At 45.0% G+C, this 72,089-nt stretch overlaps 1 non-coding gene across 1 annotated transcript; it reads left to right on the forward strand.

Annotated features, from left to right (window-relative positions):
• Positions 1 to 20,688: 20,688 nt before the first annotated feature.
• TRNAW-CCA (transfer RNA tryptophan (anticodon CCA)) lies at positions 20,689 to 20,761 on the forward strand. The gene has a single exon. It is a non-coding gene; the product is annotated as a tRNA-Trp (tRNA).
• The last annotated feature ends 51,328 nt before the right edge of the window (positions 20,762 to 72,089 follow it).

The following is a 72,089-nucleotide window of genomic DNA, read 5'->3' on the forward strand; positions in this document are numbered from 1 at the left end:
AAGATTTTCAACCAAGGCAAACCCAGAAAGGATGTAGAAGTAGGGGGACAAAGTCTAGAATTATGAAGAGTTAGAACTGAGAAGACTTCATTGCCTATTAGATATGGGTAAAAATGGAGAAAGGAAATCAAACATGGTGCCCAAGTTCCTGACTTGGGCACTGGAATGTGCACTGATCTTAGAGGGAGAGGAAACGTGGAAAGGGTAGTTGGGAGGAGAGAGTAGCAGAGATGAGGAATTCTGGGATACACTGAATTTCAGGTGTTTGTGAGATGTTGAGATGGATGTGTCCAGTTAATAGTTGGATAGACAGTTCATTTAGTTGCTCATTCATTCAACAAATGTTTATTCAGTAACTACTGCGTGTAAGACAATGCTTTGGTTTTGGAGAGCTTGCATTCCAGTTGGGGACAAGGATCTGTAGCTCAGAATAGACATAACAGACATCTGGTCTGGAGGGAGACTTTTAGAAGTCAACAACCTGGACATGGTGGGTGGAGAAAGACACAAGAAGAGGATGAGATGGATGACCCAGTGGGAGAGTGTCAAATGAGAAGCATGGCTTATTTTGGACCAAGTTCAGTCAGGATATTTCTTTTCTATGGCCTAGAGGATTGAACTGCTTTGGAAAATGTCTGCACACCCCTTCAATATGATTACTTTCTGACTGTACCTAATTTCCAGTCTAGCTACCACTTCTGTGAGTGGTGGACAAGTCCCTGAATCTTAGATCTGACGGTCTTATCCCTAAATTAGAAATAATATAGCTTTAACCTGCATCAGTATAACTTTCTTGCTTTAGGACCTCTCTGGTCTCTGTTCTGTACAGAATGTTCTTCCCCATGACCTTTCCCTGCTGGGCTTCTACTTCTCATCAGATCTCTGACCCACTAACACTCCTGCAGAGAAGATGTCCCTGACCCTCCAGGAGAAAGCAGTGTAAACCCTGGCCCTTGCCTGCTATTTCTTTCACTGTGCTTCACTCACTGTTGATTCTCTCACTCCCTAACCAGAATGTGTTAGGAGAGTGTGAATAAAGTTTGCCTTGTTCTTTGCCATAGTCCTATCTCCTAGAACAGACTCTGGCACATAGCAAGCAAGTAGTACTTTGTGAAGCAGTACTATTTTTTTCCCCCCAGTAAAAATGGGTTTATATGGGATCAGCCAAGAATTGCACTCCAGAGTCTGCAACCATGGTGAGACTCAGGCAAGTCTCCTTGAATTATTTTGAATTTGAATTATTTGAATAATTTAGAACAAATAAAGGATTTTCCAGCTTTATCAGTACATTTTAAAAAACAACTATTGAACATTTCTATGTGCAAAGACTTCATTAAAGTCCTGGGGATACATAACTAAACCTTCAGTTCAGTTGCTCAGTCATGTCCGATTCTTTGTGACCTTATGAATTGCAGCATACCAGGCCTCCCTGTCCATCACCAACTCCTGGAGTCCACCCAAACTCATGTGCATTGAGTCGGTGATGCCATCCAGCCATCTCATTCTCTGTCATCCCCTTCTCTTTCTGCCCCCAATCCCTCCCAGCATCAGGGTCTTTTCCAATGAGTCACCTCTTCGCATGAGATGGCCAAAGCATTGGAGTTTCAACCTCAGCATGAGTCCTTCCAATGACCCAGGACTGGTCTCCTTTAGGATGGACTGGTTGGATCTCCTTGCAGTCCAAGGTACTCTCAAGAGTCTTCTCCAACACCACAGTTCAAAAGCATCAATTCTTCGGCCCTCAACTTTCTTCACAGTCCAACTCTCACATCCATACATGACCACTGGAAAAACCATATCCTTGACTAGACAGACCTTTGTTGGCAAAGTAATGTCTCTGCTTTTTAGTATGCTATCTAGGTTGGTCATAACTTTCCTCCAAAGAGTAAGCATACACACCGAGGAAACTAGAATTGAAAGAGACACATGTACCCCAATGTTCATTGCAGCACTGTTTATAATAGCCAGGACATGGAAACAACCTAGATATCCATCAGCAGATGAATGGATAAGAAAGCTGTGGTACATATACACAATGGAGTATTATTCAGCCATTAAAAAGAATAAATTTGAATCAGTTCTAATGAGATGGATGAAACTGGAGCCGATTATGCAGAGTGAAGTAAGCCAGAAAGAAAAACACCAATACAGTATACTGACGCATATATATGGAATTTAGAAAGATGGTAATGATGACCCTGTATGCGAGACAGCAAAAGAGACACAGATGTATAGAATGGACTTTTGGACTCTGAGGGAGAGGGAGAGGGTAGAGGGTAGGATGATTTGGGAGAATGGCATTGAAACATGTATACTACCATGTAAGAAACAAAGTGCCAGTCTGTGTTCGATACAGGATACAGGATGCTTGGAGCTGGTGCATGGGGATGATCCAGAGAGATGATATGGGGTGGGATTCAGGATTGGGAGCTCATATACACCTGTGGTGGATTCATGTCAATGTATGGCAAAACCAATACAGTATTGTAAAGTAAAATGAAGTAAAAATAAAATTAAAAAAAAAAAAAAGAGTAAGCGTCTTTTAATTTCATGGCTGCAATCACCATCTGCTGTGATTTTGGAGCCCCCCCCAAAATAAAGTCAGCCACTGTTTCCACTGTTTCCCCATCTATCTGCCATGAAGTGATGGGACCAGATGCTATGGTTGTAGTTTTCTGAATGTTGAGCTTTAAGCCAACTTTTTCACTCTCCTCTTTCAGTTTCATCAAGAGGCGTTTTAGTTCCTCTTCACTTTCTGCCATAAGGGTGGTGTCATCTGCATATCTGAGGTTATTGATATTTCTCCCAGCAATCTTGACTCCAGCTTGTGTTTCTTCCAGCCCAGTGTTTCTCATGATGCACTCTGCATAGAAGTTAAATAAGCAGGGTGACAATATACAACCTTGACATACTTCTTTTCCTATTTGGAACCAGTCTGTTGTTCCATGTCTAGTTCTAACTGTTGCTTCCTGACCTGCATATAGATTTCTCAAGAGGCATGTACTTGCTTCTTATTTGCAAATAGGTTTATAATCTCATCAGAGATACAGACACTTACACAGCTATTATAAGGGAGTGAATAAAGATGGGGGCAGAGGTTTGGGTTGGTGTGAGGAAGGGTCTGGAGATGTGCTGTATGTGTGGAGGAAGGAACTAGGTGGTCTCAGGGCTCCAAACTGGCATACTGGCATCATGATGCCACCTTGATATTCTGACTCAAAAGCTTTATTTATGGATTAAAAGATAAGACAGGAGACGGAATCCACTTTCATCTACACTAGACTGTGAAAGTATTAGTCACCTAGTCATAATATCTGTTTGACTCACATGTACAATACCTCCAGATGTATATAAACAAACATAGTAGGTGCTCAATAAATATTTTTGAATAAACAGAAGTCTCATTTCAATGTGGAATATAATTCACAGTTGGTGAATATGGAATGGAAAGTGGAATCTCGTTCAGCCTAGCAAGGAAGGAAATTCCAACACATGCTGCAACATAGATGAATATTGAGGACATTTTGCTAAATGAAATAAGCCAGTCACAAAAAGACAAATACTGAATAACTTCACATATATGAGCTACCTGAAATAGGTAAAGAAATAAAAGTAGGAAGTAGAATAGTGGCTGCCAGGGACTACAGGGAGCGGGGAATGAATAGTTGTTTAATGGGTACAGAATTTCAGTTTTGCAAGATGAAAAAGTTCTGGCAATTGGTTACACAAGAATGTGACTATACTTAATGCTACTGAACTGTACACTGGTAGAACTGGTTAAGATGGTAAATTTTATGTTTTCTGTATTTTATTGCACTAAAAAAAAGAAGAACAGATAAAAATCAGAGTGTGACTAGTGATTCAGTCGCATATGAATCTGTGTTATTCTCCTAAGTTAAAGAATTCATCGAATTCTTTAGGAACGTCAAATGGGTTCCTAGCGAGAGTTCCTCCTGCTTTCAGAATCTGTGTACATGCATGAAAGGCGCAATGGGAAACTGAAGCTCAGAAAGAGCTTATTTATCATTTGTCCCAGGTCACACTGTCAGCAGCGCTGGTCCCGTCATTAGAACCCAAGTCATTGACTCAAGTGCAGTGTTCTCCCCATTCTACTTGTCAGGGTCAGGGGCAGTCTCTGCAGCCACCTCTCACATCCTGATCCTTCCTGGGGCACCCCCATTCTTTCCCCAGGACATATGTACCTTGACATTTCTGCATGAAAGTCTAATAGGCACCTTGCAAATAGCTATGTGGAGCTCCGATTTAGTAGTTACCAGACAGTATATTTTTAAAAAATATTTAAAAATATCATTTATTTTTGGCTGTGCTGGCTCTTTATTGCTGTATGAGGGCTTTTCTTGAGGTACAGTGAGTGGGGGCTACTCATTAGTTGCAGTGCTCGGGCCTCTCTTCTGGTGGAGCACCAGCTCTTGGGCACGCAGACTTCAGTAGCTGCGGTCCCTGGTGTCTAGAGGACAGGCTCAGTAGTGTGGCTCATGGGCTTAGTGGTTCGGCAGCATGTGGGATCTTCCTGAACCAGGGATCAGGCCTGCATTTTCTGCATTGGCAGGCAGATTCTTCACCACTGAGCCACCGGGGAAGCCCCCTTAAAAATAACTTTTGATGACAGTTCACTATGTGATTTTTGGCATATAACTTAGAAGGAGTTCAAAGAATGAAGTCACATTTCTATAAACAAAACTCTTTTCCAGTGAACTGATTTTTGACACTAATTGCTCTCAGTGCTAACATCTGTAAATAAGAAAAATAGGACTAGAATTGATGCTTAATCCTCTGTCACTGCAGCAATAAATATTATATACCAGTGGATGTTGCGTATTGTTTAGTCGCTAAGTCGTGTCTGACTCTTTTTCGACTCCATGAACTGCAGCCTGCCAGGCTCCTCTGTACTCGGGATTTCCCAGGTAAGAATATTGGAATGAGTTGCCATTTCCTTCTCCAGGGAATCTTCCCAACCCAGAGATCAAATTCATGTCTTTTTACCACTGAGCCACCAGGGAAGCCCATATCAAGGGATACCTAAAGTAATTAAAGAAAAATTTCAGATATCTCATGAGATAATTTCCTATAACACTTTATATGCTTAGGAATTATTTCTTAAAAACCATATTTGCTATTTTGATCAATTGTGTACTATTAATCATTATGATAACTCAATGCAGACGGAATTTTTTAATGTTTACAACCATATGGTTAGAGGAAAGAAAACATTTTACATTTCTATTTATATACATTTATTAAGAGATATATGACATGATCAATTAGAGACTCTCAATCTTACAAATTGTGTTGGTTAAGATTTTAGAGGAGAGGTAAATAGAATGAAAACATGAGTTCAAGAAATAAAAGAAACTAAAATTTCTGATTGTTAAAAGAAGCTCTTTCATATACTAATACTTTTTAGGTAAATGTAAACATCAGAATGCTATGATATTCACATTCAACTAGATCTTTTAAAAGAGTGACTTAGGATCTTCATTTCAAATTTTCAGTATTTACAAATTGTCATAAATTACCTCTTTACAACGATTAAACTTACAATGAACAATTTTAGATGTCAGTTTGAAATATGGGTTAGAGTACATATTTTTCAAAATTCTTTTGTGGGTATGCAAACCAAACCAGTTTGAAAACCGCTGGTACAGACTGTCCTTGGTAAATTGTACTGTAAAGGATACTCAGAAATGGGTAGGTAGCCAGAGGAAAATATGGAACCTAAAGAGATGCTTGATTTGGGTTTACTCTTGTTTCTAAAGATGAGAGAAAATGCAGAATGTTTGTGCGCGGAGGAAAATGATTTCGACATGAAGGGAAAAGTGAGGGTGCCGGAAGGTGGTTTGGGGCAGTGAAAGACGTGGGCACGGAGTACCAAAAGAGGTGAGGCCCTTGAAAGGGCGCGGCAGAGGGACAAGGCAGCGCGAAGGGCAAGCGCGGATATCCATATGGGCTGGCGGGGAGCGGGTGGTGGCTGGAGGAAGCTTTGCTGGGATCGAGTCCATTTCCTCAATAAAACCGAAGCAAGATTAGCAGCTGTGGGGAAGGGTGGGGGAGGAGGTGTTGGGGATGACACGAGAGAGATGTCGAATGGTCGTTTAAAGAAGTGGGATGGAATCCACTCGGGAAGTGTATTAGGACTTCGGCTTGGTTTCTGGAATTTGTTGAGGAGTCAGCCAGGCGATGTCCGCCGGGTGGTCGCACGTGAAGACGGACGGGAAAATTGCATTTAACTGGCTTGGCAGGTGCTCACACTGATGCGTGAAAGTGCAAGGGAGCTGAGGCCGAGTCTTTAAAATGATGGAGTCTGGACTTGAAGTTGCGGAAGGAGAGAAGGGACGGCATAAGGATGGGTGATACAATCCATGAATTATTAATTCCCTGTGTGTGTGTGTTTGGGGTGGGCGGTCAACTGCTGCGTTTGGAGTTAGGACTCTTTTTAACATGTCAGCCGTCTTATTTTCTTTTTCCTAAGTGCAATGACTCTCCGATTCTCCTTTTCCTTCCTCAATACTTCTGCCGCCGTTTTCACAGGTGGAATATCTTCTAACATCTTGAAAGAAGTCAGTTGCGGTTTCTTGCAGCGTTACTTCTGCTGTCCGATTGGCCTGCTTTGTGCATTATCTCGGAACTCACTTTTCAGTCTGTTTTAATCCGGGGCTTTCTTCCCGCCGCAGCCCATCGGGGCGGTCTCTTCAGGCTCTGGGTGAGAATGAAGCGCTGATTGGTTGCCCTGCGGACCGGGGCGGGGCTTGTCGTCCGGGGCAGAGAGGGCGGCCTAGAGAAGAGGCAGCGCGGGTGCTTCTTGGGCCGCTGGTGTCTTGAGATCCCCGGGTCCCGTGTCAGCGAGACAGGCGCCAGGGACGGGACTGCACGGGCCGCCTGGGACCTGATTCCTTGTTTTCTGCCCAGCTGGACGTTTTGGCATGCAATGCAGACACTTTGGTAGCTGGGCATTTATCTGGGAGAGAGTTTGCGATGACATCACAGTTAAAGGTTTTTGTTTGGCCGGCACGCTTCTCCGCCAGCTTCTTTGGGTGGGCAGGCACGGGCCCAGTGGGGGCAGCCTAGGGCTTCCTGCCAGTACTCCTTTTGAAGGACACAGGGTCAGAAGGGCAGTTGAACATTAACTCTTTGTGGCAGCACTTTATCTATCCGGAGAGGCCTGGCGGCTAGCCTATTTGGACTTAAAGCAGCTCTATCAATGGCAACCCACTCCAGTACTCTTGCCTGGAAAATCCCATGAACCGAGGAGCCTGGTGGGCTGCAGTCCATGGGGCCGCTAAGAGTCGGACACGATTGAGCGACTTCTCTTTCACTTTTCACGTTCATGCATTGGAGAAGGAAATGGCAACCCACTGCAGTATTCTTGCCTGGAGAATCCTAGGGACAGAGGAGCCTGGTGAGCTGCCGTCTATGGGGTCGCACAGAGTCGGACACGACTGAAGCGACTTAGCAGTAGCAGCAGCATACACAGAGTGCCATCCACCAACACTTTATTTCCTGCTTCCTTTGTGCCACACCCTGGGGATGTTTCCAAAGAGAAAGGCAACTTCCAGCTCGTTCCAGTGACTCTTTCTCGTTCTCAAGTCCCAGCTCTTGGTGGTCCCTGCACTGAATTCTGACAGCCTGTAATGTCAACATTAGTCTCCCATTTTTCAGATGAGGCAGTTGGGTCTTAGAGAGTTGAAGTGACTTACCAATATCATTAGATAGGCGGTTGGGACAGAATTTGGTTTGGCCTGGATCTGCCTTTAAAGCCCAAGTAGTATCTATGATTCTGCTGGAGCCATGTCCTCCAGGGCTACTGGGTTTGCTGAGTGGGAGAAAAAAAGAGGAGTAAGTCGAAGTGCTGAATCCAGGTGACTGTTAAAAGCAGGAAAAAGAAGATGATTTTCATCTTCCCTTCAAACAACACTGGACAATACGACTTTCCCAATCCTTTCACACTAGAGAGTAATCTGGGATGTTGTCAGTATGACACAGTAGAAATATTAATAGTAGGGGTTAAGAGGGTTTGGGACTAGACCTGCCTTTACCATAACTAAATGTGTTACGAAGGGCAAGATACTTATTGCTATATCTCAGTGCCGCCATGTACAGCGGGGTGATAGGTTGTGGCACAGAATTAATGGAGATAATAATAAAGTCACTATATAAACATGAGAAAAAAATAAAAGCAGGGAAAGTACCGTGACTTACTTTGATTGTTTACTTTTTTCTGTGCCTGTCACGGAACTATGCTCAGAGGAAGTCTGTTTAACCTGGCTCTACATGATGAGCAGGGAGTTCCACAGGCGGACAATGGACATTTCAGACCCCGAAGAGTTCAAAGGGGCAGAGATTCAGGTAACCACAGAATGTAATGAGGGAAAGCCCTTAGGGAGGCCCCATCCCTTCATTTTACTGAGGGAATAAATGGAGGACCAGAGAGGGTATTTAATTATTTAAGATCAGGAAACAGGAGTGCCCAAACTGGAGCTCCCTGGGTCATTGTTATTTAGTCACTCAGTCGTGTCTGACTCTGTGACACTGCAGACTGTAGCCCGCCAGGCTCCTCTATTCATGGCATTTCCCAGGCAAGAATACTGGAGTGGGTTGCCATCTCCTCCAGGAAAATCTTCTCAACCCAGAGATCAAACCTACATGTCTTGCATTGGCAGGTGGATTCTTTACCACTGAACTAATCTATGGTCTGTTTTTATTAGTAATTTAGTAGTCTGACTTATAGTCAGACTATAACTCTTAGTACGAAGAGTTATTCATACTTGTTAGCTGCTGCTGCTGCTAAGTCGCTTCAGTCGTGTCCGACTCTGTGCGACCCCATAGACGGCAGCTCACCAGGCTCCCCCTTCCCTGGGATTCTCCAGGCAAGAGTACTGGAGTGGGTTGCCATTTCCTTCTCCAATGCATGAATGTGAAAAGTGAAAGTGAAATCGCTCAGTCGTGTCTGACTCTTAGCGACCCCGTGGACTACAGCCCACCAGGCTCCTCTGCTCATGGGATTTTTCCAGGCAAGAGTACTGGAGTGGGGTGCCGTTGCCCCGACACTTGTTTAGCAGTTACTAAATGAGTATATTATATGCATTCCTTTCTTTTAGCCCTTGGGACAACTCTGTGAGGTAGACAGTATTTTACAAGAAAGAAAACTGCGACTGAGAGAAGTAACTTGCCCAGGGTAACACTGCAAGTCTAAGCTGGGAGCCCAGGCTCTAGTAGTGATAAGCAGATAAAGAAAGAAGGGTGTGGCCCAAAAAACCCCTTTCAGTGTACATGTTTTTATCTTCCTTATTCAGATGAGGAAACCAAGGTTCAGAAACAATGACTTGCCCAAGGTCACAGAGCAATAAGCGGTGGAGTAGGCAGTCGTCTGGATCACATTATACCCAAAGACCGAAGTGTGAGACCATTCCTGGGTTCTCTACTCCTAGCACAGCCCCCTTCTTGCATAGAGAAGCAGTCAAAGCCCCTTGTCTCTTGCTCACCTTTCAAATCTTCCAGACAGCTCTGCCTTGGGAATGTTGTCCTCTGCAGGCAAAGTGGCATTAGTCAAATCTCATTTTCCAGTGAGAAATTATTAATATTATCCTAACAGGACAGTGACCAGTTCTCCCAGCTGCCAATGTGGTGATTTTCTGCATTCCTCCTCAGTTTTTCTTGCACAGCTTTGTTATCAGGGGGTCTGGATCACATTATACCCCAAATACCAAAGTGTGAGATGCTTTTAGCTCCATGACCCTTTGCAGAAGCCACTTGGTCAAGCCTCTTTGGTTTACATTTGCAGGATAAGCATCAAGGGGCAAAGCTTGGTCAGGACAGTGGTGCTGGAGGCACAGGGCCTACTTGAAGTTCACTAGCACCTCTTAAATCTGGGTGAAGAGTGACGAGTAGACAGAATTATGAATTGGGGGTGGAAAAATGAGCCTTCTCAAATATTTCTGTTCATGAGTAACCCTCACTGACTGAGTGAACCAGCTGCATGCAAGGGTTCAAAATTAATTAGGCTCATCTGGCTCATCTGGCTCATCTTCACTGCTAAATAAGGTATCTCTGAGGGCTTGGCTTCCAGAAGCGGTGTTTGGAAGGAGGGTTTCTACTGTGGAAAGAAGCTCTAGACCAGACCCCAGGAGGCCTGGGGGTCTTGAGCCAGCTCTGCTAATGGCTGACCGTGTCACCCTGGAAAAGGCAATTCACCTCTCTAGGCCCATCATTATTCATTCCCATTTCTAGAAGTGCTCCTGTGGGCCTGGCACTGTTGTAACGGTTGAGACAACTTCTAACAAGATAGCTGCTGCAGTGGAAGACCTCATGGCTTCTGTGGGGAAATGAGCAAGGCCAGAGATTGTGGATTCCATGCTGCTCTGGGGTATGGGCAAAGGAGCCCTGGAAGACCTGATATCAATAGGACTCTAGCCTTATGGAAGCTGTGTGATAATTTAAAAAGTTTCCCCTTTTACTGGGTAAATGCAGCCCTTAACCTGGTTGCACAGCTTGATAGGCAGAGCCCAGGCAGATATTTGTGTCCCTGGTTGCCTCCTGGGCTGATCACTCTTTTATTTTTTTAATTTAATTTAATTTTTGTTTTATCTTGGAATGTAGTCACTTTATAATATTGTGTTAGTTTCCAGATCACGCTTGCCTGATGAACAGCTTGCTTATCTGAACACAGCAGCCCTGAATGTCGACTGAGATAGAAAGGTCCAGTAGAGGAAAAGTTGGCAGAGGCCATTTCAGGCTGAGGAAAGAGCATGCATAAACCCTGCAGGCTGGAGAGAGAGCTGCCTCAGCTGGGGACCTGCCTTGGTTCACTAACTGGAAGGCTGAGTGGGTTGTGTCTTATTAGGGGGGTGTTGAAGAGAGATGAAGTTGGGAATATTGGCACAGGCTGTTTCCTCACTTTTGAAGCAAATAGTGGGCATCAGTTCAAGTATAGTATTTAAACACTAGGGAAATAGTAGACAAAAATCAACCTAATCCCCTTCCCTGGGGGAATTCACATTCTAGTGAGACCCCGATGGGGCTCCAGTGTCTCTGACGGTATCAGGAAGCCATATTGATTTCTGACCCACTTACCCTCTAGCACTGTAAGAACCTGCCATCTGAGATAATGTATGTAAAAGGCCTTTGGGAAGTGGGAACTTCTGGATCATTCCAATGAATAATCACTTTTAATGTCATTGTTGTTTTTGTGCTGTACACCGTATAGGATCTTAATTCTCTGATTCTCTGACCAGGAATTGAACCCAGGCCATGGCAGTGAAGGCATCAAATCCTAACCACTGGACCACCAGGGAATTTCCAGTCACTTCTCCCCGCTACCCCATGTTAAAAGTCTTTATTGAATTTGTTACAATATTGCTTCTATTTCATGTTTTGTGTGGGGTTTTTTTTTTAGCCAAGATGCATGTGAGGTCTTAGCTGCCACCAGGGATTGAATCTGCACCCCTGGATCACCAGAGAAGTCCCCCCAATCACTTTGAATATTAATCTGATTGACCAATACTGGTGCTCAGGGATTTGGGGACCTGTTCCTGGCACCCACCTGATCCTCCCTTCTGGGAAGAAGACATCTTTGGTCGAGGTCATGATGTTACAGGAAATGTGATGCCTTCCTTTGCTGTGCTCTCAAGACCCATTCTGACCAGGAGAGATCCTTCCTTCTCTGGGTCAGCTGAGCAGGCTGGACAGGATGTGACATCCTGCTGCCAGTATAGGAATTCACTGGCTCGTTCTCAGGCTGCAAGCACCTGCTGTGGTCAAAGTTTCTTTCCCTTCTGGCTGAAGGACCCATGCGAATGAGAGAGTCAAAAATCACAAACAAAAGGGAAACTCTGTCTCTGTGGTAAGAGAGGGTTATCCCCGGGCTAGCAGTTGTGTCTATCCTGATTAATAAATAGGTCTGGTTCAGTGAAAGAGGCTGATTCCTAGGCCTGGGAACTTGTCCTCTCCCTTGCTGTGTGACTGTAGGCAAGTCAATTCCCCTTTCTGGGTGCTAGTTCTTTCCTCTATTAACCAGGAGGTTGGACTTACTCAGGCTTGACCACAGAATCATTTGAACTTTTCTGGGGAAACTTGATGTATAAAGCAGATAAGAGAAATGAAGGTGCAGTTGAGGCAGGTTCATGGAGATCTGTTGACCTCACGTCATCCTGTCTCATCCTCCCTGGACAGACTTCCCCCACTATTACCCTGCAGTCATAGTGGAATTTGGTTTAAAAATAAATGGATTATATAATTTTCATTCTACCTGGGTCTTCTGGCCTCTAGGCTCAGGGTAGGGGGTGAGGATAATTAAAAAGTCTCTAACTTCTACAATTTTGTGTATACATGGAAATGGTTATCCAACCCTCTTTCTATTTGATATAAATATAATTTGGATTATCTAAGGGACTCTCTATTTCCATGCATAGACATGAAGTTTCATTGGCCCTATTTGACTTTGTATTTATGACTGTGACAATACCATGAACGTGTCTAAAATGTTTCCCATTTCACTTTCCATGCAGTATGTTTCCCAAATTGGGCAATCTGTGATTTTTTTTTTTTCCATAAAAGGGATGTACTTGCTAGAGGCCAGCAGCATAAACAAGATAGGAATTTATTTCTCTCTCACATATGAAGCTCAGGTAGATTACTGAGGGATAGAATGATGGCTTCTTTTCTTCTCACTTTATTTTTTAATTGAAGGATAATTGCTTTACAGAATGTTGTGGTTTTCCATCTGTCATACAGCAACAAGAATCAGCTGTAGGTACACCCATATCTCCTCCCTCCCAAACCTCCCTCCCATCTCCCACCCCATCCCACCCTTCTAGATTGTGACAGAGCCCCTGTTTGAGTTCCCTGAGTCATACGGCAAATTCCCATTGGCTATCTATTCTGTATATGGTATTGTAAGTTTCCTTGTTACTCTCTCCGTACACATACATCTCACCCTCTCCCTCCTCCCCTCCCCCATGCCCATGTCCATAGGTCTGTTCTCTATGTTTCTTCACTGCTGCCCTGCAAATTAATTCATCAGTACCACTGTTCTAGATTCCATATAGAATGATAGAAGAACTCAAGTTCTTCCCATCGTGCTGCCTTCTGGTCCTCATCAGGTGCCTTCCATCCTATGATCCAGGATGGCAGTTCCTGCCATCAAGTATGCGTTTGATCCAACAGGAAGAGGGAAAGAGGAATTGGGGAGAGCTTACCATTTCTTTTTCAGGGAAGAAGTTGCACATATCACTTTTTTTCATATTCCACTACCTATAATTTGATCATATGGCCACCCTTACCTTTAAGTAAGGCCAAGAAATCACTTTACCTGGGTAGTCTTGTGACTAGATAAAAATTCTATCATTATGCAAAAGAAGAGAACAGACAAATGGGCCAAGTGGAAATCTCTACCAAGAGTCTAGCCATTTCTTGGGCGTGAATTTTTACTTTTTTTAGATGTGAAATTCTGTGATGTGAGTAGCATCTAAAACCTTCAACCTGGACAGGTGCTCAAGATTTCAGCTAATCCAGTCTCTTTCATCAAATGATGATGAGGTTATGAACCCATTTTACAGATAAGGCAGCAGAGAGATTAGGTGACCTGCCCAGGATTAACTTTGTCAGTAGCCCAAGGAGAAATTCATCTTGTAGAGATAATCCCAGAAATGGTGGGATTCCATGAGCACCTGAAAGGGCCCATTTCTCTGTGCTTTTTATTCCTCTTCCCATGACATCCTGGCTCTTCAGACCGTACCTTACCACGGATGCTATAATTTTGGGGATAGTGTGGACTCTGATCGGGGGACTGGGATGTCCTGAGGGAGCCCGAGCTTTGCAGTTACACATAGCTGGCTCTCAATAGTAGTTCTTCGTTTTATGACTGTGTTGCCGTGGGCAAGGCATTTCCTCTTGACTTTAGTTTCCTCTTGTCTAAAAAGAAGAGCCTATCCATCTCCAGGTTTTCTTCCCACCCTCCCTTCTTCCTTCCACCCTTCCTCGCTGCCCCTGTCCCCTTTCCTCCTTTCTTTTTCTCACTCATAGAATGAATATATAAAGGAATCTGGTCTGGGACTTAGTACTGATAAGTGAAAACCAGTGGTAGTTTCCTCCCTTTCTTCCTTCTTCTTTCCTCTTCTCCTTTCATTTTCTTTCTCTTGTTTCAGTTTCATGTAATTTTAAGATATTTTTTCCCACCAGGTTCATTAGTCACAGGACCCAGAGGACTTAGGTTCTCTGGTGCCCAGAAATAGTTGCCCTGATGGGTGAACTTCTAGTTCCCTTTACCAGTTTTTTTTTTTTTTTTTCTTTCTGAATCAGACAAAGAGAACTTCAGTACCTCTTGGGTTTCCCCCTCTGATACCTTATCACTGTACCCTAGCTTGGTAATTTCTTCCCTTCTTCTATGTGTAAAATTTTTTGAATGCTTGGAAATATCTCGTGGCTCCTGTGGGGTTTTCTCTCCCTTGTATGTAGCTCTGGTTTTTATAAGCTTCTTGAGGACAGGGAATGACAGCTGTGTATTCCCACCTTCACGTGTCACAGAAGTGATAACAGAAGCCTGATTGGAGATGAACTTCCTCTGAGCAAGGACCCTGTGTTCTACTTCTTTGCATTCATCATTTGTTACGTAAAGAACAAAGGAAGAAAAGAGGGGTGAAGGGAAAGGGAAAGAAGGAGGGCTGGGGGAGAAAGGGAGAAGATTGGAAAGTGAAAATGTTAGTTGCTCAGTTAGTGTCCTACTCTGTGACCCCATGGACTGTAGCCCACCAGGCTCCTCTGACCATGGAATTCTCCAGGCAGGAATACTGGGTTGGGTAGCCTCTCCCTTCTCCAGGGCATCTTCCTGATCTAGGGATTGAACTCGAGTCTCCTGCATTGTAGGCAGATTCTTTACTGTCTGAACCACTAGGGAAGCAAGAAGGAGGAAGGGAGAAGGTGGGAAATCAGCATTTATTAAGCACAAAAAGTGCCAGCTTTTAAAACATGCAGTCTTACTTAATCTTGACAGCACATATGTGAGACAAATTACAAAGGATAAGATTGAGGCCCAGAAAGGTGCTGTCACTTGTCCAAGTTCCCATAGCACATAGGAAGCAAAATGAGAAGCGGAAACAAGGTCTGTGAAGCTGAGGTCAGGCTCGTAAGAGCCTTGAACCTTGAACCACGAGTCAGTTACTGACACAGTCAAGTGTGAGAATTAAATGGACTGTGTAGGAAGCCAGATCTGTCTCAGGGATTCCTTTTAACAATAGTAATAAAAAGTTCTGTGACCTTGACAAAGTCGCTGGCTGTCTTGGAACCTCAGTTTCCCCATCTGTCATGAAGGGGGCCCTCTGTAAGTGTGGGGGTCCCTCTCAGCTCTTGTGTGTGGGTTGCAGCCTCTCTCCCTGAATTCCTAACCATCAGTGTGAGCCATTTAAACGTGATAGATTCTTCCAGGAGGAACCATGCCTCTTTAGCTAGGTCAGGCCAACCAAACTTATTTGGGGTTTTTGATGAGATTTCTCTTAATTGATTGGGGTGAGGAGTTCAGAGCTAAATTGGAAGACTGGCTTTTCAGCTCCAAGATAGAAGAGACTGGGGCCTGACATGACTTGAGGTTGTCTGCCCTTTTTGAAGGCTGATGAGAGAGCATTCTGCACCCAGCCACACTCCCTCCTCCCTGGAGAGCACAAGGGGAGCTGATGAACAATGAATAATAAATAAGCTGTCTTGGTCCTGGAAGAAACAATGTCAAATTTCTGGGGCTTTCCTTTTGCCTCTCTCCATTGCCTGGACAGTTTTCAATGTTCTTTTGTTCTGTTTTGTCTATCTCTTTTTCTTTTCTTCTCTGCCTCCTCTCCTCCTTCTCTCCTTCCCTCTCTCAACTTTCTTTCTTCCTTCCAGATATTTTCTTATTCTAAGTTTCAGAACATTTAGGAGAATAAGAGCTTTGGAATGATAATGCTCTCCAGAGTCTAGTTTACAGTGATTTTTATGTCTTCTGATCGTTAGTATTTTCTGTCTCTTGCTTATTCATAAAACTAAAGAGTCACTAATAGTTACAACTGGGAGAACTTAACAATGGATACCAAGCACCATTCTTTCACATCCTACAAGGCACTACATTCTTTCACTCAACAGATATTTATGAAGCATCCAACCATTTCCAGGCACCATCATGGAAAAGATTCAGTCACAACCAAGGCAGAGTCTCTTTTCCTAATGGAACTTACATTGTAGTTAGAAGCAGACAATGAGCAAGTGAACAAATATTTAATGTATTTTCAGGTTATTTAATTACATCTTCAAAACAACCTCATGGCAGGTATTGTAAGTTCATTTTACACATGCATAAACACTGAGGTGTGGATAATGAAATTATCTGTCCAAAATCAGATGAGAAGTTTGAATGCACCCCAACCCAGTGGTTTTTGTAGGACCCAATGAAGCTTTTTATTATGAGTCCAGAGGCAGCAAAACCGTGAGACTATGAAACTGAAGCTCCAGAGCTCTTCACTTGCATGGGCCCTTCTTCAAGTCACTCAGGACCTAAGTTTTAATCCCTTCCTTAGTGCAGGCCCAATCACATTTTATAAGACTTGGGCTTCACAAAACCTGGACCAGTCTTCACTGACATGAGGATTCACAGACTTCCAATTTTCCTCAAGAACTCAGAAGCCAATGGAGGAGAAAGACATGAAAATACAGCATTGTAATACATAAAGATGAGCGCTATAATGGAGCTGTTATGGACTAAATTGTGCTCTTCAAATTCATATGTTGAGACTCTAACCCTCAATGTGTGATTGTATTTAGAGATAGGGCTTTTAGGGAGGCAATTAAAGGAGGTCATAAGGGTGGGGCTTTTTATTAGGAGAAGAAGAGACAGCAGAGAGCTATCTCTCAGTGTGCACACACAGAGCAAAGCCCATGTGAACACACAGAGCAAAGCCTGTGTGAACACACAGAGAGAAGGCAGCTGTCTGTAAGCCAGAAAGAGAGCTCTAACCAGAAGCTGAGTTTGCTGACATCTTGGTCATTGATTCTAGCATCCAGAACTCTGAGGAAATACATTTTTGTTGTTTACACCACCCAGTCTGTGGAATTTTGCTGTGGTATCCCTGAGCAGACTTGTATAGGATGGATGTACAAGGGAGATGGATTTGAGGATGGGAAAGCATTCCAGGCAAAGAAAACAGCTGAGTAAAGATGTGGAGATCTCAGATAGCGCAGCATACCTGTCCCCAAGGCATGCGTGTGTGCCTGTGTATTCAGTCACTAAGTCATGTCTGACTCTTTGCGATCCCATGAACTGTACCCCATCAGGCTCCTCTGTGCATGGGATTTCCCAGGCAAGAATATTGGATGGGTTGCCATTTCCTCCTCCAGAGGATCCTCCCAACCCAGGGATTGAACTGGCCTCTCCTGTGTCTCCTGTATTGGCAGGTGGAGTCTTTACCACTGAGCCACCTGGGAAACCCCAACATACCTGTAGAACCATAAGTCATAATTATACATACTTATGGAGTACAGAGGCAGAGATAAACAATGGCAGGTGGGTGGGGGAAGATCGAAAACATGTAAGATGCCAGGCTCAAGACTGGGTTTTACTGATAGATGTGGGAGTGCCCCTGGTTTGCCCTTGAGCAGGGTAGAGTCAAAACCATCATGGTGGCAGGAGGAGGGAGATGGATGGGAGGGAGGGACACTAGTCAGGTGACTTCTGTAATAGGTCTGGTAAGAAAGGGTATAGCTCTGAAGTAGGTCAGTGGAGTTGGAGACAAGGACATGTTTTGGGACTGGGAGGAGGGAATGGGAGAGAGGAGGAGGAGGAGCAAGAATCACACTTGAGCTTCTCACTTGGATGTCTGGTGCTTGGAATATTTTGGCTACATCAAAAGTGACTTGTGTATATACCTAGATTTAATTTAATTATGAGGAAAAGGGTTTGGAGTTTTTATATTTCAAAGAAATATCAGGTGGAGGTGTGCTATGGTCCTAGATTTGCAGATTTGGTCAGCTGGATGCTTTGCTGTTTGGAAGCCAGCAGAGTGGGAATAGGTGTCCAGGAGGCATGGGAGTGGATCTGCAGGCAGCCTTCATTAGCAGCATTATGCTTCTCAGTAGGATGATGGTTCCTTTTTTCTTTCTTTTTTTTTTTAATAAACATGAAATAAGCCAAGGAGGTTGCAATGTCATAGAATTAGTCAGTGTCAAACTTGGTAACTGCTTGGCTTAGGACAAAGCGTCTGATAGAGTTCTGATCTTGACCTAACTTACTGTATGCCTCTGGGTGGGTCATTTACTGTCTCTGGGTCTCAGTCTCATCTTCTAAAAAATGAACCACTTGGGTTAAATAATCATTAAATTCTGTTTTAGTGCTTACATTCTATATATCACTGTTTAACCAACATTATGTTAAAAAAAATGTACATAAATCAAGAGTTTAGGGGAAGATTAGGGTTTTATTTCTGAGGACAATACCTAATACAGTCCCAAAACAACAAGCTTTAACTCCTTTGTCATTTCATCTCAGGCTGGACTAATAGAGGACTCTGGGGAGAAGAGATTATTTGGATATCATCAGTTTCTTTATTCCACACTTGAAAGGAATGAGGAACAGCAAGAGCATCACCCAAGGTCATACAGCTGGTGAATAGCAGAGACAGGAACTGAACCCAAGTCTCCCCAAAAGGGCCACGAGGGGGATATAACCATCAGGTTACGCACTACATGACTTTGTAGACTCTTATGTGAGTGGTACGCCTGAAATTATGGAGGCAGAGATCCTGCTCTTGACCCCTACTTTGCACCCCTCTCATTCTATGTATCTAGTTGTGAAGTGACTTAGCAGCAGCAGCAGCAGCAGTTGTTTAAAATGCCTCCTCACCCCACTGGATACCCAGCACCTCTCTTCCCTTTTCCTTGCCAGTTGGAATCCTATTCATCCTTTAAAACTCAGTACAAATATGACCTCTGTGTCCCCTTTTTTCACTTTGTACATACCCCTATGGCCATATATGGGATTTCCAGGTGGTTCACTGGCAAAGAATCTTCCTCCTAATGCTGGAGATGCAAGAGACATGGGTTTGATTCCTGGGTCAGGAAGATCCCTTGGAGAAGGAAAAGGCAACCCACTCCAGTATTCTTGCTTGGAAAATTCCATGGACAGAGGATCCTGGTAGGCTGCAGTCCATATGGTCGCAAAGAGTTGGACAAACCTAAGTGAATGAGCACTCCTGCAGGCAGTGGCCACATATACATAACACATCACATGGGAATAGTTTCTTGTTTGTCTACAATTAACCCAAAAGGGTAGGAACTGTGCCTTACTCATCTCTGTACTTCTAACGTCTAGCCCACGTGCTCAATTAATGTCCATGAAATGAATGAATACAAAGGATAAATGACAGGATGAGTGTAAAATGAGGTTTGCTGGAGAATATAGAATCAAACAGAGAAGCTTAGGAAGCCATGTCCCATGAGGTGTAAATGAGACTGTGGTTTTCCTCTCATCTGGCTATTTCTTGGACCCACAGGTCATCACCCTCATTAATGACGGGTCCCCTAAGCTGTAAGCAGGAAATGCTTTGGTATCAGGCCTGATGGCCCATATTGAAGACATAAGCCTTTGGCCCGTGACTCACCAATGGATTCCAGAAGGCTCAGTGTGGGTGGCCTTCCTCAATCAATCAATGGTTGGGCGTCCCAGCTTGTGATTGGATCCAAGCCACCCAAGCGTAGAGGTCTCTCAGATGCAGCCTGTATGGAGCCCTCTGGCCATCAGGCCTGTGTAAGTTGTAGCCACCCACCAGGAGATGCAGACAAGCATCCATAAAAGCCAGCTTTTATAACTACTGACACCCCCTTGAGCATGGTCATTATGATTATTTAACATTTATGAGACACCCTTGGTGCAGTGGGGCTAGGGGAAAGCCAGTTGGGCAGTCTCAACACAAACGGATGTTTCTATATAACCATACAAAGGTGATCCCTCCCACCCAGATTAGTTCATTTGCAACTACATTCAGGAGCTCATATAGGCCAGGGCAAACCTGAATGTATTCTGTATAGTATCAATCCAGGCGTTAACACAGGGAAACCTCAGTTAATCAAAACCCAGCCAAGGAAAATTCTCAATTAACTCTATTTTGATTTTTACACTGCCATTGATTTGTTCTCTGAGTGATGTTGATGTGCAAAGTCTTTTGTTCACTGTTTCTCATTCAATAAAACATATAAACTGCTGACCATGCCACATCACGTGTCTGCTCTTGACATTGTAGAGATAAATAGACAGCCTGTGCCCCTAGACAAGGCAATCTTATGGGGAAGAGAGGCATGGAAATAGAAATATAGTCTTGCAGGTGATGTGTAAGAGCCAAGTTGATAGAAAAGTGGAGGGCTACAGGAAGGAGTGGTTAACAGGCTAGGCAAGCTTTATAGGAGAAAAAGCTCAACATGGCATTTGATTGATGATGACAATTTCCAGTGGGTTGTGTGGAACCACACAGGAATGTGTGGACCTTACAAGAGAGGAAATGAATGAACAAATGAATGGGAAGGTAGAATTTCACAGAGGATTGAGAGAACCCTAAGATATGCAGAAGGGCTGAAATCTACAGTGTGAGGGGATGAGGTAGAAAATCTAGGCAAGGACTAGATTATAAAGGCCTTGCTCATTGTTTAAGAAGTGACTGCTGGAGGACTTCCTTGGTGGTCCAGTGGTTAAGACTCTGCACCCCAAATGCAGGGAGTCCAGGTTCGATCCCTGGTTGGGGAATTGATCCTACATGCTGCAACTAAGAGTTCCCATACCGCAGCTAAGACCCCGCACAGCCAAGTAAACAAATAAATAAAAGAAGAAGTGACTGCTGCATTTGGAAACACTGGTCCCCTTGGAGTGCTCTCATCCCTTGATTTGGGTGGCATCACCTTCTGATGGAGCAGCTCCTACCTCTTTGGCCACATCCCCTCTGTTATTTCAGAGAAGGCACTGGCAACCCACTTCAATACTCTTTCCTGTTAAATCTCATTGATGGAGGAGCCTGGAAGGCTGCAGTCCATGGGGTCACTAAGAGTCGGACATGACTGAGAGACTTCCCTTTCACTTTTCACTTTCATGCATTGGAGAAGGAAATGGCAACCCACTCCAGTGTTCTTGCCTGGAGAATCCCAGGGACGGGGGAGCCTAGTGGACTGCCGTCTATGGGGTCTTACAGAGTTGGACATGACTGAAGCGATTTAGCAGCAGCAGCAGCCTTTGTTATTCACATGGAACTATCTATCTTCCTCTGCCCATGCTTTAATGACAGTGTTCCTCAGGGTTCCCAACCCTATTTTTCTCATTCTAGATCCTTCTCTGAACAATTTTCCTACTACAGTGATTCCCCAAATGATATCCCTCATCCAGATTCTGAACTCCATATATGTACATAGATCTAACTGCCTATGGGACATCTCTACCCAATGGGGCAGCCATCTGCTTCCTAAACCTTCATTTGTTGTGTGTTTCCAGTCTTAGGAAAAGTGTCAATGCCTGGAACTCTCCTAGACTCTTTACTTTCCCTCATTTGTTGTTGTTCAGTCACTCAGTTGTGTCTGACTCTTCAAATCAATTCCACCAACCATGCATTCATTCACCCATGAGACATTTGTGGAGTTCTTCTGTTTTTTCAGAGATTTGACCAGCATCTGGGGATGAGGAAATGAGTAAAACAGAGCCCTGACCCTTGAGGAGGAGTCAGAAGAAAGGGACATGATTAGGTGGCTGTCACTGTGGGTGCAGCAAGACAGGGGTGTGGGTGCAAGGTGAAGGCCCCTGTTCCAGCTGGGTGGCTGGGCTGGTATGAAGGAGACCTGGCAAAGCCTCTTCAGGAGATGATGCCTGTGCTGGGTCTCAAAGACTGAGTAGCATTTGGGCAGTGCAATAAGAGGCGGGAGATGGTGAGGGGAGGGAGTTGCTCCAGGAAGAAGGGTCACAAGAGGAAGTGAATGGAGATGATACATGGCACAATGTGGCTATAACTGCAAGCAGCTGAGAGCTGCTGGGGAGAAGAATGGGAGCCAGGGGTGGTAAGAGATAAGGAGCTGAGGTTGGGTTATATAGAGCCTGATGAAGAATTAGGACATATCTCAAGGGAAACTATTGAGTGTCCCTTGAACATCAAGGAGATCAAACCAGTCAATCCTAAAGGAAATAAACCTTGACAATTCATTGGAAGAACTGATGCCAAAGCTCCAAATACTTGGTCCACCTGATGTGAAGAGCTGACTTGTTGGAAAAGACCTTGATGCTGGGAAAGATTGAGGGCAGGAGGAGAAGGGGGCAACAGAGGATGAGATGTTTGGATGGCATCATTGACTCAATGGACATGAGTTTGAGCAAACTCCAGGAGATAATGAAGAACAAGGAAGCCTGGTGTGCTGCAGTCCATGGGGTCGCAAAAAGTCAGACACGACTTAGTGACTGAACAACAACAAGGGAAACAGGCACCTGGTGTTTGGAGCTGGGAACTAACGTGAGCAGGTTAATTGTGCAGGAAGAGCATGTCAGCAGGTGGGGTAGGTTGTCAGAGGAGGGAGGGTCTGCTACAATAAGAAGGTCATACAAGAGGTGATGAGGTCATATCTGAGGTAGGTGCTCTAGGAATGGAGAGACAGTGCTGCTGAGGAGACAGCTCTCAAGCAGGGTGAGCTGCCTTGCTCATCGTTTGCCTGTGAGAATGATCCTAGGGTAGAAGGAAGGGACTGAGGTTTTTCCCTTGAATCAGAGGTGAATATTGCTCGTGTTTTTGGAACACTGGAGTAGAAGCAGGCTTCCAGCATAAAAACCTTCAACTTTAGACCAGATTTGAGATATTATATCCCAAAATGTCAGGCACGCTTGATTTTCTCCCTGTTCATGGAATGGGGGCAGACTGCAGCTCCTGGATCTGGCCTTGACCCCTCTGGGTTGAATCCATAACCTTTAACTGGGCACAGAGATCCAGGACAGAGCAGAGGGCCGCTGGGCCATGTGGATGGTGGGAGTGAAGTCACAGTCACCTTTGCTGCCCTGCAGACTGCTGGCTGTTGTGGGGCTCCTGCTCCCCTCCATTTCCCACTAGGAAAGCTGGGTTACTGGAGAAATGCAGCCGTCCCCATCCATACTAGAGAGGGAGAAACTCCTTGAACCCTGCCCATCCCGGCCACCATGGCTCTCTGCCTCCACAGTTCAGTTCAGTTCAGTCACTCTGTCGTGTCCTACTCTTTGCAACCCCATGAACCGCAGCATGCCAGGCCTTCCTGTCCATCACCAACTCCTGGAGTTCACCCAAACTCATGTCCATTGAGTCAGTGATGCCATCCAACCATCTCATCCTTTGTTGTCCCCTTCTCCTCCTGCCCTCAACCTTTCCCAGAATCAGGGTCTTTTCCAATCAGGTGGCCAAAGTATTGGAGTTTCAGCTTCAACATCAGTCCTTCCAGTGAACACCCAGGCCTGATCTTTAGGATGCACTGGTTGGATCTCCTTGCAGTCCAAGGGACTCTCAAGAGTGTTCTCCAGCACCACAGTTGAAAAGCATCAATTCTTCACATGTTTATCATTAAAGGGCTAATGGAGGGACTGCTGTGGTTGTCAGATTTATCATCACTCTGTCCTACTCTGATTTAATCCTCCAGAAAAGCTTATGGTCTTAAAGGGAAAGGGGCGCTGAAGAAGAGCTTGCTGTTCTCAGGAAAAAATGAGTTTTAGGGTTCTGTCTAGATGACGGTTTCCTTTTCTCTTTCTTTGTTTTGCTTTTTGTTCATTTTGTTACAAAGGGCAGGTGTTTCCTGTTGTCTTTGAACAGAGTAGCCTCCCTCTGGTACTGTCTTAGAGCAAGTGAAATGGGGTAAGTCTGAAGAAAGGATGGTGAGCATGGGGTTGCCAGCTCTGAGCCTCTCCTTCCTCATCTGTAAGAGGCTGGCCTATATGAAGTCCAAGTCCTCTTAGCTCTAAGCATCTAAGATATGGTTCCGTGGGTCAGTGAGTTGGGGCAGCAGCACCAACGAATGGGAAAACAGGGAGTCAGGAGTCCTTGCTCCGCTTGCTAGCTGTGAGAGCCTGGACAATTCAGTTCACCTCCCTGAATCAGGATTTTCCTGTTTGTCAAATAAAGACAGTTATCCTGTTTATATATTTTCAGGCTATTGGGAGGAACAAATGGAAATGTAATTTCCAGAGTGTAATTTGTAAAGGGCTGCGCCCTTCAAGGAACTTGGGTCCAATGGGTGACTTTGCTCATCTAAGTCCTTCAATAATTTAAGCCAGTTGAATTGTGCCCTAGAACATGGTCAGTATGAACAGTGTGACTAGCCCAGATCCCTCCTCAATGAGACCAAGATTTCCTCATCTGTATCATAAGTACAATAATAACTATCCCTCAAGGTTGTAGGGAGGAATAAATAGCATAATCTCATTCACTTCTTCTATCCATTCATCTATCAGTCCATTCATCCATCCACCCAACCATCTATACAACAAACTTATCACACTTGTTGTTCACCAGATTCTTTGCTGACCTCTGGGGACACAGACATGAATAGGACATGGTCCTGTCCTCTGTGAAAGCACAATCTAGGTAGAAAGACACAAAACTAACCAAAAAAATTATAAAACAAGTTGTTGAGGGATACATGTACTCTAGATGTTTGGGAGCCCATAGAAGGGCAGCATTTCCTGGAGAAGGAAGTGGCAATCCACTCCAGTATTCCTGCCTGGAGAATCCCATGGACAGAGAAGCCTAGTAGGTTACAGTCCATGGGGTTGCAAAGAGTCGGACACGACTGAGCGACTTCACCTCACTTCAGAAGGGCAGCATTTAGCTTAGTTTGGGGGTCAGCTAAGTCTCTTTGGAAGAGAGGGCATCTAAGCTGAGACTAGAATGAGTCATCCGGTGCTGGGAGGGTTAGGAGAGGGTGCTGGCAAGGGGAACAACCATCCAGACAAAGGGGCCAACGTGGAATATTCTATCTTCACAACTTTGCATGACTTACTCCCTCACTTCTTTCAGGCCTCTACTCAAAATATCCCCTCCTCACAGATACTTTCTCTGAGCACCTTGCTCACTGTCCATCCCTTTATTCTGCTTTAGTCTCCTTCACATCACTTATCATGACCTGAAGTTGTAGTGTATTTAATTTTGTATTCTTAGGGTATTCTCTATTGAGAGGTAAACTTAGTGTGGGCAGGGGCCTCATCTGTGTTGCTCAGTGCTGATTCCCATAACTGCATGTCTGATACTGTATTAGTTTGTCAGGGTTTCTGTAACAAGATGTTATAGGCTGGATGAGTAAAGCAACAGAAATGTATTTTCTCACATTTCTGGAGGCTAGAGATCTGAGATCAAGGGGTCTGCAGACTTGGTTCCTTCTGAGGGCTGTGAGAAAGAATCTGCTTCATGTCTTTCTCCTAGCTCCTGGTGGTTTGCTGGCAGTCTTTGGTGTTTCTCATCTTGTAGATATATCCCCTTGCTCTCTGCCTTCATCTTCACGTGATGTTACCCCCGTGTGTATGCATGCAAATTGTCTCTGTTTGTAAGGACACAGTTCACCCTATTCCAGTGTGACGTCCTCTTAATTAATTACATCTGCAATGACCCTATTTCCAAATCAGGTCACATTGGAGGTTAGGACTTTAAGATATGGATTTTGGGGAAAGGGACACAATTCCCCTCACCAAAGACCCATAATAGTTAGGATATAAGTGTCGAATGAAGGAATGCATGGATAAAGGCACAGAGGCAAGAATTAGCATGATGCCTCTGGGGGGCTCTAAGTTGTTTGGGATTCTTGGAGCTTCAAGGGCAAGTCAGGGCCTGGTAAGCACTGACACCCAGGAGGTGTGTGCACACGAGAAGCCTCCCATCAGAGGTAGCTGCTACCATTCTAATTTCTACTGCTTGTTAGGTGGAATGCATGACCATCTCTGCGGCTGTGCATCTCTGCTCTTAGAAGACCCCTTTCACATCATGGCAGAGCTGAGTATTAGCAGTTTGGGCCAACACCATCCTGTTCATTGTTGTTCAGTCGCTAAGTCATGTCAAACTTTTGCGACCCCGTGGACTGAAGTACGGCAGGTTTCCTTGTCCTTCACTATCTTCTAGAGTTTGCTCAAACTCATGTGCATTGAGTTGATGATGCCATCGAACCATCTCTTCCTCTGTCATCCCCTTCTGCTTCTGCCCTCAATCTTTCCTAGCATCAGGGTCTTTTCCAGTATGTTGGCTCTTCACATCAAGTAGCCAAAGAATTGGAGTTTCAGCTTCAGGATTAGTCCTTCTAGTGAATATTCAGGGTTGATTTCTTTAGGATTGACTGGTTTGATCTACTTGCTTTCTAAGGGACTCTCAAGAGTATTCTACAGCACCCCATTTTGAAAGTATTAATTCTTTGGCACTCAGCCTTCTTCACGGTACAACTCTCACATCCATACATGACTACTGGAAAAACCATAGCTTTGACTATATGGACCTTTGTCTCAAAGTAATGTCTCTGCTTTTTAATGTGCTGCCTAGGTTTGTTTTAACTTTTCTTCCAAGGAGCAAGTGTCTTAGTTTTGTGGCTGAAGTCACCATCCATAGTGATTTTGGAGCCCAAGAAAATATCCTGTTTACCAAGAACCACATGCACATCAGCTTACTCAGCAGGTCCCAGAGACCCACGTCTTATATGAGGCCTTCTAACCTGGTCACCTTTTCTTTACATCCCAACAATGGGCTGCCTTCTGCTCTCTGATAAACAGCCTATCATTCATGAGCTGAGATCAGGAATGGTTACAGAGGCTGTAATATATTTCCTTTAGGGTCATAGCCGCTGAGAAACAGTTTCTGATTAATCAACCCTTGTGATAAAGCTTGGGAAAGGTAACAGGACATAAATAGCAAAGGAAACCAAGATTAATGTGGAAATGTCCTTGAGATATCAGGATAGGAAGCTGGGACGGAGCCAAGGGGGCTCCTTAGAGAATAAGCTGGAGTCAGAGGGAGATAACCTCAGAGCAGAGTGAAAAGGGTGGTGACTGCCTGTCATGAATCCAGCCTCTGCCACCTACTCGCTCTAGAATCAGGGCGTAAGTTATCCTGCCACTTGAGCCTCAGTTTCCCTAGCTCAAAGGCAGGGATCCTATGACCAGAGTCATTGTGAAAATGCTGGAGGATGAACAAGAGTTTAACATAGAGCCTGGAGTTTAACAAGACTTCAATACATGGTAACAACTCTAATATCACATACAAATTAAGTGCTTATAATTGTCAAGGCATTATTCTAAGTGGTTTGACCCTCATGAAGTGGTACAATCATAAACTCATTTTGCAGTTGAGAAAACTGATGTTCAGAGGGTTTAAGTAAATGCCCAAGGTTACATAGTTAATAAGCAATGAAACTGAGATTCACACTCAGGCCGTCTGTCCTGGAGCCCATGCTTTTAATTATGCTGTGTAACTCTTGGCCTAATTATAATTGATGTTAGTATCCTTTAGTTATATGATGAGAATTTAGGGCATTTTCAATCAAGAATACTGGAGGTAAGATAAATAACAAAAGTTATTAAATGATTCCTAGGTGCTAGGCAACAAAATACTTATATCAATTAACCTTCACATGCAGTCTGGAAAAAATGCATTTATCACCTGATTTTATAAATAAGGAAATCATGACTCAGAATTATTGTGTAGCTACGATTCAAACCCAAGTCTGTCTCGGTCCAAAGCCCAAGTTCTCTCCGCCACTCCCTTTGCATCCGGGAAACTCACTGGACATACAGTGGAGGGGTAGCATGACATCCAGAGCCCCATCTCTAAGGAGTGACTAAAACTGGGAAGGCTCTTCCTCACTTGCGTCAGAGCTGAGTAAGGTAAGGAAGACTATTATCAAGTTCACAAGGCACCGGGTTCAAAATGAGTAACAAGTCAGACTCCCAGGGGAAGTGAAGAGGGCAATAGGAAAAATACTGCTGGGTTATGGTAGCCCATGAAAGCACAGAGGAAAATTCAGCCAGTAAGGAAGATGGATAGGAGAGCTTATAGTTAAAACTGGCTGGGGGTAAGGAAGGAAGTGATTGACCTAATTTTAGAAAGCCTCAGACTCTGAGGCTCCTAAGGTATGAGACAGGGAGCTTGGGTGAGGAATATTTGCCATTTATCATCCCTTGGCCTCTGCAGGAGTGGTAGGGGATGGTCCAGCTTGGAGACATCCTCCAGTGGAGTAGTGAAAGGATGAGCTTTGAAGTCAGGGAGAACTAGGGTTGAGCAGCAATGGTCAACACTAAAGGTCGGGTGGGAAAGGCTTTCTCAGGGATCACCAGTAGGGTCTCAAAGATCTGATTTATTCAAGAATCTGAAAACATTATTCAGTGAAAACTATTATTAGATGCTGCTTGTACTGTGCTATGGACCATGCATATACTGTTTTCAGAAGACTTGAAATGCCTGTGATAGCTTAAAAACTGTACACTTGATGGAGAAGGAAGACAGTTTAATGCTTTATCTGGATCCAGAGGTGCATCAACTTAAAGGATAGCTCCAACCAACAAACATGATGATATCCAAGAAGAAATGGTTGGTGATGGACAATTCAGAAATGCTTCCCCAAAAGGTTCTTTCAAAAGTTTCAGGTCCTAACCCTTGTAGAAAACACTGACACCCAACATGCATCCCACTGCTGGGCATACACACCGAGGAAACCAGAATTGAAAGAGACACATGTACCCCAATGTTCATCGCAGCACTGTTTATAATAGCCAGGACATGGAAACAACCTAGATGTCCATCAGCAGATGAATGGATAAGAAAGCTGTGGTACATATACACAATGGAGTATTACTCAGCCGTTAAAAAGAATTCATTTGAATCAGTTCTGATGAGATGGATGAAACTGGAGCCGATTATACAGAGTGAAGTAAGCCAGAAAGAAAAACACCAATACAGTATACTAACACATATATATGGAATTTAGAAAGATGGCAATGACAACCCTGTATGCAAGACAGGAAAAAAGACACAGCTGTGTATAACGGACTTTTGGACTCAGAGGGAGAGGGAGAGGGTGGGATGATTTGGGAGAATGGCATTCTGTCATGTATACTATCATGTAAGAATTGAATCGCCAGTCTATGTCTGACGCAGGATACAGCATGCTTGGGGCTGGTGCATGGGGATGACCCAGAGAGATGTTATGGGGAGGGAGGTGGGAGGGGGGTTCATGTTTGGGAACACATGTAAGAATTAAAGATTTTAAAATTAAAAAAAAAAATGTGGAAAAAAAAAACCACTGGGACTTCCCTGGTGATCCAGTGCTTAAGAATCCACCTACTGATGCAGGGGACATGGATCGAATCCCTGGTCAGGGAACTAAGATCCCATAAGCAACGGGGCAGCTAAGCCTGTGTACTGTAATTACTGAGTCTGTACTGTAGAGCCTGCAAGCCACAGCTACTGAAGTCCATGCACCCCAGATCCCGTGCTCTACAATAGGAGAGGCCACTGTGAGGAGAAGCCCATGCACCACAACTAGAGAAAACTTGAGGCCAAAAAAATAAATAAATGAAAATTTAAAAAGCAAACAAAAACCCCAACTTCTTTCATCTCTCTGAGGCTTGTCTTCCTCATCTATGAAACGGGACAAAAGTATCTGCCTGCTAGAGTTTTGTGAGCGATTATATGAAAAAGGTTGAAAGGGCCTAATAAATTGCCTGGCTCATGGTGGGCAACGAATTAATGTTTGTTGGGTGAATCTCAAGGGGAGATGAAATGTTTGTAAAAGGAAGTCTTCACTGAATCATGATAAAAGTGTCATCAGTAGATTTCTAGTTTCTTTGGAACAGAAAATAAGTTTTCATGTCTTCTGTATTTGGCCTTTCTTTTGGTCAATACCTACTATGCTCTCAAAGCTTTAAGACTGCTTAATAATGCGTGAGCATAAATGCATATACTCAAACCCTGGCATACAGTATTGTTGCCAATACATAATGCTTGCTGAAGTTTGCCTTATAGGACTTTAACATCATTATCTCTTTTTTCTTAAAAATTAAGATATATTTATGGTTGCTTTCCTGATTTCAAAAATAATAAATATCAGTTGAAAATAATTTTATTAATTCAGGATGATATGGAGCAGTAAGTAAAAGAATTATCTCTAATTTGACTTTCCAGACATAACCATTTTTTAGTATGTTTATGCTTCTAGAGTTTATTTTATATGCTTATAAACCTATATGTTGCATTCTACACACACACACACACACACACACACACACACACACATACACACACCTAGTGCAGAATTTTTATCTCTAGTTGGGCACACTTCCACCCAGAATAAAGACTTCAGTGCCCAGCTTTTGTTCTAGCAAGATGTGTGCAGGGGATTAAGTTCTAGCCAATAGCATATAAGCAGACAGGTTGTACAGTACCCAGAAGGTTGCTTAAGAGAGGCTGGTGCAGGTGAGAGGCATGTCTTTTCAGCCTTTTCTCTGACTCCTTCTTCAGTTCAGTCACTCAGTTGTGTCTGACTCTTTGCGACCCCATGGACTGCAGCATGCCAGGCTTCCCTGTCTATCACCAACTCCCAGAGCCTACCCAAACTCATGTCCATCATATTGGTGATGCCATCCAACCATCTCATGCTCTGTTGACCCACTCTGTTCTCCTCCCACCTTCAATCTTTCCCAGCATCAGGGTCTTTTCCAATGAGTTGGTTCTTCGCATCAGGTGGTCAAAGGATTGGAGTTTCAGCTTCACCATCAGTCCTTCCAATGAATATTTAGGACTGATTTCCTTTAGGATTGACTGGTTGGATCTCCTTCCAGTCCAAGGGACTCTCAAGAGTCTTCTCCAACACCCTAGTTCAAAAGCATCAATTCTTTGGCACTCAGCTTTCTTTATAGTCCATCTCTCACATCCATTCATGACTACTGGAAAAACCATAGCTTTGACTAGGTGGACCTTTGTTGGCAAAGTAATATTTCTGCTTTTTAATCTGCTGTCTAGTTTGGTCACAGCTTTTCTTCCAAGGAGCAAGTGTCTTTTAATTTCATGGCTGCTGTCACCATCTGCAGTGATTTTGGAGCCCAAGAAAATAAAGTCTCTCACTGTTTCCATTGCTTCCCCATCTGTTTGCCATGAAGTGATGGGACTGGATGCCATGATCTTAGTTTTCTGAACGTTGAGTTTTAAGCCAACTTTTTTCACTCTCTTCTTTCAACTTTCTTCAAGAGGCTCTTTAGTTCTTCTTTGCTTTCTGCCATAAATGTGGTATCAGCAGCATATCTGAAGTTATTGGTATTTCTCCTGGCAATCTTGATTCCAGCTTGTGTTTCACTCAGCCTGGCATTTTGCATGATGTACTCTGCATATAAGTTAAATAAGAAGGGTGACAATACACAGCCTTGATGTATTTCTTTCCCGATTTGGAACCAGTCTGTTGTTCCAAGTCCAGTTCTAACTGTTGCTTCTTGACCTGCATGCCTGACTCTTTCTTAGCTACAAACAGATAGGAAGGCAGAGTTCCGTAGTCATCTTAGGCCATGAAGGGACTCTGAGGATGGAAGTCGCACACTGGGGATCCGAAGAGAAGAGCTGAGAAATCAATAACTTAAAGGAATAGCCATGCCACTCCCCATCGTCCTGCTCCAGGCTTCTTTAACATTGGAGAATAACTCCCTGTGATTTTCAAGCCACTGTGATGAGGTCTTCTATGACTGGTGCCTGGACACCATTTCTAAATGATACACCCTTCCACTTAATATTATTATATATATATATTTATTTTTTCCCTGTCAATGCATAAAAAAATCCACTGTATTCTTTTTCCTGACTATATAACTATTCCATTGTAAGAATATACCATAATTTCCTCAATTCCTTATTGATGAAACTGAAATTATTTTCAACTTTTGGAAATGATACACAGTGTAGAACATAAATCTTTGTGTAGATTTTAATATTTTCTTAGGATAAGGAAAGGAATTTTAGGGGTCTTCCCTGGTTCCAGTGGTTAAAAACTGTGTGCTTCCACTGCAGGGGGCATGGGTTCCATCCCTGGTCAGGGAGCTAAGATTCTGCACACTGTGAGGTGTGGCCAAAAAAAGAAGAAGAGGAATTTTAGAGCTGAAAGATATGTGCATTTTAAGTTGGTAATTTAATTAATGAAATTGATTAATGGCTTTGTGTATTATAATTGATGTGTATTGCCAAACTGTCCCTAGAAAAGAGACCGGTAGATTTAAATAAAATTTTGTTTTCTGAGATTTTTCATACATGCAAAGCACAGAGAAAAGCATGAAAAATCTACACACATAACTATTCAGCTTAAGAAGTAGAACATTTCCACAGTGGCCTGATGTGCCCTGTGTATCTCATTCCAATGAGACCATCCAACTCATGTCACCCAGCATGCATCCCGAATCTTTCAACAACCCTGTGGCCAGTGGGTAATTCCATAGGATTCTTCTACTTGCAAGCAATAGACACTCTTCTCCACCCAAAAAGAATGCATTGGTGCATACAGTTTAAATGTGTGGGGTAGAGCTTGCTGGAGAGAGGGGTCAAAAGATGTCAACAGGACCCTGTCTCCCTTCTCCTCTCAGGCCTCCTTTCCTCCACACTGGCTTCATTTTCAGTTTCCTCCAGGCCTTCATCCTTTAGGTTCATATCCTGAACCTGCAGGAAAAAATAGTACCTTTTCTCAGTACCTCCCACATAAGGCCTGGTTTCACTGATTAGATTAACCAAGGTGAGGTACCCATTCTGACTGTATCTATTAATAGCTCCCATTATGGATTTCTCATCTGGAATCTCTCAAACCCTTCTGATGCTCATGAATATTTTTTGCCTGAGATGGGATAACAAGCCCCAGGGTTAAATACCTTTTTGGGAATGTCGTCCTTGGCAGAAGATACAAGGATAAGCAATGCTAACAGTTACTGAGTGCTATAAAGTTCTGGGCCTTTATCTCATTCATCTGCAAGGTGGGTATAACATCTGTTTTGTAAATAAGGAAAGCAGAGGCTTAGAGAAGATGAATGGCTGCCCTGAGCTCACGCAGCCTGTGTGTGTTGGGACTGGGGTTCAGCCCTAGAATTCTCTCACTCCAGTGTCCAGTGGAAACAGCCAGGGCACACTGTCTTTCTTGCAATTGGTATGCATTCACCTCACAAGGCTGTTGCAAAGTGTAACATGAAAACACTGTGTAAAGTGAAGCGCTTAGCAAACATTAGCACATTGACCTCATTGTGATGTCCTAAATTTACCTCCTTCAGGCCGCCTGGGGGAGGGAAGGAGACAGCTTGGTAATTGGCCTGATAATCCTGAGTAAACAGATTAAGTAAGCGCTGAGAGAGACAAGTTATTCCCTAAACTATTCTTTTTCTCTTTATTTCTACAAATATATTTCAAAAGTATATCTACAACTCTTCGAGATTTTGAGAATCATTAAACACTTATAATAAAGATTTACTCTGGGTGTGCTGGGAGGACCCTACAAACTATGATGGAAAGAAGCAGGGTTCAGGATAGACTGGTGGGGTGTCTAGCCTGCCTCTGATCGTTGTTGGCCCTGCTGTGTAACGTGGAGCTGGTATCATCTCCTTGATGACCTCAATTTCCCCATTGGTTCCATGCGAGCTTAGGATAAAGACATTCCCATCCTAAAGCTTTTCATCCATAGAATAATTATAGGGTGAGGGTGATTAGCGGTGTTGGTGACCCCCAGCTAGCCAAGTGTCATCAACAAGAGTCTTAGAAAGAAAAGGAAATTATCTTCCATTGGCTGCAGAGCAACCTTCTTGTGGGCCGAGGAGGAGCTGAGGAATGGGACCCTAGGGGTTTTCCTGCTTCTGGAAATATTTGGTGTTGGTTATTCCCCAGCCAAAAGCTTCGTGACCCCTGCAAGGAGTCACTTGGAGAACCTGGCCAAGCTCCAGTTTGAATGTGAGGAATATAGGTCATTAGCAAGAGACTTTAATGTCCCGTAAACTGGCTTCCTGGAGGGGAGAGCTCACCCTGGCATAATCAAGCTTTCAGCAAGAAGCTCAGCCAGTTTCCAGCCTGGGGCACACAGAGCTTCTGGAGGACAGGCAGTGCCAGGAGGTGGGAGGAGCACTGGATTGGGGGTGAGTGGGTCTAGTCCAGGCTTTTCCACTGACCTGGGAAGTCGCTCCCTCTCTCTAGGCCTCCTTTTCTTCCTTTTCAGAATGAGGGGTGATTTTGGATGTGCTCTGGGGCTTTCCAGCTCAGACAAAAACCACACAAGGAGATGAAGTGAACAGACTGTGGAGCTGCCTTGCTTGTTCTGACACAGCCTTGCTGCTCGCTGTCTCTGGGTCCTTAGTTCATTTATTTAAACTCTCCGTGTCTCAGTTTTCTCATCTGTCAACTGAAAATACTCAGTTTACACACTCCAATGGGTTTTGTGATGTTTCAAGTTAAAGCCCTTCAGATAGAGTCTGGATCAAGTAAACACCCTCCACCTATACAACCTTACTGAGAGAGCGTACTAAGCTCTTTAGTCGTGTCTAGCTCTTTGCGACCCTATGGACTATAGCCTACCAGGCGCCTCTGTCCATGGGATTCTCCAGTCAAGAATACTGGAGTGGGTTGCCATGCCCTCTTCCAGGGGATCTTCCGGACCCAGGAATCGAACCCACGTCTCTTATGTCTCCTGCATTGGCAGGCGGGTTCTTTACCACTAGCACCACCTGGGAAGCCCAAACCCTCACTGTAATCATCACCCAATCCACAGCAGCCAGTGCCCTCTGTTTAGGAGGGTGGGGTGAGCAAACCTTCTGGGATTTGGAACCTCAGGCCTGCAAGGCTCTGGCAATGCATGAGGCTTCTTGTGGTCTTGGGAAGATGCCTTTATGCCCAACTCATTTTGCTGGGGACTCTATAGGAATGAACGTCCTTCAGCAAGGAAACTCCTGGGAGGGTGGGGGTCAACATGTAAGACTTAGAGGTGTCCTGCTGGAAAAAGGGGCGGGCAAGAGGAAGAAGGGAGAGAGGAGGTGGAAAGACAGGACCAGGCTGACTTGGGTTCAAGTCCTGGCTATGCTGCACCCTTGCTGTGGGAACCTTGAACAAGTCTCTGGATTCCTCTGAACTTCATGTCGCTCTTCTTTAAGTTAAGAGCACGGTGCCCAGATGGTGGATTTGTTCAGCATGTGAATGAAACAGTGGAGTGAGAACACCTGGCCTGGTGGTAGCTACACTAGGGATGCTCATCCACAGATGTGAGCTGAATGGGAATCAGAGGCCTGAAGGATGCAGCCTGTGATGGCAGCAGGTGCGAGGAGTGGTGGCGGTGGTGTGTGCGCGTGTGTGCCCGTGCCAGTGTGTCACAGTGGGGGCTGGGAAGAGGAGGGAGAGGAGAGATCTGCCTCTTACCTAGCGACTGTCCAAGTCTCTTTATTCAAAACACCACTGCCGTGGTTCCTGCCCACACCCCTCCCTCCGGACATTGCCCTCCTACCGGACATCTGCCGCAGCCTTGACCGGCCACCTTGCCTTGACCGGCCACCTTGCCTCCGGTTCTCACATGCTGCTCATTTTCTTTCACCTGTAACCAGAACCTTCCTTCCAAAATAGAGATCTAGTGTCGCTCCATGACTCTTTGCTGTCCCCAGGTTAAGGTAACAAAGCCCTGGCCAAGGATGTCTTCTGGGACCCCCTGCAGGGCCCCCATCTTCCCTTCTTCTCCCTGGGCCCTGATCTCTGACAGGCCCACCACGTTCATGTTCCCAGCTTGGTTCAGCCAATGAAGCCCCGGGAGATGGGAAGGGAGGAGGAGAGCGATCAGAGCACTGACCTCCCACTTGCCTCCTGCAGGTTCCTGGGGAAGGTCGTGTCCGTCTGCCAAAGACCGCAGCTCCCGTCACAGCCTTCCCTGTACCCTGCCTGCTCAGGTCCCTTCAGGCTTCGTAGTGGACCAGCTACTAGCCTGTGAATGCTACTAGCCGTCATCACTTCTCCTGTTCCCCGTCTACACTTTGTGTCAAGTTTCTTATACTTTTCTTAAATCACTCAGGTAAGCGTGCCATCTTTGTCCTGCTGGGACCCTGCCTGATAAATAAGCACTGCTTAAAGGCCCGATATGATCCTCCCTAGCTGGTCTGGCCCCTGCACCCGATGTCCCACTTCTCCCCATTAGTTACACCAGTCAGCCTTTTTCTCACCCCAAGACTTTCCCACAGTTGGAGCTTCTGTAAAGGTCACATTGTTAGTCTGTACTTTCTGCTACCAAGAAGCCCTCGTTGATACCTGCAGGCTTGGCTGGACCCCTCCTCTAGCTCCGTGGTCCCTTTGTACTACTTCCTCTATCCCAGCATGAATCCTGATAGTACAGTTGTCTGCTTACCTGTCTGTCTTTCCTACCAGACGGTGGACCCCGTATCTCACTGGTGGGGAGTGAGGTAGAGGTTAAGGGCACAGATGCTGGAGCTGCACCTCCTAGGTTCATTTCTAGCTCTGTACTTCTCAGTTGTGTCTGCGGAGCCTGAAATGAGTCACTTAACCTCTGAACAGTTATCCTGTAGGTAAGATGGGGATATAGAAAACATCTACCTTTAGGGTTGTTCTGAAGATTGTATTAGATAATATATGTAAAACTAAGTGTTTTTGTAATTCCATATGTTAACTAAGTTTGAATATATGTAACTGTTAATATTAACTCATATCTCTAATACTTAGTTTTACACATATTTAACTTAGTTAAAATGTGGAACTTAATATATGGAGTTATTAACTAATTTGGTTATAGTTGGTACCCAGAAAACATTAGGTATATTTAAAAAATTTTTGGCTGTGCTGTGTGGCATACAAGATCTTAGTTCCCCGACCAGGGCTCAAATCTGCACCCCCTGCAGTGGAAGCACAGAGTGTTAACCACTGGACAGCCGGAAAAGTCCCAACATTAGGTATTACGGTCAGTTGGTGAAGCAGAGGGTATGCTTACTGGAGAATGAATGGCTTCTCTGTGACAGGTGTGTCATTGCACAACACTGTACTTTCCCTTTTAGTTTTTACAATAAGCTTGGGAGGAAGAGAGGCTAGAAATTCTGTCCCCACCTTACAGGTGAGGACATTGAACTTGGACAGACCTGCCTGGGGACCTACAACTGACACAGAGTCGAGGCGCAGTGGACCCTGGCTGTGGAGGCTACCCAGCTACTGGCTGGGTGCGTTTGCCTTCGGCTGCTGCAGGAAGCGAGGTCTGTGTGCTTCAGCTCTGGCCAGGTCTGCCCAGGGAAGGGGCAGATGCAGAGTGGGTGGAATCCAGGGGCTTTAGAGGCCTCAACTTTGGTCACTTTCCGTGAAAGTCTCTGAGTCACCTTTGGGATTTTCCAGGCTAGAAGATCCTGGAGGCTTAAAAAAAAAAAAAAAGCCCAACGTGTTGCAAGTTCTGAAACCAACTGCCAGTACAAGTTCTGTTGGCCCAGGCATCTCATCTGAGGAATACGGATGTAGAGGGAGAGCCCCAGGCAGAGACGAGAGGGGAAATGTGCCTTCAATGTGCCAATAATTCTCCTAAGTTTCATGAAAACATTAACCCAGTGCATCTGGGCAGCAAACAGTTCTCTAGTAATGCTCGACATGCTGCCTTCTGATTGGCTGCATCTATCTTTTATCCTTAACATTGGACTTTCTCATTCAGCCCCCAAGCCCCAGACCCCAGCTCAGACACACCACAGGAGCCCCGGCGGTGGCTGCGGAATGACCAACTGAATATGGGGATGGATCTAGTTTTCCTGGTCCCCACACAACTCTGTTTTACAGATAAGAAAACTGAGGTTCAAAAGGGTTAAACGCTTTGACCAAGGTGACACTGTTAATACAGGGAAAGACTGAAGAGTTTCCTCTAGGAGGTGTAAGTGCAGCCAAAGCATCCAGGTCCAACAGACCAGGGTTCATAGTTCCAGTCTGCCAGCTACCTGCTGTGTGATTTGTGTAAGTGACTCAACCTCTTTGAGCCTCAGGGGGCTATGCTGATGAAATGGATTCGGTAAAAGTAAATATTTTTTCGAGTTGTTATGAGGATTAACACAATGTATGCGAAGGGACTGGCACATTGGCACAGGAAAGAACTCCCTAAGTGTCCTTGTCCTTATTGTCCTTATTCTCCTTTTTAAATTGCTATTATTACTATTATGTTAAAAAAAAAAAACAACTTTGGAATTGGTTACTTCTATCATTGAATATATGCCTGGTATACAGATGAGCTGAAACAAATTAGTTTCTTCCCTTTCTGGGGGTTAGTCAATGGTAGCATCTACTATGATTGGTGGTCCCAGGACTAAACATTTGCCAGGGGTTCGTGATGTCCAACTCAGGCACATTTTGGGGATATGGACAAGAGATTGGAGGTGATGACCTCCAAGTACATTTGCTCTAGGCAGGTGGAAATGCCCCCTCCTAAGCAAGTGCAGAATCACTTCGCACAAGTCCCAGCTCACCCACACTGTTCCTGCTCTGCTTGCGTGAAGTGGCTTGGAGAGTTCTCACAGGGACTTTCCAAGGATTTCTCTATGCTTCTTGCTTTTCCCAAACACTCCGACATCCCAGTCCCCCTCCTATCCTCTCCCTATCGGCCGGCATAAACTGAGGTATTTTCCCTCTACAAAGACAGCTCAAGGACCTGCTACTTAAACAATATCCATTTATAATCCAGCTGGCAGCCAGGTCATCTCTCCAACACACAGAATCTGTTCTGAGGGGTCTCCGTTGTCTCAATTTACAAACCTGAGAGGCACTGGAGGTCTTTTCACAATTCAGAAAACGAAACCGAGATTGAGAGAAGCAAGTAGTTTTCTCCAAATCACACACTGGTTAGTGGCAGGGCTGGGAAGAGACCCAGACTTTGAGGCTCATTGTCATCGAGGAGCATAAGCAGGTGGGAATTGAGCCTGGACTGTGGCCTGGTTCGGCTACTTAATGCCTGTGTGGCCTTGGCAAACAGTCCCATACCCAGAACCTCTATTTTCTTACTTCTGAAATGGGTGTAAGGATGCCTTCCTCACAGCAGTGATAGAAGGAGTAGAGGAGACCCTGAAGAGGAGGTCGCTTAGCACAGCACTTGGCATAAAATAAGTCCCCTTCCCCTCCTACCTGCCTCTTCCTTCTGGGCATGAATAAGGGCTTTGGAGTCAGACAGTCTTGCTTAACTGACGAGTGGACTTGAAGAAAGCATTCACTTTGGGGGTCTTGGTTTTTACCTTATTTATCAAATGGCAACAGGAATGACCATGTTGAGGGGCCTTTGAAGAATTCAAAGTATGAAAACAGGAATTCAAAGAGATGATAAATGTAATATCGGAGTCTTCCTAGACAAAGCTGCTCTTTTTTCTTTTTGCCTCCACAGACTTACAGATTCGGGCCCCAGTCCCCAGTTACAGAAGGAGGAGAGTGTGTGAGTTTTTGCATCTTCCTCTGGGCACAGAGCGGGGCAGCTCTGGGCTCGAGCAGGCACCGGGTTCAGCCAGCAGAGCGATGGCTCCGGGGACAGAAATGCTCCCTCTTGCCCAGTCTTCAGGCCACTTCAGGACAGGGATCCCTTGCGGGAGGGGGTGTCAAACCAAAACAGGGTCACTGCAGTGGCTTCCAAAGGGGGTGCTGGAGACTGGGACACATAAATAACCCTGAGGAGACAGCCCCTTGGCACCCCTTCCTGATCAGGAGTAAACATTACGTTATTCAGAGAGACACTTAAGTTTCAAACCACTTCATATTTAATCAGCAATCATGCTCCCTTCCAAAAGCCATTCCAGGAAAAACATCAGTTGAGTTTTTTGCAAGAAACAAAGCTTTCTGAAAACTTGTGCACACATCCCAGGCCTCAAGGGACAAACTTGTGGCCCCATTTTGATCAGTGGTGGCACCGACCTAAGACACGGGCCCGGGTAGTGCATAGCTGTCTAGTGTTCCCGCTGTCCTGAGGAGTCAAGGTGGTTCAGGAACAGAGAGGCAGACGTGGGCTGTGGAGATGACAGGCCTGCATTTGAATCCCGTGTCTTCCTTCCATGCCTGTGTGCGCATCAGCAAGACTCATAACCCCCAGGAGCCTTGTGTTCTTAAAGGTAAATCAGGAATAATTATGCCCACCTGGAAGGTTGTGCTGAGGTTTACATCACCTACACCCATGGATTAGGTAGAACTGTATGAACCTGCCACTTCTGAAGGTCAAAAAGTGTTGCCTGTTGGCTTCAGGCTATATTGTAAAGTGCATGGCACATTTGGATAGACCCTAAGTTGGGTTAAACATTTGCAAGTGCGTCTCAAAACTTAGTAAGCATAGGAAGTGGAGAGGGGTCATGAAGTATGTGAGCAAAATGTCTGATTCAGAAACTCCACCTGGGACCTGGGAATCTGCATTGAACAGGCTTGCAAACCCCCACTTCATGTGAAATGGTTGAGGTGGTGCTTAGTGCTCAGCTGGACTAAGCTTTGAACAGAGGAAAAACGAGAGATGGGGGAGAAGACAGTAGAGAAAATGACAATTCCCTCTCCAAACCCTTGTCATCTTTTTTTTTTTTTGTCCAAGTAGATAATAAGATTACCTTGGTGTGCATATGTGTGTGTGTGTTTGTGTGTGTGTGTGTATGTAAAAGAGAGTGGGAGAGAGATTGAGACCTTTCTGATTACATTAAAGCCCCAAACCTCAGACCAGGGGCTTGTCCTCTTTTTTAGATTACCAATATCCTGAATCTTTGCACCATTCTGAGGTGATGGGTTGGTCGATATGAGTTTTACCCCCAGTAGCTGCCTCTAAAATTCTGCATATTTTTTCAGCTATTTTCAAAATATCCTTAAAAGTTGGAGTAAGAGGAGTTAGCCAGCGGAGAAATGTGAACATCAGACTTGAAAGTGTGTTGTGAGCTCTCCTGATCCCCCCTCTTCCCATGTTGGTTGAGGAAGAGGGCATCTCCCAAGGTCATGTGATATGAGTTGGGGCAGAGGTGGAACTTGAACTTGAGTCCTCGAGGGCTAAACATTTGCTCTCCTGGGATTTCGTAACTAAGCTTTACTTTAGTCTGCCTATTGCTGTTGTGACTTAAATCCCAGGCAATCCCAGGCCAGCAGATTCTGAGTTGCATCAACAGCAGTCTACATGACTTGTTAAATGCTTCTTCCTGGTTCAGCTGATACCCTACACACACTGCTGCCGGGGAAAGCAACCTATTCATTCATCTGTTCATCCAGTACCTAGAGATCAGCCACACCAAGGATGCAGTGCTGCCCTTAGACACGTGCCATTAGACACGTGTCCTGCCCTCATGAACTCCTCAGCCTCGGTGTCCCCACTATGTATAAGTATAGGAACTATAAGGCAAATGCTGTGCCAATTTGAGGACCTATAACAAGGAGGCCAGCTTTAGCTGAGGCCAGTGGGACTTGCCTGCCCCTTGCTTTCTTTCTCTTTTTTAAAAATTATTTATTTGGCTGCGTCAGGTCTTAGTTGCACCAGGATCTTTCATTGTAGTGCATAGACTCTAGTTGCGGCTTTTGGGCATAGTGGTTGTGGCGTGCTGGCTTAGTTGCTTGGACACATGTGGGATCTTAGTGCCCCAATCAGGGATTGAAAACCTGCGTTCTCCGCATTGTGAGGCAGATTCTTAACCATTGGACCACTAGGGAAGTCCCTGCCCCTTACTTTCTGACGGAAACCTAGTGTTGAGTCCAGGCTCTAAAAAATAGGTACAAGTTTCAGTGAAATCCTTTCTAGCTCCAGACACTGTGCTGGTCTTTATGACTTTAGCTACAGATCTAGAAGAAAGGATGATGAGACCAGAAAGAGTGCTGATGCTCAAGCTGAGGTGATGTTGGCAACAGCCAGCACCTCAGGGTGTTTGGGGGCGTCCTCCTTCTTCTATGGGGAGGCATTCCTTAGCCCCATTTTACCCATGAGGCAAGGGGCCCAGAGACCCTGTCTGTGTTGTTTGACCTTGGGCTTTGTCCCCACATCTGCAAAACAGAGACAGTAAGAATCTCTAGCTCACAGGGGTCATGAGAATTACCTGGAATAACAGCACCAGGTCTCACCTTGTAGTATCTAAGGAATATTTCCTTTTTTCTTCCAGGAACTTTGGTCCATGTGGCATGGGCTGAGTTTCAGCTAGATGTGTGTGACTGCTGGGGGCTGGAGTACTCTTCAACCTCCTGTCCTCCTGTTCCATGAGCCCTCCTTGAAATCACTAGTGAGAAATCCTAGAAGACCTTAACTGTATGAACTTCATTCAAGACCTTGAATCTGAACTTCATTTGGGAGATATTAGGGATCCACTCAAGTTCTTTGAGCTAGGAGTCATATGACAGAGCTGCTTTTAGGTGATGAGAGACCAGGATGGAGACATGGTACTTGAAGATGGGGTGAGAGCTAGAGGTCAACAGTTTACTTCATCTTGGCTCCTCTGTTAATTCAGTTCTAAAGGGATGCTTTACTCCTGAACGGGGCAGGGAGAGGCTGGGAAGGACAGGTGGGAGAGTGGTCATCTCTCCCCCAGAGCATTTAGTGGCTGCCATGTAATTTGAGCCCGGCTCTGATTTAACCTATGTGGCCCATCTGTTGCCCCCAAAGCGGCTGCCTCAGTGTCTGCTTCGGTGTTGGCTGGCGATTACACTGTTCCACTCTTTGAAGAAGGCAGTGGCTTTAGATGCTAAATTTAAATTGCTACCAGTCAAAATCAAGGCGGTGATCGCGCTGCCAGTCACATATCAGGAATAGGGCCATAGTTGCTCTTCATGCTAGGAATTTTCCAGATATTGTTTCTGATTCTCTCAGCAACCTTGAAAAATGGGTGTTATTATTTGTCCTTTATAGAAAAGGAAGCTGAAGCTCCGAGTTTCCTCTAAACAACATACCAAAGAAACACAATTTACCAAGTTGAAAAAGTAGCCTACTCTGAGTGTGCAATCTATTGCTTTCTTCTTAATCACTTTTTTTTTTAATAGATGATCCATTTTTCCAGATGAGGAGACGAGGCTCAAAAGAGTCATGTGAGTTGCCCAAGAACATGCAGCTATGACAGTAGCTAAGGAACAGCTAGTTACAGGATACTCACTATGGTCTTCCCTTGGAGCTGAGATGTAAAGAATCTGCCTGCAATGCAGGAGACCTGGTATGATACCTGGGTCGGGAAGATCCCCTGGGGAAGGAAAAGGCAAATCATGCCAGTATTCTTGCCTGGATAATCCCGTGGACAGAGGAGCCTGGCAGGCTACAGTCCATGGGGTTGTAAGAGTTGGACATGACTTAGAGACTAAACCACCACCACCATTATGGCCTAGTGGTGGGCTAAGGGTCTAATATACAGTATCTCATTTAATCTACATAACAGCTTGCCTTTGGTCACAAACAAATGTCAGAACTGATATTTGTAATCATGTCTAGCTGTCTTCAGAGATTTCAACGGCCCAATTTTGCTGTAAGGATGGGGGTGATATAAATCTCAAGACTTCAGTGGAGGAAAGGTAATGTTGGCTAAGAAAATACGTAACAGAATTTATGGGCTGAAGTTGCTACAAGTCACGTTTTCCTCAGTGCAATTCCTGTTCATTCTTGAGTGATAGATAGAAAATCTGAGCACTGAGGATCAGGAATGTCTGGCATTTGAGTGAAGGGTGCCAGTCACTTGCTATGATCAAAGGAAATGTAAAACCCCAAAGACAACCAGGGTGGCTGAGATCAGATGGATGAATGCAGGCTGCCTATCTGGGAAATTAATGGAATACGTGTCAGGCCTAGCTCACAGCATTCCAGCCCAAAGGATCAGCTGTCCATACTCTAATTGTCCTGCAACCAGAGGTGAGGGAGCTAGGGAAAGGTCCTGAGAGCCTCTGACCTAGTTCTGTCTGCTCTGTAAATACTGTAGACATTCCTGGTAGATGAAAGGCATTTCCACAGGCAGCATTGTAAGCCCCTCCAAACTCCAGATCTGTGCTGGTTTTCCTGGCTGGTTCCCTCTTCAAACAACATTGGCTAATACAGGTATGACTGGGAAGGGTGTGGGGACTAGAAGCCAGCAGTTTTATCAGAAGCACAATTTATTTTCTCTGTGCAGCTTCAGGAGAGTCACTGCATTGTGGAGCTGGAATGCTAATCAAAATGAATGGACTTTGGTGGAAATTTTTAGGATTATATGAGTGCTCGCATATCAACAATCTCTTGTCTCTCTCCTAATAGCCCAGTGAAGAGTGCATTGTTGTTATTCCCAGTTTTATGAACGAGGTGACTGAGGCCCAGAAACAGTAAGTCATTTGTTCTTATGCCTCATCTAATAAGTTAATGGAACAAGGTCTTGGGTCCAGGGCTCCTAACTCTGGCTCACATTTTTCTAACGATGGGACTTAGAAATCACCTGGTTTAACCTCTGGCTGCCTCCATCATCCAATGGACAGAGGGACATCCCAACTTTGCTTGAAGATCCAATGTGGCCCCTTCCAGGGTTAAACAGCCACAACCTAGTGTTAAAAAGAGTAGTGACTATTTATTCAGCTCCTGCTATGGACCAAACTTGATACGAAATGAGCATTACCCCTAACCCTCAGATCAAACTCATACAGTTTTAATTTGTGGGATCTGAGTTTCACAGAACACAAGTGACTTGTCCAAAGTCATGCAACTGGTGAGAAAGGGAGCAAGGATTCAAACTCAAGTCTGTCTTACGTCAGACTCATGGCACCACCCATTTTTTTCTTATATTGAGTGAAAATCATCTCCAATTCCCATACAGATGTCTTAGTTCTGCCCCCTGTGGCTGCTTGGACAAGCTTGCTTGCTTGCTTTTTTTTTTTTTTTAGCCAATAGGCCTTCCTGGCTGATACTGGGTGACTTTGCTTTCTAAGCCTTGACTCCTCCAGGTATAGAGTTCCTGGATCATCTAACTCTTTCTGATGGGATGTGGCAGTCAGGTGGTTTATTCATCTCTCGTTCACCTTGTAACATGGAGCATAGGGTGGAAGAAAGAGCATCAGGCTTGAGGTCTAAAGAAGTGGGTTATCTTTCAGTTCTGGATTCATCACTGCCCTCTTCTGTTCCATGAAAATACCACCTAATTCTTAGGGTTGTTATAAGAACACAGGTAAGAACTAAGGATGTGATATATTCTTAGTAAAGGGTAGATTAAGTATTTGGATGTCCAAGGTGGTAGCATGATTTATAACAGCACAACCAATAAGAGAAAAGCCATTCATAATAAAACAGACAATAGCACTAACTTAAACATTCACAACAGGAGAATGGATAAATAACAGTGGCACATCAATTTAATGGAATGTTATCAGACAATACATTTTTCTTGAAAAAAATGCCTATGATAAGATGTTAAGCAAAACAGGCAAGATATGCCAATTATAAATCAATAAGGCTGAAAAAAACAAACAAGACCTAAAATTTTAGTATGATCTCAACCCTACGGGAAGCATGGTTGGAGTAAAATACATCCAAACACTAAGAACAACTATCTCAACAATTATCTTAAGGTGATGGGCTTATAGGTTGTGTGTGTGTGTGCGCTTCTTTGCATTGTTTGTTTTCCACGTTTTCTGCAATGAGCCTGACTCACTTAAAAATCAATACACGATATGGAGCTCAGAAAGGAGCACAAAAATCTTACCCCAGATAGAGCCTCACCAGCCTAAAGATCAATTAGCACCTTTTCAAAACTCATTCTTTTTCTTTTTTCCTGCTGTGCCAAAGTGCCGTTTCAGCGTCTCTCCTCTGGCTCACTCATCTCTTTTGGCGTCACTATCTTGATATGACTGGACTCAAAGAGGAAGCAAATACAATAGGCTAAAGCCAGTCTGTAGGAACCGCCTGGGCTCATGTTGCAAATAGGATGTGCTGAGATAGTTTTTACAAAAAAACACCCAAACCAACAACCTCTTTAGTGTCTCACTGAACAAATGGCACAATGGGGAAGCTACTTCAAAGGTGAGATTCTGGTGGGGCCAGACAGGGCAGGAGAGGGTGCCAGATGAAGGATCTAGCTTCAGATACCTCACCACCACTGAGTCTGATCAGGACAGCTCCCTAAGTTATGTCTCCTGGGCCTGCTAATATTATAACTAATAGTCTCTAGGAAAAAAAGCTGTCTCTTGCTTGCTGGGGAAGGCAGTGGGGAAAAGGTAAGGCAGAGAAGGTTTTCTGAAGTTGCTTCAACTATGTGTTCAGCAGCAGGAAGCTAAGTCCTCTGTGAACACTGGTGTGGCTGGTTCTGAAAAATGGCAGAAGCTTAGCCTCTTTCTTGTCCTGCTGCTGGAGTGGCCAGTGCTGGGAACTTCATTTTTCTCTGTTTATTCACTAGGATTATGTGAGAAGGAAAGGAATATGGACCTTAGGAGGTGCATCCTCTAGGTTAAATCTTGCCTCTATGTTAAGGTCTTGCCAAAGTTGTCCAGGCAGCAAGACACAATTAAAACCTAATGTGTCTCATGGCCTACTTTTGTCCATTAAGGCACCTGAGAAAGAACTGGTGGTCTTTTACCCCACAATTTCTCCCTGTGACACCCACGCCCAAGATTCAGTTATGTGCCAGGGATCATGCAGGCATTTTCTGTCATGGTCTGAATTGTATTCCCCCCAAATTTATATTTTGATGTTCTACACTCCAGGACCTCAGAATATGGCTGTAATTGGAGATGGGGACTTTAAAGAGATAATTATTAAAGTGATGTCATTAGGGAGGGCCTTAATCTCATAGAGCTGGTGTCCTTGTAAGAAGAGGTCAGCACATAGGGAGAAGCCTCTGTGAGGACACGAGGAGAAGCCAAGGAGAGAGGCCTCAGAAGAAATCAATTCTGTTGACACCTTAATCTCAGACATCTAGCTCCCGGAACTTTAAGAAAATGTTTCTGTTGTTTAAGCCAGCCAGTCTTTGGTGCTGTGTAATGGCAGCCTGAGCTGACTAATAATAAAAATATCATCCTAATCATAATCTCCCATTAGGGAGCCTTGGTCCCACATGACAAATGAGGAAATTCAAGCTTAGAGTACAGAATTAACTTGCCCAAGGTCACAGTTAATAAGGCTTGATTAGAACCCAGTCTAAATGAAATCTAGGGCTTGACTACTGCTCTTAAAAGAAATGGGGCCATTTTGGGGACAGTTCATTGCTAACTGTACATGGTTCTTGAACACAGCATCACGAGGCATCATTATTACTTTTGCTATGGTAAGTGTCAGTCCCTTCATAGAAAATTCCAGGCTGAGCCTGGTCCTCTAGGTAGGCACCTCCTGGGGATGCTTTGCCCTTCAAGGCCAGGGCCCCATCTGCGGGCTGGAGAAGGCTCCCCCCAGTCTGCTTCACAGGTCCAGGGCATTGTGACACAGCAGTCTTGGAGCTGGGGTCCCAGGGCTCCTTGTCTCTTCATTGCTAGAGCCCTGGTGGTGACCTTGGGCCAAGTACAGTCTCTCTCGGCATTTTGAATCTGACCATCATGCACTCTGATTGCTCTGCCAATTTCTCTTACCAAGTTTTCTGTGCATATCTTAGAGTGGAGGCATTGACATCTTCCCATAGGCAATCCCAGCCCCTTGCCAATCACGGCAAATTTCTAGTCTTTTTACCTCCTGGCTTTTGCCTCCTAATGCTGGCTCATCCCTTAGATCTTGGCTCAACTCTTACTTCCTCGGAGAAGCCTTCCCAGCCTGGACCAGTTTCCTCTGTTATTAGCTAGGCTATCTCCATAGTGGACACATGGTTCTCTGATGTATTCCTCCCAGAGCTGAGACCTCTGCTGGGCATATAGACAGAAATGGATGCACAATGTGTTCTGTGCTTTCACTTCCTAGTACTTACCATAATTTTAAGTTGTGCAATTGATTAATGTCTGTCTCCCTGTTCCTGGTTATAGACTGAAACTCCACAAGGGTAAGGACTTTGCTTTGTTGTTCAGTTTAGTTTAGTTCAGTTGCTCAGTCGTGTCCAGCTCTTTGCGACCTCATGGACTGCAGCATGCCAGGCTTCCCTGTCCATCACCAGCTGCCAACTTACTCAAACTCATGTCCATCGAGTTGGTGACACCATCCAATCATCTCATCCTAGTTGTCCCCTTCTCCTCCCGCCTTCACTCTTTCTCAGCATCAGGTTCTTTTCTAATGAGTCAGATCTTCGCATCAGGTGGTCAAAGTATTGGAGTTGCAGCTTCAGCATCAGTCTTTCCAATGAATATTCAGGACTGATTTCCTCTAAAATTGACTGGTTGGATCTCCTTGCAGTCTGAGGGACTCTCAAGAGTCTTCTCCAACACCCTGGTTCAAAAGCATCAATTCTTCGGCACTCAGCTTTCTTTATGGTCCAACTCTCACATCCATACACGACTACTGGAAAAACCAAAGCTTTGACTAGATGGGCCTTTGTCAGCAAAATAATGTCTTCGCCTTTTAATCTGCTGTCTAGGTTGGTCATAGCTTTTCTTCCAAGGAGCAAGTGTCTTTTAACTTCATGGCTGCTGTCACCATGTGCAGTGATTTTGGAGCCCCCAGAAATAAAGTCTGACACTGTTTCTACTATTTCCCCATCCATTTCCCATGAAGTGATGGGACTGGATGCCATGACCTTAGTTTTCTGAATGTTGAGTTTGAAGCCAACGTTTTCACTCTCCTCTTTCACTTTCATCAAGAGGCTCTTTAGTTCTTCGCTCTCTGTCAATAGGGTGGTGTCATCTGCATATCTGACATTATTGATATTTCTCCCAGAAATCTTGATTCCAGCTGGTGCTTCATCCAGCCCAGTGTTTCTCATGATGTACTGTGCATATGTTAAATAAGCAGGGTGACAATATACATCCTTGACGTACTCCTTTCCTGATTTGGAACTAGTCTGTTGTTCCATATCCAGTTCTAATTGTTGCTTCTTGACCTGCCTATAGATTTCTCAGGAGGCAGATCAGGTGGTCTGGTATTCCCATCTCTTGAAGAATTTCCCAGTTTGTTGTGATCCACACAGTCAAAGGCTTTGACATAGTCAATAAAGCAGAAGTAGATTTTCTGGAACTCTTTTGGTCTTTCAATGATCCAACAGATGTTGGCAACTTGATCTCTGATTCCTCTGTCTTCTCTAAATCCAGCTTGAACATCTGGAAGTTCATGGTTCACATACTGTTGAAGCCTGGTTTGGAGAATTTTGAGCATTACTTTGCTAGTGTGTGAGATGAGTGCAATTGTGTGGTAGTTTGAACATTCTTTGGCATTGCCTTTCTTTGGGATTAGAATGAAAACTCACCTTTTCCATTTCTGTTTTTTTCTTCCAGTTTTGACCTTTTTGTTGACCATTCAACAAAACCATTCAACAAAAAAAATGAATTCTTTACACCCAGTTCAGTTCTGTCGCTCAGTCGTGTCCGACTCCTTGCGACCCCATGAATTGCAGCACGCCAGGCATCCCTGTCCATGACCAACTCCTGGAGTTCACCCAGATTCACGTCCATTGAGTCAGTGATGCCATCCAGCCATCTCATCCTCTGTCGTCCCCTTCTCCTCCTGCCCCCAATCCCTCCCAGCATCAGACTCTTTTCCAATGAGTCAACTCTTAGCATGAGGTGGCCAAAGTATTGGAGTTTCAGCTTTAGCATCATTCCTTCCAAAGAACACCCAGGGCTGATCTCCTTCAGAATGGACTGGTTGGATCTCCTTGCAGTCCAAGGGACTCTCAAGAGTCTTCTCCAACACCACAGTTCAAAAGCGTCAATTCTTCGGCGCTCAGCCATCTTTACAGTCCAACTCTCACATCCATGCATGACCACAGAAAAAACCATAGCCTTGACTAGACGGACCTTAGTCGGCAAAGTAATGTCTCTGCTTTTGAATATGCTGTCTAGGTTGGTCATAACTTTTCTTCCAAGGAGTAAGTGTCTTTTAATTTCATGGCTGCAGTCACCATCTGCAGTGATTTGGAGCCCAAAAAATAAAGTTTGACACTGTTTCCACTGTTTCCCCATCTATTTCCCATGAAGTGATGGGACCAGATGCCATGATTTTCGTTTTCTGGATGTTGAGCTTTAAGCCAATGTTTTCACTCTTCACTTTCACTTTCATCAAGAGGCTTTTTAGTTCCTCTTCACATTCTGCCATAAGGGTGATGTCATCTGCATATCTGAGATTATTGATATTTCTCCTGGCAATCTTGATTCCAGCTTGTGTTTCTTCCAGTCCAGTGTTTCTCATGATGTACTCTGCATATAAGTTAAATAAGCAGGGTGACAATATACAGCCTTGACGTACTCCTTTTCCTATTTGGAACCAGTCTGTTGTTCCATGTCCAGTTCTAACTGTTGCTTCCTGACCTGCATACAGATTTCTCAAGCGGCAGGTCAGGTGGTCTGGTATTCCCATCTCTCTCAGAATTTTCCACAGTTTATTGTGATCCACACAGTCAAAGGCTTTGGCACAGTCAATAAAGCAGAAATACATGTTTTTCTGGAAGCATCTTGCTTTTTGCATGATTCAGCAGATGTTGGCAATTTGATCTCTGGTTCCTCTGCCTTTTCTAAAACCAGCTTGAACATCAGGGAGTTCACAGTTCACGTATTGCTGAGGTCTGGCTTGGAGAATTTTGAGCATTACTTTACTAGCGTGTGAGATGAATGCAATTGTGCGGTAGTTTGAGCATTCTTTGGCATTGGCTTTCTTTGGGATTGGAATGAAAACGGACCTTTTCCAGTCCTATGGCCACTGCTGAGTTTTCCAAATTAGCTGGCATATTGAGTGCAGCACTTTCACAGCATCATCTTTCAGGATTTGAAATAGCTCAACTGGAATTCCATCACCTCCACTAGCTTTGTTCATAGTGATGCTTTCTAAGGCCCACTTGACTTCGCATTCCAGGATGTCTGGCTCTAGGTGAGTGATCATACCATCGTGATTATCTTGGTCGTGAAGATCTTTTTTGTACAGTTCTTCTGTGTATTCTTGCCACCTCTTCTTAATATCTTCTGCTTCTGTTAGGTCCATACCATTTCTGTCCTTTATCGAGCCCATCTTTGCATGAAATGTTGCCTTGGTATCTCTAATTTTCTTGAAGAGATCTCTAGTCTTTCCCATTCTGTTGTTTTCCTCTATTTCTTTGCATTGATTGCTGAAGAAGGCTTTCTTATCTCTTCTTGCTATTCTCTGGAACTCTGCATTCAGATGCTTATATCTTTCCTTTTCTCCTTTGCTTTTCACCTCTCTTCTTTTCACAGCTATTTGTATGGCCTCCTCAGAGAGCCATTTTGCTTTTTTGCATTTCTTTTCCATGGGGATGGTCTTGTTCCCTGTCTCCTGTACAATGTCACGAACCTCATTCCATAGTTCATCAAGCACTCTATCTATCAGATCTAGGCCCTTAAATCTATTTCTCACTTCCACTGTATAATCATAAGGGATTTGATTTAGGTCATACCTGAATGGCCTAGCGGTTATCCCTACTTTCTTCAATTTGAGTCTGAATTTGGTAATAAAAAGTTCATGATCTGAGCCAGTCAGCTCCTGGTCTTGTTTTTGCTGACTGTATAGAGCTTCTCCATCTTTGGCTGCAAAAAATATAATCAATCTGATTTCAGTGTTGACCATCTGGTGATGTCCATGTGTAGAGTCTTCTCTTGTGTTGTTGGAAGAGGGTGTTTGCTATGACCAGTGCATTTTTTTGGCAAAACTCTATTAGCCTTTGCCGTGCTTCATTCCACATTCCAAGGCCAAATTTGCCTGTTACTCCAGGTGTTTCTTGACTTCCTACTTTTGCATTCCATTCCCCTATAATGAAAAGGACATCTTTTTTTGGGTATACCCCATATAGAGGAAGCAGTTTAAGAATATTGATAAGTCACTTCAGCCGTGTCTGACTCTTTCTGACCCTATGGACTGTAGCCTGCCAGTCTGCTCTGCTCATGGGATTTTCTAGGCAAGAATACTGGGGTGGGTTGCCATGCCGTCCTCCAGCGGATCTTCGTGACCCAGAGATTGAACCCATATCTCTTAAGTCTCTTGCATTGGCAGGTGAGTTCTTTGCCACCAGTGCCACCTGGGAAGCCCTTAAGAATGTTAGTTGCATAAAATCCCATGAAAGAGGTTGAGAGGGCAGAGACGTTTTTGATTTATTCAAATGACAAGGTCCCCAGATGAATATCCAGGCCTTAGGAGAGTTCACTCTGTACCAGTCATTGCTTTATTCATTCAACTAATGTTTACCCATCTGCCTCCTCTTGTGTTAGGCAATGCGTTTGCAAAAGCATTAAGAAATCGTCTCAGTCTCCATGTGGTCACAGTCTGCTGTTGGAGGGAGGCATCTGTTGACACTGGTCATAATAATTCCTTGTGAGCAGTGCTGGAACTGGATTGGAGCAAGCACACAGCAGGGTGTGATGCACCCAGGCCTCAAAGAGTGGAGGGCAGAGAGGAGGCAGCTTGTGAGCTGAAATGCTGAAGCCTGAGTCAGTGGAAGGAGAAGAGCATGTTAGATAGAGGAAACACTTGAATGAAGGCCTAGAATGGAAAAGAACATGGCTGGTAGGGGAGAGGAATTAAGCTGCATTCCTGGAGCTGTGTGGGGTGAGGAGGGGCAGGGAGTTGGGGGATGAAACTGGAAGATGGGGTGGGCCTCAAAGGACTTGCACACATGCTTGCCGTTGCCCCCACCCCTAGACCTTTGTAACAGAAGGAGGAGGAGGGCAGGTTGTCATTCTTATCAAGCTGGGGCTCAGCTTTTGTCCCCAGTCTGGGCCCAGCTTTCTTTGATCCTAGCAAGGCCATTGTTTCCCCAGTGCTGGCCTCTCTGCCTTGCAGGGGAAAATGTGGTCTTTGTTCTTCTGAGACTTTTTTATCCAAGTTCTGCCCTGGTGGGGACAAGCCGGGAGGGGCTCCATGTGAGGATCCAGTCCCTGCAGCTGAGGGACAAGGGCTGCCCCTGTCTCCTGGCCTCCGCCTTGCGTGGGTTGCTCAGAACCTTCTGGCTTGCACAAGTCATGCTGTGTTGGGGGTGGAAAGGGAACACTGGGCAGTTTCAGCTTCTTTATTTTTAAAAATTGCCTTTGTTAACATTTCCAGCGTGATCTTAATATAAATCAAATGCAGCAAACACTTGGCGAAAACCTGCATTTGAATCTTAGTGCAACTATTTACTGGCTGGGTCAGCGTGGGTTAGACATTTCACCTATTGGGGTCTCAGTTGCCTTCTCTACACAATCAGGAAAATGAAAATATTTACGCTACAGTATTGTCAGGAGGTTTTATTCATCCATTAAATATCTGTTAAGCATCAACTCTTCGTCAAGCACTGTGGTCTCTGCTATAGAAGCAGTGGAGAATGAGACAGGCTTGATCAAATGCCTCCTGAAGCTTACCAGAGAAGAACATTCAACTGACATATTTGTGAGTCCTGCAGGAAGAAGTGCGGATTGTCAGGGCAGCGTGTACTAGTGCTTCACTGTCTTGGTGGTCAAGAGAGAATTTTGCAAAAATTCGACATGTATCAAAGGAAGCTGGGACTTGGGAGCTGATTGAACACATTGGTCCCTCCCACCCCCAAACCCCTGCTCAGGATCAGATCCTTCACCAACACCTGCTGGGTTTGAGCAGGTTTAAGAAACTCCTGGCCCCTCTAGGGAACATACTCAGCTGAAAAGGAGTAGAGGCTGGGAACTGCTCCCAGGGGCCTGGAAATTGATGAAGACACGTACAAGGTATGGACATGAGGCTGGCTGTGACATTTTCTGTGTTCCTTAGTGAGAAGTACTGGGCCTGTGCTACTCAGAGATGAACTCTTGGCCCAGCTCCCCGGGCTGGAGGAGAAGGGGGAGAAGCTGGCAGACTACAGTGCTTTGTGCGGGGAAAACAAATGGGTCTGTAACTTGATCGAGGCAGTCAGGGGAGGCTGCAGGAGCTGCGATGATGAAGAATGGCTTCTCAGAGAAGTGTCGGGGGAGGAGGCAGCCTCTTCCCCTCCAGTGAGGGCATGTGCAGAGCAGGGCTGACTCCTGGAATAGCCTCAAATCCCAGTGGGTGGGGCGGAGGTGGTGGTGTCCCCTTGGGCATCCTTGGGCTTCAGTGCTACCTATATGGAATACCTTCTATAGGGTAGGGATATTTACAGGAAAATAAATTAGGCAGTCCTTGCAGCAACTCCATCTGGTCAGGAGTATTTTTACCCCCATTTTGCAGATGAGACAGCTGAGACTCAGAGAAGTGAGGTAACTTGCCTGAAGCCACACAGCTAGTAAGTAGTGTTCTGTATGTTTTTAAATACTTATTTCTCCCACTGTATCATGCTGTCAATTTTTTCAGACAATGTTTCTTTCTGAATTTTCTGTATCTGATATTTGTTTTTATTTAGTCACTAAGTCATGTCCAACCCTTTGCAACCCAATGGACTATAGCTCTCCAGGCCCCTCTGTCCATGTGATTTCTGGGGCAAGAATACTGGAGTGGGTTGCCATTTCCTCCTCGAGGGGATCTTCCCAACCCCAAGGATCGAACCTGCATCTCCTGCATTGGCAGGCAGATTCCTCACCACTGAGCCACCAGGGAAGCTCAAAAATGATAGTAAGAACCCCTTTATGTAATATATTTTACAAAGAGCACTCTTGCAAACACCATTTCACAGAGTCTTTATAGTGCCTCCCCTTCATGGTGACATGTTATTATCCTCTTATTAGGGATGTGGATGTTGACGCACAGTCAGGCAGGTGTCTCCCCTAAATGCTACTCAGAAAGGCAGCCAGGGAGTTGAACCAGGAGGTGCCAAATTTCACGTGCTTTCCACCATTGTGTTGAGACCCAGGTGAGCTCCTCAGGTATCTGCTGATATCCAGAACATCTCCTAATCCTTCAAATGAAAAGCCAAAGCACAAACAGTTTGTTTTTCTAACAAGCTCAGAGCCTTTGCTTTGTTTCTAACTCTTGATAAAGCCGGCAGTGAAAAATCCCCTTTCCTGGGCCCCCTCCTCCTGAGCAAGTGATGGTTGGCCATGTGTATTTTTCACTGGGGCTCCCACAAAGAATGCTGTGTAAAATAGGAAACATGTGTCACCGATGTTTGCTGGAGTGCCCCACCCCAGGCCCTTCCCCGCACGGTGGGAGCCCCCTCTTGCAAGGAGTCAGTGCAGGGTGATTGGCAGGGAGACAGAATCCTGTACACCTAGAGAGGTTCCCCCCACAGAGAACTGGAAGTGCCCCCTCCTGCAGGCAGAGCCAGAACCTAGCTCCATCAGCTCTCCTGTCTCACTTCCCCAGGGGATTCCGTATCCCACTGTGTTTCCATTCCTGGCAATGCGTGGTGAGCTCAGACTCAAACTCAGAGATGTCTGAGTGCAAGCTGGAGACATGCATGGTGTGTGTCCGCGTGTAGACATGCATGGTGTGTGTGTCCACGTGTAGTCACTTCAGTCGTGTTCAGCTCTTCACGACTCCATGGCTGTAGGCTGCTGGGCTCCTCTGTCCATGGGATTCTCCAGGTAAGAATACTGGAGTGGGTTGCCATGCCCACCTCCAGAGGATCTCCCTGACCCAGGGATTGAACCCATGTCTCTCAAATCTCCTGCATTGGCGGGTGAGTTCTTTACCACTGGTGCCACCTAGGAAGCCCAGACATACCTGGTACATGCTCTATAAACCTGTGGGGTAAATTACAAAGTTAACAAGGGAAGAAAAAGTCTGCCTTCCATCTTCATGCATTTCAGGTGCTGGAGTGTTGCTGAAGGAAAGAATAGTGCTCTCTGATGGGACTTTCATGTTGATGTGTTTCTAGAGAACTCTGAAGCCAAAGGAAGAAAATTGCTATTTCGTCTAACAGGATTATTGGATGTACTGGTTTTTGAATTTGAGTGTGTGTTAGTATCATCGGGAGTCCTATTACAGATTGCTAGCCCCACCCGCAAGGATAAGCAAGTTCCCTGTTGATATGATGATGCTAATTCGGAGAATTAGGAGCCCAGGTAGTCCTCATTCAAGTGGGGTGAGGATAAAGCCTAGTAGGAAAAAACAAGAAGAAACACAGTGACTGTCTCTCGGTGTGGTTGTCTGAAGACACCTTGAGGGCACAGGATCAGTGTGGACTAGAGCCATCAGGGTGGGCCTCCTGAACGCATGGCTGTGAAGGATTCGGAAGGTACAAGAAAGAAGGGAAAGCTGTGAGTGAAGGCAGGCACATAGATGGCACTGATCAAACAGCATGGAGGTGAGGAGGCCAGCCTGCAGAGGTACCGAGACAAAAACAGTCTTCCTCATCAGGGTTGCCTGCAGTTTACACTGCACGAAGCCCCTGGACACAGCCCGTGCACACAGCCCAAGCAGCTTGGCAGGACAGAAGTCCCATCTCCAGGCAGAAAATCAGCGCGGGGGGTTATGGGAATTGTAGGGGGAGGGTCCAGGACCACAGGGTTGGGCAGTCCATTCTTTTGTGAAAGGTTGACCTTTCCCCCCCTTTAAAGGCTCTTTGCAGCTGCTTTCCCGAGAGGTGAACAATGCTGTCTACTCCTTGGCAGGCAACATGGTTTCTCTCACCTGATCTTTTCCTGTTCCAGTTTGCACTTAAAAATATCACTGCAGAAACCACTCTTGTCCTCCTTAAGTCACTGGCCAGTGACCGTCTCTTCTTCCTGGTTCCCTGAAACCAATGAGGTTCTCCCCAAAGCCCTGGGGAAGAGAGGGGAGTAAAAAATCTGGGCTGAAAACTCACCATATGTCAGGACCACACCTTGCCCACTTATACATGAAATCTCACTTAGTCCATGACACTGAGGGCATGTGTGTAGACAAAGCTGCTGAAGCTAGTGCTGGGGGTGAAGGTCAGGTTCAAGACGAATCCCCTGGCCTGAGGTCATGCTGTTAGATAGTGGAGCCAGGACCCAACTCCCAATCTTTCTGAATTCAGATGAGCTAAATAAACAACACTAGGTGAAATTAAAAGACATTTACTCCTTGGAAGGAAAATTTAGACAAACCTAAAAAGCAGAGAGATTACTTTACTGACAAAAGTCCGTCTAGTCAAAGCTGTGGTTTTTCCAGTAGTCATGTACGAATGTGATAGTTGGACCATAATGAAGGCTGAGTGGTGAAGAATTGTTGCTTTCTAATTGTGGTGCTAAAAAAAACTCTCAAGAGTCCCTCGGACAACAAGGAGATCAACCCAGTCAATCCTAAAGGAAATCAACCCCAGCTATTCATTGGAAGGCCTGTTGCTGAAGCTGAAGCTCCAATCCTTTGGCCACCTGATAGAAAGAGCCGACTCACTGGAAAAGACCCCGATGCTGGGAAAGATTGAAGGCAGGAGGAGAACAGGGCAACAGAGGATGTGATGGTTAGATAGCATCACTGACTCAGTTGAGGTGGGTTTGAGCAAACTCGGTGAGACAGAGGAGGACAGAGTAGCCTGGAGTACTATAGTCAATGGGGATGCAAAGAGTCAACAACAGCTGGTTAAAAAAGCTCAGAAACTGGGGCCCTACCTGAGAGTGAGTGTGCAGTGGGAAAATATTGGCAGGACATCATGTATTCTTTTGCAGGTTCATACCTAGCACATGCTGGCCTCCTTCCTGTACTTTTCAATCTCCTCCACCCGCAAGCTCCTGTTCATCCCTGAAGCATCCCCACGATGCGTTTGCAGTCCCCTACCTAAAATAGGTACCTCTCCTCCAACCTCCCCTGACTTTGCATTTATCCTTAACATGGAATTTAGCACCATCTATCATAATGGATGCTTTCCTAGGCTTTTTTCAACTGACTATAAACTCTCAGAAGCAGGCTTTTTATGAATCTCCAAATCCTCCCTGCTTAGCACAGCACTTGGCACACAGAAGATGTTTCAGGAGATTCTTGGCAACTAAATGGATGAACAAATCAAAGAATAAATCTTGCCCTCAGAATCTTTTCGCCACAGTTGATCTGGTAGTCCCACCTCCATCTTAGAGCAGAGGAGTTTCAGAGAGAAGAAGTGACGTCACGTGCCCAGAGTCCCATAGGTAGCGAGATGGAAGGCCTAAAAAGCTAAACAAAGAGATGACCAACCAAAGTCCCCCATCCTCCAACACTTTGCAATGATCAGCTGCTCAGACCTTTTACTCAGAAATCTTGTTACGCCCTGATGATATCCATTGTTTTCATCTTGCTTACTAATTTAAATAAATTGAGGGTTGCAAGATGCCCAGTTAAAAAGGACATTTCCTAGCTTCCTTAGCCACAAAATTTGGCCCTGTGACCAAGTTCTGTACAATGAGATATAAGAAGTAACTGATCTGTGCTTTTATTTTGTTTTTAGTTTTTCCTTTTCCTTTCAGCTTAGGGGTTCCCTGATAGCTCAGTTGGTAAAGAATCCGCCTGCAATGCAGGAGACCCCGGTTTGATTCCTGGGTTGGAAAGATTCACTGGAGAAGGGATAGGCTGTCCACTCCAGTATTCTTGGGCTTCCCTTGTAGCTCAGCTGGTAATACCTACAATGTGGGAGACTGGCTTCAATCTTTGGGTTGGGAAGATCCCATGGAGAAGGGAAAGGCTACCCACTCCAGTATTCTGGCCTGGAGAATTCCATGGACTGTATAGTCCATGGGGTCGCAAAGAGTTGGACACGACTGAGCAACTTTCACTTTCACTTTTCCTTATAAAATGTGATACAATGATAACAGAATTACAGAAGCAGTCTTGGACTGTGAAATCACATTGAGAGTGGATGTTTGGTGAGGATGGAGGAGCAGAAAGATGGAAGGGCCTTGGGTTCCTAAAGGCCATGGAATCCTGAGTTGTTTGCTTCTAGACCTACTACCTGATGTAAAAATAGACTTCTGTTTTGTTTCAGTTACTCGTATCGGTTTCTATTTATTTATGGCAAGATGCAGGGAGGAAAGTAAGGGGTCACCTGTTCTGGGCTTGGTGGACTAGAGTTCCGAAAGCTGCCAGGTGCCACCTGACTGAATGGGTGGCCCGCAGGCCAGAGGGCGGTTCCCCGCTGTGGGGTCCTGGCTCTCTCAACACCTCCTCCCACTCGGCTCTACCCAGATGGAACAGGGTAGGACTTGGAGGCTGGGAAGGGGGCTCTCAGTGACCTGGGTCTGATCTCAGCATTGCACTTGGGGCCTTTCATGTCCTTCAGAAACCCAGAGCCTGTGTCAGACCTGAGGGCTGTCTGCCTGGCAGACAGTTCCTTGATGGTTTTGTTATCAGAACATGGGCTTTGTTGCTTGACATGGTAATCCCTTTCCTTTTTCCTGACTTGTTTAGATAAGAGACATGCGATCACCCTCGTCCCCATGTTTCCCCTTCTGAAATACAAGGGACAGGTCTGGGAAAGTTCTCTATGTTCTTTTCTTAAGAAGAAGTCCAAGGCAAACATTAGACTTTTCTTGCCTTTGGGCATTATTGGGTGGGAGTATGGAGTTTCCAGCTGTAGGATCATCCTGATACCATTAAAAAGCCACATGGAAACTGGTTTGTGGCCCTGACACCTTTGAGACATTGTAATACCCAACCTGGGATGCCCGTATCTGAACTTCTTGCTATTGTGAGATGATAGATAACATTACTGATTATCACTCGTTTCCCTTGTAGCCGTATGTATCCTAACTAAAATAGAATCCAACCTCTTTATATGACAAATAGGGAAGATGAGGCTTAGAGAGAGAGAGCAACTTGCCCAAAAGTACGCTGGAGGTACTGGGCTTACTGGATAGCTCAGCAATTAAGGAATCCACTTGCGATGCAGGAGACATGGGAGACGTGAGTTTGACCCCTGGGTTGGGAAGATGCCCTGGAGGAGGAAACAGCAACCCGCTCTAGCATCCTTGCCTGACAAATCCCTTGGACTGAGGAGCCTGGCGGCCTATGTACACACTGTAGGTAGAAGAATGACCAAGTTTCTCCCGTCTTCCTCTCTAATGACAGAAACATTTTTTTTCCTGCACAACACATGGGGTTATCTCAAGAACAAAGTGAGATTCCACACGTGCTTGGAATACCTGGAGACCATCTCCCTGGTTCTGTTCTTTCTATTTTTCTAGATAGGGAGGAACAGACAAAGGATCAAGTCTAATTCTACTACAATGAGCATAAATCCCTCATGATATCAAAAAGAAAAATTGTTCCTCAAATTTACAGAGCGCTTTATGCTTTATGCAGCATGTCGACATTTGCCAAAGTTTTTCACATCTGTGATTGTATCAGATTCTCATAACACTAGGGTCTGGGCCAGAAAGGATTATTCCCATTTTACAGATGAAGACTCTGAGGGTCAGAGAGGCTATTTGATACAGTTGAGCAAAACCAGGTTTCGGAACTGAGATACAAGGGGATGAAGTACAGGCTTGCCAGAGAGTTACAAGGACAGATCTCTTTACTGTCTGCAGAGTGCTGCTTCCTCCTGTGGTCCAGGTTAAGGCCCACAAGCACTCTGCAAGGTGGGCCAAGTCAGCATGCATCCCCATTTTACAGATGAGGAAATAAAGCTTGGTGAGGCGGACAATGCCACAGAGCCGAGCTGTTTGCCTATAAACTGCTGTCTTTCACAGCTCCACAGCCCTTCCTATGATCATTCCCAACACATATACTTGACCTTGTGGTGAAGAGGGCAGATATGGCCACCCTGTGTAAGTGACACTTCATGGGCTGAGAGAAGCTGAGTGGCTTGGCTGAGATAACGGTGCTCGTAGCAAAGATCTGAATCGGTTTCCTGGCCCCCTGCCCATGGCTCCTCCTTCTCTTCCTACTTCACAGCCTTACCAATTAGGTGATACTGGCTCATGTCACCTCTCCAAGGAATTGCATTGTTGGGAATATGCCCATCCTAACCCTTGCTCTACCCTAGCGCCCAGAACAATGTCTTACTCAATAAATATTTGCCGAATGAACAAATGAATCTATGAATAACTCCAAGCAAACATTTACTGATGGCTGACTGCCTGGTGGGCCTTGGGAGGAGATGAGAGGGGCAAACTCAGCAGTAACAAAGCACCTGTTGGAGTCCACCTTTTAATTTTTATTATTTTATTTTTAAATTATTTATTTATTTTGGTTGCACTGGGTCTTTATTGCTGTGTCAGGTTTTCTCTAGTTGTGGTGAGCAGGGGCCTCTCTTGATGCGGAACACAGACTCTAGGGGTACGAGCTTGGGTAGTTGCGGCTCACAAGCTCAGTAGCTATGGTGAACGGGCTTAGCTGCTCTGAGGCATGTGGAATCTTCCTGGACCAGGAATCAATCCCATGACCTGGGCACTGGCAGGTGGATAATGACCTATTGTACCACTAGGGGAGTCTGGAGTCCATCTTTTAGTTCTCACTGTCCCCACTGCTCTATGTCCTCATACACTGGCCCCATGAGACATCCCAGGCATGCTTCAGACCTGAGCTACTCCAGGCAGCTCTAGCTCCAGCCCTCCTGGGTCTTAGAAAAGGCATGGCTATCAAGGTAGCCCAAAGGTCTATTAATTCAGCTTATATATTCACTCATTCATTCATTCCATCCATTTATTCACTTATGAATCAAACCAACCTGGTCTTGGGTCCAGGGGATGCTAAGAGTTTTGGCACGAGAGTTGTTTACCATCTAGTAGGGCCACAAGTAGTGAATAGATATCAGAACAATGAGCTAAATGGAAGCTACAGATATAAGCACAGGGTGCCCTAGGAAAACAGAGGAAGCGCTGTTAATCCAGTCTGGGGTCCATGGAATACATGAATACAGCTGCCCTTCATGGGAGCTTTCCATATGCCAAATTCCATGCCAGGCTCCTTACTTTCATTAACCAACTTACTTCTCAGAACAACTCTGTGAAGAAAGTGTTCACATTCCCAGTTTACAGAGGAGCAAACGGAGTCCCAGAGATGGGAGGTCAGTTTCCCAATGTCACACAGCTCATATGTGCTAGCGCTGAGATTCAACTCTAATGTCCGGGCTGCTAACCATTCTTCCACATTCCTGCTGGGTAGAATGTCTCCTCCTAGTGAGGTTACACTTGAGTCAGATTTTGAAAGATATGTATGAGTCAGCAGGGCAAATTGGCTGTGGCAAGGCTGGTGGTTGTAGGAATCGCAGAGTGTGAGGGGTGGTTTGGAGGCGAGGCAAAGGCATTTCAAACAAAAGAGAACAGCATAGCAAAGACACAGAGGTTGAAAACAGCAGGTTGTGTCTCAGTGGGGAAAACTAATGGGAGGTGGGTCGTCCCTGCACATCTTTATGAAGAGTTTACATGGGGCATCTTCCTGCCTGTTGAAGTCAGGGAAAGGTTATCCCATGACCCTGATGATTCCATAGTAATTGTGACCTATTGGTAACTGGTTGAGTTAGTTAACATCACCCAGAAAGTCCTGCTGGAGAGGAAGAAGCCATAACTGAGCTTTGATCTTTTAGAGTTTTTCTCCAGGAGGACTAAGAAAATATCTGGCCCTTGCTTTCAGAGGGAGAGCAAGAATGTGGGCCTGCCTGGCGCTGAGTGGGCAGGAGGACTTGCTGGGTGAGCTGCTGTTGTTGGGGAGAGGCATCTATTTCTTTCTCTCCTTTTTTCATTTTTCTTCTTGCTTTTCACATGTATCCACTAAGCATCCATTGTGTGTCTGTCTTGATGCTATAGAAGCTACAAGGAAGGATGAATCACACACCTGGTCGCTGCTCTCAGAGTATCTAGTCCAGGAGGGGGATATGAAGTATTGATAGACATACTAGTGAGTGATGCCAGGCAGGGCATCTGTTACAAAGTGTTTTTAGTTTGCTATACATTTGCAGAAGCCCACGTGTGGCCAGGTGTGGGAAGGCGAAGATAAATAACCACAGAACCCCTGTTTCTGAGAAGCCTCGGTTAGGAGAGAAACTGAAAAGGCTGAGTGTTAAGATGGAAGCAGGTGCAAAGAGCCACGAAGCACAGAAGAAGGGGGCAGAGAGAGGGAGCCGCAGACGTGGAGGGACATCGGAGCCAGGCCTTCCCCCCAGCCAGGAGTGGTCACACGCATGTTTCCTGCACGTACTCTTTGGGGAGATACGTGTGTGATGCTACCTCAGCATCCTTCAGGACTGTGAAATCCCTCCCACCAGTTCTGCGTTTTTGTTGAGGGGCCTGCAGCTCAGAGATGTGAAGTAACCCACCCAAGGTCACACAGCTGGCAAGTGGCAGAACAGGGGGCACACCTAGGCCTTTCGACACGTGCTTTTTTTGAAGAAACTGCTGCCACTACAAATAGCACAAGGGAGAGAGTGGCAAGTGCCATGTGCCCGTGTGCCGTCTGCTTTTAGCTGCTGCATTGGACCGAGGCCCAGAAAGTGTCCCATCGTGTCACGTCTGTTCAAGGCTGCGGCTGATCTGTGGGCTCGGGCTTAATCCAGTAGGAGGATTTAGTAACAGGTTGCCTGGCCTCACAGTGGGAGAGCTGGTTAATCCTCCAAACTCCCTGTTCTAGCTCCATCCTTCCGTCACGCTGAGCAGGAGGGGCTCAGAGCCCCATCCTGGAGTCTTTGAAATGTCAATGGTGGCAGTCACCCTGAAGCATTCCCTGAAGATGCCTGGAGGCTCAGGGCACAAGTAGGGCGTGGGGCACAGCTGCCTTATCCTAGGCAGTGAGGTAGGCAAAAGTGAACGGGGGCTCTTTTTAAAGCTGTTGTAAGACAAGGAGAAAAACGTCTGAGCTAGCACAGTGCACTGACTGTTTTACATACATCTGAGAGGAAGCAGTCACTACCCAAAGGGCCGAAGGTTCTTGCAGCAAACTTCATTCTTTTTTTTTTTTTTTTAGTTGGAATATAATTGCTTTACAATGTTGTTAGTTTCTACTGTACAACGAAATGTGTGTGTGTGCTCAGTCGTGTCTGACTCTGCAGACCCATGGACTGTAGCCCACCAGGCTCCTCTGTCCATGGGATTTCCCAGGCAGGAATACTAGAGTGGGTTGCTATTTACCTCTCCAGGGGATCTTCTCTATCCAGGGATCGAACCCACCTCTCCTGCATTGGCAGGAGGATTCTTTATCACCTGGGAAGCCCCAGGCAACAAAGTAAATCAGCTGTGTGTGTGTGTATATCGCCTCCCTCCCTCATTCCATCCGTCTAGGTCATCACAGAGCACTGAGCTGAGCTTCTGGTGTCATACAGCAAGTTCCCACTGGCTGTCTATTTTACACGTGGTTGTATATACATACCAGTCTCCCAGTTCATCCCACCCTCCGCTTTCCCCTCTGTGTCAACAGGTCTCTTCTCTACATCTGCATCTCTAATCCAGTCCTGAAAATAGGTTCATCTGCACCATTTTTCTAGGTTCCACACATCGGCATTAATACTTGATATCTGAAGACCAGTGTGGATGATGTAGTCCCTGCCTGGTCATTTTACCCGCCAGGGTAGCAATCACTGTCAAATGACAAGGAGAAAGCGTCCCACTCGGCCCCACCTAGATGCATGTTTCCTTAGTTCAGCAGATGACAGCAAAGTGACCCGGAGAGGTCCAGCAGGGTCACGGAATTAGTCATTGGTACTGCTGCTGCTGCTAAGTCACTTCACTCGTGTCCGACTCTGTGCGGCCCCATAGACCCCCACCAGGCTCCCCGTCCCTGGGATTCTCCAGGCAAGAACATTGGAGTGGGTTGCCATTTCCTTCTCCAGTGCATGAAAGTGAAAAGTCAAAGTGAAATCGCTCAGTCGTGTCCGACCCTCAGCGACCCCATGGACTGTAGCCTTCCAGGCTCCTCCGTCCATGGGATTTTCCAGGCAAGAGTACTGGAGTGGGGTGCCACTGCCTTCTCCAAGTCATTGGTACAGCAGAGGCTTAAATTTTGGTCTTGGACTCCAGAACAGCAGGTGGAGAAAGGGGGACACTTCCGGGGAAGTTTAGGACCACTGAACCCTGAGGAGGAAGGTGGAGTTGGGGGGCCACGCCTATCCATGGTAATGTTTGCTGAATGCGTAAAATCCAGATGAGATGGGTGGAGAGGAAAGAGGCTTGTGTGCCGGGTCCTGGGCTCTGAAAGCAAGCTCTCACAGACAAATGCTTGCAGCTCTGCTCTTTCCAGAGGAGCTAGTCAGATCCAAGCTCGGGAGGGCAAAGGCCATTCCTCTGAGAGAATGACCGCTTTCTCTCCCAAAGCTGCTGCTTTCAGAGCTGTGGCTCCCCCAGCCCCAGCCACTGAATGCAACTGCACCAAGAAATCAATGGTTCTCACGGCCAGAGAGACGCTTCCACACAGTTTAATTTGGCATAATTATAAGTTTCTTCAATACATTGTATGATGTGCATTGTTGTTTCAGCAAAAATTGTTTGGCCACAGAGAATTTTTTATTATTGAAAAAAAGGTAATTTTTTTCCCATGTTCTTTATCATCCCTTCAGGCTGGTTCTCCCCCACATTCACACGCTTCCATGATAGACACCGTCTGGGGTTGCTTTCTCCCTTTCCTCTAGTTTATGCTTTGGAGGGAGAGGGAAGCCTAAATTATATGGTATGATTTTAGAGGCTGTGGAGGCCAAGGGAAGGCCAGGTCAATGGGGAGGAGGGGAGGGTGCCTCCTGGAAATGGAGATGACCTCAGGCTCCCTGAGTCAGGCTGTCTGTGGCCAAGGACCCTGACACACAGACTGGACCCCACGAGCTCCCATGATCACTGGCTCAGGATTCTGCTCATTTAGGACTCAAAGCCTGGGTCTGTCACTTGCTAGCTGTATGACATTAGACAAGTTGCTTAACCTTGCTCTTTTTTCAGTCCAGTTTGCTTCCCAAACTGAAGTTCAAATATTCCTGGAAGGAGTATGTCACTGTACTGTTGGGGAGGAGGGGGGCAAAGTCAACCATCAAGGAATTTTTCATGATGCACCAGTTTTATCAGAACAGCAGTGTGTGTGTGTGTGTGTGTGTGTGTGTGTGCAGCAACAGTAATATAACATTTATATGAAAACAAATCCTGCGAGGTAGTGGAAGAGATATTCACATGCTCGTGAATTTTTAAGGCTGAACAGGCAACTTTGAAGACATTTAATGTTTGTCTTGGCCAGCTTTTATCTACACATTCTCTCTTAGTTCTTACTCATTCTCTTTTTTTGCCTGTTTAAAGATACTTCAGAGAAAAGTGTGACAGATGACCATTTCTCCTGTAAAATAAATGTTATGCTCCTTGCCTAAGAGCAGTGGTGTCATGCTTACCTAAGAGAACGTATTTAAAATCATTCGAGGCTCAGCACTGAGTTTCTAGTGCTGAGAACAAGGGCATGCCCCATGAAAGAAGAAGCTAGTAACTTGAACTTTACTAAAATTAAAAATTTCTGCTCCGTGAAAGACACTATTAAGATAGTCAGAAGATCAGCCACAGAATGCGAGAAAATATTTGCTAAACACACATCTGATGAAAGATATATTCAAAATATACAAGGGACTTCCTTGGTGGTCCAATGGCTAAAACTCCATGCTCCCCATGCAGGGGGCCTGGGTTCGGTCACTTGTCAGGGTACTATATCCCTCATGCCATAACTAAGAGTTCCCATGATGAAGACCGAAGATAAGATCCCAAGTGCCACAGCTAAGACCTGGCACAGTCAAATAAATAAATATAAATATAAATTAAAAGACCCAAAATATAGAAGGACATTGAAGACTCAACAGTAAGAAAATGTGCAAAAGATCTAAACAGACTTCTCACCAAAGAAGATCTATAGAAGGTACGTGTGCATGTGTGCTAAGTTGCTTCAGTCATGTCTGACTCTTTGCAACCCTATGGACTGTAGCCCACCAGGCTCCTCTGTCCATGAGATTCTCCAGGCAAGAATACTGGATGGATTGACATGCCCTCCTCCAGGGGATCTTCCTAATCCAGGGATAGAACCTGCATCTCCTGGGTCTCCTGCATTGGCAGGTGGGTTCTTTATCACTAGCGCCACCTGAGAAGACCACAGAAGCTAATCACATAAAAAACGATGCACATCATTTGCCATTGGGAAAGTGAGAGTTAAAACAACAAGTGTGTATCACTACACACCTATAAGAATGGCCCAAATTTGAACCACTGACAGCACCAAATACTGGTAAGGATGTGGAGCAACAGGAAGTCTCATTGATTGCTGGGGGATGTAAAATGGCATGACCTCCCTAGGAGACAGTTGGGCAATTTCTAACAAAGCTAACTACGGTCTCACTATATGATTCAGCAATTGTACTGCTAGATATTTATCCAACTGACTTGAAAACTCATGTCCAAACAAAACCCCGCACACTGGTATTTATAGAAGCTTTATTCATAATTGCCAGAAAAACACTAGCCCTCACAAATACCCAAAATATCCTTTGATAGATGGACAAACTGTGGTACATATACGTACCACATATTGTAGCACAATATTATCATTATTATTGGAATGGAATATTATTCTATAATAAAATATAAAGAACTATTAAGCCATAGATGCGACCCCATGGACAGTAGCTCACCAGGCTCCTCTGTCCATGGAATTCTCCAGGCAAGAATACTAAAGTGGGTTGCCATTTCCTTCTCTAGGGGATCTTCCCGACCCAGGGGGGTCTCCCTCACTGTAGGCAGATGCTTTACCATCTGAGCCACCAGGGAGAACTGTAGAAAGACATGAGTGAATCCTAAATGCTTATTGCTAAGTGAAGGAAAGTAGCCTAAAAAGACTGCATACTCTATGATTCTAATTACGTTCCATTTTAGAAAAGGTAAAACCATAGTGAAGGTCAAAAAGGCAGTAGTTACCTGAGGATTTGGGGGAGGGTTGAATAGGTAATCACTACGAACAAAGCTAGTGGAGGTGATGGAATTCCAGTAGAGCTATTTCAAATCCTGAAGAATGATGCTGTGAAAGTGCTGCACTCGATATGCCAGCAAATTTGGAAAACTCAGCAGTGGCCACAGGACTGGAAAAGGTCCGTTTTCATTCCAATCCCAAAGAAAGGCAATGCAAAAGAATGCTCAAACTACCGCACAATTGCACTCATCTCACATGCTAGTAAAGTAATGCTCAAAATTTTCCAAGCCAGGCTTCAGCAGTACGTGAACCGTGAACTCCCTGATGTTCAAGCTGGTTTTAGAAAAGGCAGAGGAACCAGAGATCAAATTGCCAACATCCGCTGGATCGTGGAAAAAGCAAGAGAGTTCCAGAAAAAACATCTTTTTCTGCTTTATTGACTCTGCCAAAGCCTTTGACTGTGTGGATCATAATAAACTGTGGAAAATTCTGAGAGAGATGGGAATATCAGACCACCTGACCTGCCTCTTGAGAAATCTGTATGCAGGTCAGGAAGCAACAGTTAGAACTGGACATGGAAAAATAGACTGGTTCCAAATAGGAAAAGGAGTATGTCAAGGCTGTATACTGTCACCCTGCTTATTTAACTTCTATGCAGACTCCATCATGAGAAATGCTGGACTGGAAGAAACAAAAGCTGGAATCAAGATTGCCGGGAGAAATATCAATCACCTCAGATATGCAGATGACACCACCGTTATGGCAGAAAGGGAAGAGGAACTAAAAAGCCTCTTGATGAAAGTAAAAGAGGAGAGTGAAAAAGTTGGCTTAAATCTCAACATTCAGAAAACGAAGATCATGGCTTCCAGTCCCATCACTTCATGGGAAATAGATGGGGAAACAGTGGAAACAGTGTCAGACTTTATTTTTGGGGGCTCCAAAATCACTGCAGATGGTGACTGCAGCCATGAAATTAAAAGACGCTTACTCCTTGGAAGAAAAGTTATGACCAACCTAGACAGTATATTCAAAAGCAGAGCCATGACTTTGCCGACTAAGGTCCGTCTAGTCAAGGCTATGGTTTTTCCTGTGGTCATGTATGGATGTGAGAGTTGGACTGTGAAGATGGCTGAGCGCTGAGGAATTGATGCTTTTGAACTGTGGTGTTGGAGAAGACTCTTGAGAGTCCCTTGGCCTGCAAGGAGATCCAACCAGTCCATTCTGAAGGAGATCAGCCCTGGGATTTCTTTGGAAGAAATGATGCTAAAGCTGAAACTCCAATACTTTGGCCACCTCATGCAAAGAGTTGACTCATTGGAAAAGACTCTGATGCTGGGAGGGACTGGGGGCAGGAGGAGAAAGGGACGACCGAGGATGAGATGGCTGGATGGCATCACTGACTCGATGGACGCGAGTCTGAGTGAACTCCGGGAGTTGGTGGTGGACTGGGAGGCCTGGCGTGCTGTGATTCATGGGGTCGCAAAGAGTCGGACACGACTGAGGGACTGAACTAAACTGAACTGACCTGAATAGGTAAAGCACAGGGGATTTTTTTATGGTGGTGAAACTCTGACACTGTAACTGTGGATACATGACATTATGCATTTATCAAAACACATAGACGTTTACAGCAGAGTGAACCTTAACGTATGCAAATTAAAAACTCATGTAGGAGGTCAAGGAGTCCCAAGATGGGATGCAGAATGTGACAAAATAATATAATTGTATTACAAATGTATGAGACACTTTAAGTGATGTGAGTGGAGGAAAAGGTTGCTAACCTAAGTAACTTTGGAAATGGGTGGAGTTTGTAAAACTAAAGGTAAAAGAAACTATACATGAGCACTGTACTCTAGTTAAAAGTTGCTTTTCCATGACAATATGAGCTAACAGTTCTGATACTGTTATACAAATATGCTGGAATTGAGCAATTAAATAAGCGGATGATGGGAGCCTGGTTTCTTAGTATTGGAGTGAGTTTCAATGGGCGAGCAAGAGGAAGAAGCTAGAATGATCCAGGAGGCAATGGATCAGAGTTGGAGACATCAGTATAAACTATATTTGGCTTAATATAGATATAGATATCGATTTATATATATATATAAATTCCCTATTTCCCTGGTGGCTCAGACAGTAGAGCTGCCTGCAATATGGGAGACCTAGGTTTGATCCCTGGGTTGGGAAGATTTCCTAGAGAAGAAAATGGCAACTTATTCCTGTATTCTTGCCTGGAAAATCACTTGGATGGAGAAGCCTGGCAGGTTACAGTCCAGGGGGCTGCAAAAAGTTGGACATGACTGAGTGACTACCACTAATAATAATAATGTATAAATACATGGATTATTGCTTAGTACACACATAAATGCTTCCTTGCTCTGTAACATGAGAGAACCTAGAAGTTATGACACTCCAGTCATAAGGAGCATACCTAGTGTCCAGATCTCGGTTTCTAATGCCATTCTGCAATAAAAGGAACCATTTCTCCTTAGAGAAATGGCTGAATCTAAGACTGGGGCAGAAAATTTATAAGATTAGGCTAGAACACCTCACAATACCACAAAATAAAGAAGTACTCAAAAAGAAAATAAAGCAAGGCATGACAATGATGGAGTCTGTCAAAGGGATGCAGGAACCAACTAAAAGAACTCTCAATGACCAAGGCTGGTGCAATTTAAGCAACAAAGCTAACAAGCTAATATTCAGTTATAACATAAAATATAGAATAAATATCCATGAGTTCATGCTGATATAAACAAATGACTGAATAAATAAATCAACAAGGAAGACCATATAAGTTTCCTATTCAGCAGAACTCCAAATAATTTATGTAGATATGCTGCCATTGAGGAGGTGAAACATATCTCCCCATTCAGGTGTAGACTTCACATACTGGTTTCCTCCCAAAGACTGCACTATGAAAAGAGGGAAAAAAAGAGTAACTCTGCCTTGGAGAAATCTGACAAACACTATCTCAGTCAGGTGATCAAAGTGTTAGTCGCTCAGTCGTGTCTGACTCTTTGTGACCCCATGGACAGTAGCTCACCAGGCTCCTCTGTCCATGGAATTCTCCAGGCAAGAATACTGGAGTGGGTTGCCATTCCCTTCTCCAGGGGATCTTCCTGACCCAGGGATCAAACCCTGGTCTCCTGCATTCCAGGCAGATTCTTTACATTTGAGCTACTAGGGAAACCCCCAGGTGATCAAAGTCAAAATCAATAATGTTAATTCTTCTTTGATATCAGTTTAGTTCAGTTCAGTCGCTCAGTCGTGTCCGACTCCTTGTGACCCCATGAATCGCAGCACGCCAGGCCTCCCTGTCCATCACCATCTCCCAGATTTCACTCAGACTCACGTCCATCGAGTCAGTGATGCCATCCAGCCATCTCATCCTCGGTCGTCCCCTTCTCCTCCTGCCCCCAATCCCTCCCAGCATCAGAGTCTTTTCCAATGAGTCAACTCTTCTCATGAGGTGGCCAAAGTACTGGAATTTCAGCTTCAGCATCATTTCTTCCAGAGAAATCCCAGGGCTGATCTCCTTCAGAATGGACTGGTTGGATCTCCTTGCAGGCCAAGGGACTCTCAAGAGTCTTCTCCAACACCACAGTTCAAAAGCATCAATTCTTCGGCGCTCAGCCTTCTTGACAGTCCAACTCTCACATCCATACATGACCACAGGAAAAACCATAGCCTTGACTAGATGGACCTTAGTCGGCAAAGTCATGTCTCTCCTTTTGAATATGCTATCTAGGTTGGTCCTAACTTTTCTTCCAAGGAGTAAGTGTCTTTTAATTTCATGGCTGCAGTCACCATCTGCAGTGATTTTGGAGCCCCAGAAATAAAGTCTGACACTGTTTCCACTGTTTCCCCATCTATTTCCCATGAAGTGATGGGACTGGATGCCATGATCTTCGTTTTCTGAATGTTGAGATTTAAGCCAACTTTTTCACTCTCCACTTTCACTTTCATCAAGAGGCTTTTTAGTTCCTCTTCACTTTCTGCCATAAGGGTGGTGTCATCTGCATATCTGAGGTGACTGATATTTCTCCCGGCAATCTTGATTCAGCTTTTGTTTCTTCCAGTCCAGCATTTCTCATGATGTACTCTGCATAGAAGTTAAATAAGCAGGGTGACAATATACAGCCTGCATGTACTCCTTTTCCTATTTGGAACCAGTCTGTTGTTCTATGTCCAGTTCCAACTGTTGCTTCCTGACCTGCATACAGATTTCTCAAGAGGCAGGTCAGGTGGTCTGGTATGCCCATCTCTTTCAGAATTTCCCACAGTTTATTGTGATCCACACAGTCAAAGGCTTTGGCAGAGTCAATAAAGCAGAAATAGATGTTTTTTTCTGGAACTCTCTTGCTTTTTCCATGATCCAGCGGATGTTGGCAATTTGATCTCTGGTTCCTCTGCCTTTTCTAAAACCAGCTTGAACATCAGGGAGTTCACGGTTCACGTATTGCTGAAGTCTGGCTTGGAGA

The sequence above is a fragment of the Budorcas taxicolor genome, chromosome 3 (assembly GCF_023091745.1).
Source record: "Budorcas taxicolor isolate Tak-1 chromosome 3, Takin1.1, whole genome shotgun sequence".
Lineage (NCBI taxonomy): Eukaryota > Metazoa > Chordata > Mammalia > Artiodactyla > Bovidae > Budorcas > Budorcas taxicolor.